The 66449-nt window shown below is 45.4% G+C and overlaps 1 protein-coding gene across 5 annotated transcripts; it reads left to right on the plus strand.

The window, feature by feature from the left end:
* Positions 1-8270: 8270 nt before the first annotated feature.
* On the plus strand, positions 8271-55146 carry RAI2 (retinoic acid induced 2). Of its 5 annotated transcripts, XM_061999294.1 has the most exons (3): positions 8271-8420; positions 23719-23839; positions 52348-55146. In XM_061999294.1, exon 3 carries the CDS (start codon positions 52453-52455, stop codon positions 54124-54126), a length of 1674 nt encoding a protein of 557 aa, XP_061855278.1. In that variant the 5' UTR covers positions 8271-8420; positions 23719-23839; positions 52348-52452; the 3' UTR covers positions 54127-55146. The 5 variants fall into 5 exon arrangements, with proteins under 5 accessions (XP_061855278.1, XP_061855286.1, XP_061855294.1 ...); XM_061999302.1 differs by lacking the exon at positions 23719-23839; XM_061999310.1 differs by lacking the exons at positions 8271-8420; positions 23719-23839 and adding an exon at positions 8825-9039.
* The last annotated feature ends 11303 nt before the right edge of the window (positions 55147-66449 follow it).

A 66449-nucleotide genomic window follows, 5' to 3' on the forward strand; every position in this document is an offset into this window, starting at 1 on the left:
CTGGCAACACCACTTGTCAGCCAGCTTGCCGCTCTGGTGCCACATGGAAGCAGGGAGCACACGAGCAGCTTCTCATGGGATGATTTGGCTCGCTCTGCAAACCAGGAGCAAGCTCTGGAGCTGGCTGCCCTTCTGGTTTTGATTGACTGCAGCTGCTTGTTTGCTCTCAGTTAGGTTGCTTCTGGAAAGCCTGTCCGTTTGACCTGTCTGCCTCCTTCCTGATGCTGATCTTCTTCTCAGCTCCCTCATTTCCTCCCTGCAAGCATAACAGAGGCAGCCTGAAATCTCTCTGCACACCAGGCTTCCAAGTGACTTTCCATCTATTAAATCTCTCATTATAACTTAATGCAAGGACTTCCTTTCAGAAAAAAAAACCAAAACAAACAAAAAAAACCCCAAAACCAAGGAGGAGAGTACTCCTTTCCTTTTACAATGTTGCTTGATTTTTAGCAACTACACTCAGATACTTGTTTGACAGCTATAAATCAGGAATTCAATCAAATGCCCGTACCAACCACATACAGGAGTTTCCCTGAGACATTGCTCTCTCTTTCCTTTTTTTTCTTCTGCACAACAGGAATGAGTGGCATAATAGTGGATATTGGAAATAAACTCTTGAGCGGTGGAGGGGCCATCATTAGTGTTGAAAAAAGCAGCTTTTGAGGCTGAGCCAAGATCAAATAAATGAGAACTGTTAGGAGAAACTGTTGTGTTTGTGAACTACTTATGAATGTAAGGTTCGAGTTATCTCTTATTTTTAATCAGTTAACTTTTGTGATACTTTATACAAATGAGTCTAACCTGAGGGTTTCCATTTGATTTAAGCAGAGATACTTTTGTCCCAAATTACTAATTCTCCTTGGGTGGAGCAAGAGGCTTCCCCTAATTTACTTCCAAGCTGTTTAGTCATCACTGTCCATCTCTCCCCTCTTTCATAGCTCTCCCATACTCAGACTTCCCCACTGAAAGCATCTAACAGGCCAGCCTCATGCCACAAGGACAAGGACATGCTTATTTTCCTGTGAAAACACAAGAGGAAAGAGCTGGACTGCTCTTTTCAAAGGAGGATTTGTCATGATATCCCCTCCTCCACAGCCAAAATGCACACTGACCACAAGGACCCTACTTTCACCTTCATCCATGGAAGAATTTAATTAATCTTTCCATATTGGCAGGCAAACAACATTTCCTGAAGAGAAAAATAAATGTTAATTTCCAGAGGTAATTAACAGTCACTGAATGAGACTAAAGGGCTTTCATCAAAATTACCAATCAGCTCAAATTTGAAGAGATTCTCTCTTCCTCATTGCTTCTTCATCTCATTCAGCCAGTCCCGCTGAATTAGTGCCTAATAGAGTCTCAGACATATTCATATCCTGTCAAATTCCCATCCTCCCAAGGAACTGTCCCTTTCAAATGGTAATACAGAGGGCGTATGATGTGCACTCGTTGCTATTTTGGATCTAACAGCTGGCTGCGTTGCACCAAGGGTAGCCGTGGAAACTTAAATAAGGGATGTGTGCATGAGTGCATGTGTATGTGTGCACATACACATGTGTGTGTATACGCCTAGTCTTTTGCAAATGATAACCTTTATCTTAAAGACTGCTCTCTTTTTAACTCTTTGCAAGCTAATTCTCATTTTAGACCACCATGGCTGCCGAAGGAGATGGTGGTACAGCTTTACTGCAACCAAGACTGTGATCTAATTGCAGGACTCAGCCACGCAGATCCTTTCTCAAACAAGTTTCCACTTGGCAGATGACTGGGACCATGATCAGTACTGGGGTACCCCTGCCCATCGTCAAGACCTAAGAATTTAAGAAAGGCTGTCTTCAGGCTATCCTCACCTTATCCAAGTGCAGGACAGCTCTAGGGGGATTATTTGTTATTACATGGCTTCAGATGTTCTCAGTACAGCTCCACACACACATCAGAGTGCCTAGGTAAAGGGATGGACAGTCTCACAGAATCACAGAATGGTAGGGGTTGGAAGGACCTTCAGAGATCACCCAGTCCAATACCCTGCTAAAGAAGGTTCATCTAGATCAGGTCACACAGGAACATGTACAGGTGGCTCTCGAAAATCTCCAAAAAAGGAGACTCCACACCCCTCCCTCCATCTCAGGGTTCCAACAGAACAGTATGAGGACAGAAAGTCCTCCCAGGTCAGTGTAATGTAAAAGGTCCTTTCCCCTTGCTTTGTTGAATATTTCAGGACTGAGCCAAAGAGTTGTGGTGTTTGCAGGGACATTTCCACCAACTCCAGCTGGATCTGGCCCCACAATATACAAATCTTGGAGGGCCCCGTGGTGACAATCAGTCAGAAGAATTTCTAGTGAAACCTTTCTGTGCAGAAAGGCACTTCTGGAGCCAGCATTAGATGGGCACAGAGCATGACCTCCGTTAACAATATACACTACATGTAAGTTAATAATTCTGGCTAGAGCATATTCAAAATAGGATGCTTGAAGCAAAACTAATGCATTATTCACTGCTTGTTGGGGATACAAGAACATAGAGATAGACATCTGAGCCTTGGGCCTTTTCTGAGATGTACTGTACATGGGCTCAATGGGCTTATGGCAGTACAGTGACTCTCACTGCCATAGATCTTTTATTACTAACAGTATTTAGAAACTTGTCCTATGATCAACTAAAAGCAAAATTGTGTGCGTATTCGACTTTGTTTTCTAGTCATACACAATGATGAAAGATGTTCCTAATGACGTATTTATTTTGCTGGTGTAACATATGCCCTTCTTCCACCTTTACATTAAATCAGACAAGTATTTGGCAAGAGTCACAGGGCGAAATAGTGCAGAAATTGCCAATTTCTCACTGGAGCTCAATTTCTCTGTAGCTGAAAACAGTTCTGAACAGAGCAACAACATGATCAACTCTGATACAACATGCAGGTCCTGCTGGCACAATTGTTCTCAAAAACAAAGGCTGTAAAAGAAGGGAAAAAAATATGTTATTTTATACACTGATTATATAAAATTTAAAATCTTGGTAAAGCACTTCAATCGTCAATGTGAGAGCAGCATTGCAGAAAAATCAGTTTGAGATTTGCCTAATTGCCTGCAATATAAACACCTGCCTCTGAACTAATCACTCTCTGGTCCTTCCGTGGTCAGTGGAGAAACACAGACACTTGGGGGAGCGATTTATCTTTTCCTAAAGTAGATGGCTGAGAAAGGTCAAATGAATTGCATCTTGAAAGTGCCTATTTCTATCCACTGGCCATAAAGTTTGAAGAGTGACTAGCTCAGATGTCAATTAATACACTGTAAGCATGCAAACCTGTGGGTTGGTGGGGAGGTGGGGGATGCAGAAGTGCACCCTTATATCCCTACCTGCCACAGTGGCAAGGCCCATAGAATACAGACAGAAAGCTCCTCCTCCTCTTTTTCAAAGACAGATCTCCAGGTTTTCATCAGAAGAGGCATGTTTGTTTCCAGGTGTTTTGCCGTATATTAACTGAAATGGTACTGTATTCTCAGACCTGCCCCATAATATCATGTCAGACATAAACTTTTTTTGCAGGTGCTGCTACAAAGAAGAATCTCACACAGTTTTGGATCCCAGCATTTCCAGTAAGAAAGCCTGATTTACAGCACTGGTGAAGCTTTCTTGGAGGTAGAAGTAGCTTGACTGAATCCCAGTTACCATTTTACAACATATGTCTTGTCAAAATGGTTTTGAGGCCAACATCTGATCCTAGCTGATCTTTACCTGCAGCTGCAAATTGGCTTCAGTAGCACATCTTTTTAATGGCAAATTATCTTTCAGATCTCTTGGGACTAACATGGGACCCACTTTCTGCTGGAAAACAGATTGAATTGTGAGAAGCAACATAGTTACGTGCATTAACCTTATCCAAAATTCTCACTTGTCATTAGCTTCCCCATAGCTCGTCCTTTTAAAATGCCACAGAGTTAACGCACCTGGCCCACTTCTGATATCTTTGCTCTTCTCAATAACTACTTTCAGAAGAAATTATGACATGATTTCTAGTGAATGCTCATACATTTAATTGAAAAGAGAAACAATTGTGAGACTAACACTACCTGAAGAGACCATGCTTGATTTGAATATCCTTGAGTACATTTTTCATGTTTGATCCTATAAATGTTTCCTAAAAATCTAGCATTCAAAGATCAGATGACCTCAGAAAAAAAGGCATTTTAAAATGCAAAAGAAAAGCCAAAATATTTTCATATCTGTTAGTGTGTGCTCTTATTATAAATTAATTTTTAAAATACAACTAGTTCAGGCTGACAATCACTGCATCAAAAATCAGTAGGCACTATGGTCACATTACAAGCAACAAAGCTGAGCTCAGTGATTTATGATAATATCACTAAAACCTCTTGATATATTTAGCAAGTGGTAATGGTAAAGGTTATAATTCCTCTGAGGGACAATAGTGATGAAATAAACCACGAGGGTCAAGTGGATTATGACCTTGTGAAAACTCAAATAATGGAGATGGAGCTTTATAAACTTCCTTATAATAGATAATGCCTTAAACAATTTTAAAGCTGCTTAGTACTCAATTCAGGCTTGCCACAGGCTTCCTATTGCCTATATATTGTTAAACAAAAACCAAAAAAATCACCTTTGTCACTATGAACCTTGCATCTGCTCAGAACCCGTTTTAGGTGCAGTGAGCACTCTCACTGTGCTCCAAAAGTTCACAACAGATAGAACGTGTGCACCTGTCTGTCCATTCTCCCCACCCAGCTTTTGTAATGTGAGTGCTTATATAGAATTTATTATTCCAATTTAAAGCTTGCAATGCAACCTGGATTGCTATGTGAATAATCACACCTGGCAGCATTAATTTTGCCACTGTACAGTGTTGTCACAGGATCAAAGCGTTTCCACAAGATCAAGTAATAGGGCAAGATGAATGATATTGCCGACTGCTTTCCATGTCTTTCAAAAGGAAAGAGTAACAGCTCATTGGTATGCTTATCAGCACAGGCAATACATAAAGTTGATGCAAATCCTCTCTATATAGTTACCTTAGCCACCTAACTTTATAACAAAGCTTATGTGAGAGTTTAGAAGTGCTACATGCCTGAATTTGTGTTGAGATTTGGGTGAAGGATGAACAACCTGACAGGCAAACGGTGACTATCCTGATCTACCTGAATACTTTTGCCTGCATGAACACTGTGAAAGTAATATATGTGGTCAGCCCCCTAAAGGATTATGTCCACAAGTCACTTGACTAAGGTCACTCACGTACATAGTTTGGGCTCCTTTATTTTCATTCTTGCTCTAGTTTGCCTCCTGTGTGTCAACCCACCTCACCAGAGCAGCTTTTTCTTCTGGCGTTGTACCAAGACACAAACCACTGAACTGGTAAATTTTGGAGAAGCTGCATGGATAAAGAAGAAATGCTGAGACATGACTGTACAGCTTTATAAACTAGTGCACAGGAAAAATTCCTCTGTCTGAATCACAGAGAAGTGTTGGAGGCCATGCTATCTCAACTTCAAAGATACAAAGGAGAGACAAGAAGATGACATAATGTTTACCCACTTGTGTAACAGCACTGATGATGGCAGGCCTAGGAGAACACCAGCCTGAGATGTGAACGGGGCAATCAGCTGCCATTGACAGAGGGTTTTTTGATTGATTTGAAATTAAGGTCATTGTCCCCGGGCCACAGCTAGATTTGATTATTTCTGTCACATTTTAGAAGGGTGAGAGAAACTTGTTTGCAACCATTGACCTTCTCTTCAGTGACTCAATGCATAATGATGGCTTTTCCAGTAGGCTTTGACACTTCCAACTTCCATGACATGCTGTGTGCTGGTACAGCATTGCCACTCTCCCACTGAAACGAGCAGACATCTTCAAGAACTGAATTCTGAATTACAGGTTTACGCTGTTATGAGCTTACGACATCGGTACCAGTGTCATCCTCTCCACTCCTTCCCAAGAGCTTAAGACAATAGGCTCATGCTTTCATACCTGTACATATTCCATTGCACGTGCAACATGACATAGTCCACACATACCTTAATGAATACATTTGACAACAGCTTTTCCAGCTCTTGACGGAAAGGTGGTAATGTAATCCAAGCATTCATGTGATAGCTGACAGCCCTGAAACACTAACCCCTCCATTCTTCCAAAAGACAACCTTTTTCCACTCTTAAATACAGCTGTTTAAAGTCAGTTGTTTTGTATATTTGAGCCATCACCTCCCCCTCATGTTCCTGACCACTGTCCCAAACAGCCCATTTCGTTGACAGCATTCTCAGCTGTCTGTTTACAAGACTCCTCCACCTGATACCTTCCAGAAAGCCACTCATCCCTTTTAGTATTTAATTCTATGCAATACAGGTGTATAGAAAAGCTGTGGGCAGTACAAAATTAAAGCAGATGTGACATTAAATCTGAGAGGTGTATTCACTACGGGCAGGTAAACTGTGGCTACCAATGGACACCTAGGGGAGAGTGCAAGAACAGGGCAAGCCCAGACATGAATCATTTGTAGTGAAGGAACCTTTCTGAGCCATTTCTGGTTTGGCTGTCCTCTGTGGATTTCTCCTCCATACTTTTATCCATTCTCCCATCTAAACGACATCAACTGCCTGGTGCCAGATGGCAAGGGGCTCCACAGCTGTGATGGTGTGAAGAGTTGCCTCCGTACAGTCAAGCAAAGTGGCCGCCTGCTCCCTTCATTTAATGGCCTCTGCTGCTTGTGTTAGAAGTCAGGGCAGCAGTCCCTGTTCATTCTCCCTGCACTCTGCTCAAGAGTTGAGGAACTTTTGTCACATGTGCCCCCAGGTGCCTCTTGCCAGCTAGCTGGAAAGTCATTTTTAATCACAAACCATCACTACTAACTTCCTGTGAACCTTCTCCAGCTCTGATGTGCCCTTCTCGTGATGGTGCGACCAGAGCTCCAGCAGTATCCAGGGCGCAGGTGCACCATAGACTTGCAGAGAGGTGTAAAATCTGTTTTCCTCTCCATTGGCCTCCTAACAAGTCCTGACATTTGAGTCACTCTTTTGGCCACACTTAGCACGGAGCTGACATTTTCCCAGCGGTGCTTATCCCTGGGCTCTCAACCTGGAGGAAATGATGGCCAAAATCTTTCCATGCTGATCAGCAAGGAAGAAATTACCAACTGCAACTGCACAGTTGTGCTGTTTCAGTAAAAAAAAAAAAAACAAACAACAAAACAACACAACTACTTGGAGTAACAGCAGTGGATGTCGAATCCTGAGATGCTACAAAACTCACTCTTAGGCAGTTTGACCTAAATTCCTACGGGCAATGCGGAAGCCACATATTTGGAACATTTGAAAGAAAACTAGACAAATGCCCATAAATTATCCTATGGAGGGGCATTCTTACTCTCTTTCGGAAGATGGATTAGGCAGATGACCTACTAAGGATTTTTTTTTTCCTTCTTCCACTAATTCCTACAATGTCATGAGTGCGTGTGCTTTACCCTTTCTTAAATCATAATCTGTTTGATCCAGCACCAGTCAAAGGTTCTGAAACGCCCATTAAACCGCAAGAGGAAATCTCGAGCGGTTTGCTAATATCAACAGAAATCCAGATGGAATTACAATCATCTTTTATGTACATTCGAGGGCATATTATGTAACACTAGCCACGGATTTAGTTTAATGCACCGCACCCTCCAATAAGCTGCTGGCGACACTAACAGCCATTTGAAACCTAGGAAAAACTCTTTTGCCCTTGAGAAAAAACCATTCGAAAGCCCAGAGCACACAGTCAGGGGGCTTGGGATATTCCGAATCTATAGGATAAAATGGGTACAATGGAGGAAAAGAAGGAGGAAAACTATTTTTTAAGAGAGAGGGAAAGCGTGAGGAAGGAGGAGATTAAAAAAAAAAGAAATAGGAAATTAGAAACGTCCTCAATCTGAGATAGCGGCAGAGAGGAGGTCAAAAACTTCAAGTAAGCAGGAAACGAAAAAAAAATCCCTTAGATTTATTAACGCTGCCTGATGCAGCGTCCTCACAGGAGTCGAGGTTGTCCCCGAAAAGGCTGAGGGGGCTACGCGGGGACCCTCAGTGGTGTTTACCCCACGTAGCCATTGCCGGCACGCCCCCTCATCCCCCGCCTCCTCGCCAAAACGCGTCCCCAGGGAGCCGGCGGCGCGGTGTGCGGAGGCACGGGGGGGCAGGCACGCGGCGGCGAGGGGGCGGGACGCTGGCCTGTGGGCGGAGAGAGGCCGGAGGCAGCCCCCGCCCCTCGCCCCGCCCCGCCCCGCCCGGCGCGGGACGCGGTACCGGGCAGGGCAGGGGCGGCGCGTCCCCGGCGGCGGTTGACAGAGGCGGGCGGCGGCTTCGGGTCTGTCCGTCCTACCCCCTACCCCTCCATGGAACCCGGTTAGGGGCTTCCGTAGCTTCTCAGCGGAGGTAGGTACCGAGGGAGCGGCTGAGCACCGATAACCACCGGGCGGGTGTGAGCAGTGACAGGTTGGCGGCGACGGCGTTTTGCGGGAATCCTTCTCCCGCTCCCCCCATCTCCTTACTCCTTCTTCTTCTCACCCGCCGCCGGGCCCTGCGGTACCGTGGGGAGGGCGGCGGGAAGGTTCCGCGGTCTTCGCTTCGGCCCGTGACTATTGTTTCTGGTGGCGCTGAGCGAGACCCCGGCGGCGGCTTTGTGCGGGTTGTCCCGGCAGTGGGGCTGCGGCGGTGGCTTGGCGGGGCGGGGGCGGGAGGGGGGTGGTGGTGGTGGCACTGAGGACCGAGGCGGGGAGAGGGACGGGGCGAGACCGTGACCACACGAGCAGAGACAACACCCCCACCACCTCCCTCCGCCTTCCTCCTCCTGCCTGCGCAACTTCTCCAAAATCACGCCCGTGGGTGCGCGGGGAGCGTGGCGCGGCGAGCCATCGGCACCACCACCCGCCCCCCGCCCGCCTCTGCCACGGCTCCTGCCCCACTGGAGGAAGACACACTGAGGGGAGGGTCGCAGCGGCTTTAAGTACCCGTTTTCCTCATTCTGGAAGCAGGAGATTAAAACAAATGTAGGGTGGGTTTCAAGATGGGCGGTAATGGGGATGTTTCGGTGTCCCTCTCGTAGCCGGTCACAAGCGAGGAAGAGAATTTACCCTCCCGAAGTTGAGGTAGAAATTCCTCCCGCTGTCGCCCGGCTTCTCGGCGAAGGCTGCCGGGAGGATGAACTGTCACCTGCGCTTAATGGCTTTTTTTTCCCCCTCTCTGGCTGAGGCTGTGGCAGGGCGTGGGTCAGTGGCGTGGCTGCGCTCCGGGCGTGCGTGGCGGTGGGTGTCGGGTTGAAGTGTGGTGCTCCAGAAGTTCGGCATCCCTCGCGGGAGATGCTGCAGGGTGCAGGCGCCCTGTGCAGGAGTTGCAGGGCAGTTGTTAGCCTTACCTCTTCTTTTTCTTGTCTTCCCCCCCCCCCCCCCCCCCGCCCTGTTTCTTCCCTCCTCCCCCGCCCCGCCGCCTTTAAGAGATTGGTTTGGCTTTGATTTGATTTAGTCGCTGTTGTTGATGTTAGTTTCCTCGCGTGCCATTCTCCATCAAAAGTCTGGTTTTAAAATAACGCAGGATCCAAAACGTTGTCTAACAGGGATGTACCTTTAAAGAAGAGAGAGTATCTGGTTGCCCATTAATTCTTCAGATGTTTTTCGTTTAAACTTGATGGGGAATTACTCCTGTATTTTTCTAAGCAACCTCTCATGTCATTTATCACTAACAAATTTCCTTAACGTGTAAAGATACCCTCAGAAATATGCTACTGACTGAAGTGTTTCAGGCAAGACATTAGTATAGGGTGGAAAAATTGGCACACTTATGGGTTTTTTTAATGTGTAAATTTGAAAAAGCCTTCCCTTCCCTCTTGTGACTCTGAGAGTGGCTCTGGTTAATCAAATGTAACTACAGTAACTAGTCGTGGAGGCAGCTGAGAGCCTGCATGTTTTCCTGCCCGGCTCTCGTACAGCTGCCTGTGCAATTAATGCACCCTCACTATTTCATCCTTGGCATCTCTGATGAATTTTGTAGCGTTTCTGTAATAATGGGAATCTCGTGGAGAGGCTGAAATCTCTTTCACCTTGACAGATGATTGAAGCCAAATTTGAAGTGGGGATAATTGCTTCGAATTAGCTGGAGAGCGGTGTTGAGTTTCCGTGTATATGTTAAATTTTGGAGGTGCTCCAGTAGCCAGAGCTATCCATGTCAGACGAGGAATCATCCCAGTGATGGCTGTTGCAGGGCCCTGATCACTTCCTACCGAAAATGCTAGTGATGAGCCTTTGTGATAGGCATGGGCAGAATGGCAAGCACGGGCTGGAGGATGGATCTAGTCATGTAGCGGGCGTGAGTGTGTGCGATGAGCAGGTCATGCTGAACACGTTACAACTTTGGGAAGCTGATGTTTTCTGTGCAGAGCCTGCAGCGGTGTGAATTACAGGGGAAAAATGCATTTGCATGTAACGAAGGCTTCTGGCTCATCTCCTGCGTGAGGAACTCATTTTTTTAATCTTTTTTTTTAAGAAAATCTGGCTCCCGTTTCTGCTTCTGCCACAAACTGCCCGTGTAGCTCTGGGCAAATCATTTCATGTTCCCCTGCCTCCCTCCCCTCGTGTTTACCCGTGGCCTGCCAATGGCTTGTCTATACCGGGCTGTCAGTTCAGACCCTAACTCAAAACTTTGCCTTCCCCACCTGCCTTGCATATGGCAGTCTGAAACCTGTGATAGGTGGCACCTAGCTGCTCTAAGGGAATACGGGTTTGACATTCAAATGCTGCTGCTGGAGCCAATAATACAGACATAGCAGCCTCACAAGGATTCATCGGTCTCTAATCCTATCCCTCTTCTAATCCAGTCATTCTCTGCTGCTAATCAAATCGCCCGGCATCACTCGAGCAGTGTTTGGCTGCGTGCTCGCCCTCGTGTTGACTAGCCTACGTCAAGACAGGGAAGCAGTGGCAGTGAAAATGGGCAGAGTATCACCAGCTCTTTGGGACAGAGATCGTCTGTCACTTGAGGTTTGTAAGATCCGTGGCACGAGAGAGGCCTGGTGTGATTTAGAAACACAAATCATAGCTAGAGGGTAAATTGCAACAACATCACAGAAAAATGACCGGAAAATGGCACCTCGGGCATTCCTGCGCAGCCAGCTGTGTGCACATCGGGAGGGAACGGAGGTGGAAGGGTGCAGCTCCCTCGGCATAACAACAGCATTCTTATTTTAGCATGGAAGACAGCCAAAGATAAGGAGGGGTTGTCATCCGGCTGGTTGGAGGATTATAGAAAAAAAAAAAGAAAAGCTCTGTGGAAATAGAAATATTTTGATGTAGATACTTAGGTTGGAGGGGGAAAAAAAAAAGCAGATAACCTTGCAAGTGATGGACTAGCCACATAAAGCTGGCAGTACAAGATTTCTCCCATAAAATCCAGAATGATCCTAATTAAGCCCAGATCCTGTTAAATGACACGTGGCTTTATTTATTTCAGATGTTTCTAGGTCCTAAAGATGGGGCCAAATGTGAAGAGTTTGATGTGGCAGATAGTTTAACCCCAATTACTTCTACATAAATCACGTGATTGTTACAGGAGTTGAATACATCTGATGGGTGCCTCACAGCTGCTGATAAAAAAAAGAAAATAACTTTTTTTTTTTTTTTTTAAATGCTCCTGAAAAATCTCTGGCAGTGTGTGTGTGAGGGTTTGGGTGAGAGGGGTGGCCATTCTCTCCACAGGCAGGAGGATGGGGATGCGGGAGCTGCTGTGGCACAGCGTGCCCGCCAAGTCTGAGTGCAGAGGCAGCTGAAATGGTGGCTTTGTAGAGCAGGCAGCTGGAGAAAGCAAAGCAAAATGGAAGCTGACAAATACTCTCGTTATGAAACTGGGATGGATGAATGATTTATGGGGGTACTTGCTTTATTTTATTTATTTATTTTGTTTTGAGTGGAGGGAGTTGGTTGGCCATGTGTGGTGCTAGCCGCGAATGGCTTTGTTTGGAGATGAGGCTGCTCTGGGTCACGCCTCCAGAAATGGCATCTACAGAATAACAATGCAGTAAAACACTTCTCAGCATTGCTTGGGTTTCATAGAATGTCTTCAGGAAGAAAGTTTTCCTTATTTTTTGTTCAAAGCTCTAAGCCTAAATCCTTCCAGCAGACTCTAGGTTTCAAAGTGGAGGTGGCTGTGTGAGAGGTCCTGGGCTGAGGGTTATTAAACCTGGCTTGGTTCTCCTTGGGAATTTCCATTCTTGGGTTTTCAATATTGCCCATCCCTCCCGGGGCACTGAGCAACTTTGTAAATAGGCCACTCAGTGGAGGAACTGCTCTGCTGGATGATTTAGTGTTTCTTGTTAGTTCTGGGCTTTTGTGTTTGTTTATTTCTCCAAACAGGTCCATCCATGCTGTCCTTTAATGTGCAGAGCATGGCTGTAACGTGGATGGAGTGAGTTTACAGGGTCATGTCTGTGGGATTTTGACAGTCCTGTGAGTGTTGGGGTGTCATAGGTGATCTCCGTGGTAGATACTGCTCCCCACTCAACTGTTTGTGTGCAAGTGAGTGAACCCATCTCAGCTGGACCTGTTTCCATTACCCTTTTATTTTTATTGGTTAATAGAATCATATAAAGTTTGAGTTAAAAGGAACCTTTAAAGATCATCTAGAATTCCAACCCACCTGCAATGAGCAGGGACATCTTTAACAAGACCAGGTTGCTCAAAGGTCTGTCCAACCTGACCATGAACACTTCCAGGGATAGGGCATCTGCAGCCTCTCTGGACAACCTGTTCCAATGTCTCACCTCCCTCACAGGAAGAACTTCTTCTTAATCTAAATCTACTCTCCTTTGGTTTGAAGCCAATAGCCCTTGTTCTATTACTATATGCCCTTGTAAATAGTTTGTCCTTATCTTTCTTATAAACCCCCCTGAAGTACTGGAAGGCTGCTACTGGCTGTCTCCTCAGAGCCTTCTCATCTCCAGACTGAACAACCCCAACTCTCTCAGCTTGTCTTCATAGGAGAAGTGTTTCACCCCTCTGATCATCTTTGTGGCCCTCCTCTGGAGTTGCTCCAACAGCTCCATGTCCTTCCAATGCTGGAATTCTCAGAGCTGGATGCAGTATTCCAGGTGGGTCTAATAAGAGAAGAGGGGGAGAATCGCTTCCCTCAATCTGATGGCAACACTTCTTTTGATGCAGCCCAGGATATGGTTGGCTCGCTGGGCTGCAAGTGCACATTGCTGGCTCATGTCCAGCTTTTCATCCTCAAATACCACCAAGCCCTTCTCCACATGGCCACTCTAAATCCTTTCTTCCCATAGTCTGTATTTATACCAGGGATTGCTCCAAATCAAGTGCAAGACCTTGTACTTGGCCTTGTTGAATGTCATCACGTTCATGTGAGCCCACTTCTCAAGCTTGTCCAGGTCCCTCAGGTGTTTTAACCACACATCTCAGCATAGTATCACTTGCAAACTTGTTGAAGGAGGGTTGACACTACTGTCTGTGCTGTTTATGAAGATATTAAACAGTACTGGTCCCAATACCACTGCTTGTCATTGATCACAACCTGTGCATGTCGTTGTTTGGAAATCCTTCTTTGAGACAGTGGCTATGGGGCTAAATGTTCCTAAGAATTAACCAAAGAGCCTGGGACAGTCTCCTGTCCCCTTCACCCTCTTTAAGGAAAAAAAAAAAAGTATCCTTCAGCTTAGTGGCTTCCAGGTCCCTGTATTGCTTTCACTATCCTTAAAGTTGCTAGAGAGCAGCCACTATAGCAGAAGGAAGGTGGCAGCTTTGGCTTGAAGGGCAAGCTGGGCTTGGGTTTGGGTTCCCCCCCCGCCCCCCATGGCAGGAACAAAGATCTTAGAACAAGCTCCAGGACTGACCACGTTGATACATGTCCTATTGTCTTTGAGCCAGTGATTTTGGGTGAGCTCTGATGAGCAAGAGAGGTGGAGGAAGTTTGCTGGGACATGTCACTGAGCTCTGGTGAGGCTGCTGAGGGCAAGCACCTCCTCTCTGAATATCCTCAGCTGTAGCTGCAAATTGAGTTGGTCAAGCTAGTTCTGAAGACCAGTGTCTTCTACAATGTCTTCCAGTGCTTTAACCTTTTAATTATTTCTCTGCTTTTCTTGTGGGATGGAAACAAAGAGGTGGGAGAAGTGCAGTGGCCACTAGAAGGGCCAAGCTGACGATGACTCTCGCCTGCCTCGGCAGACGGCATGCTCCTCGTGGCAGTGCCAGCTTCTGTGGAGGAGTGTAGGTCATGCTTGCATTCCAGTGAAAAAATAATTTGTTAATGGCCAGAGAATAATCACTTTACTCTGAACAGCCTCTCCAGCTGCATTGCACCAACTGTTCTTTTTCAGCTTCTGAATCCTTAATGACAGTAGCAGCTAATTTCTCTTCCTGTGTTTTTCTAGCTGCAATGTCCTATTTTCTCTGAATTTATTGAGAAAATAATAGAAGTCATTACAGAGCTACTTGTCACCTTTCAGAGAAGAAAACTTCTCCCTGGTTGAATGGCCAAGTTAGTTACTTGGTGACTGACTCAGACAATAGAGACTTTTTGTAGCTCATCAGTTATTCATCTGTGCTTAGTGAATAAACTAATTAGCTAGAGGAGTGTTACTTATAGTCTGTGAATATCAGAAGATGGTGAATAAACCTGTCACAAGCTTTATAACAACAGCACTTGTGCATTCTGTTGCATGGTAAGCAAAAACCCCAAAATGGAGGGTCAGAAGTGATGAAATGAAAAGGTGAAAAATGTGTATTCATTGTGAGTTTATGAGTTTTTTTTAAAAAATTGGATATCTTTGAAAGCTTATGGGACAATATTGCACAAAGTGATCCTTGATTTAAAGAAAAAAAACCCTAAGGTGGTTCTTACATATGTATATGAAATAATCAGGTTAAAGAAAAGATGCTGAGGAGTATTATACTAGAGGATGCAGAAGGGCAATGAGAATGAAAGACGTAGAAAATAAAGTGAGATGTGAAATATTTTTGTGTGTGCATGATACACGTGTTTCTGGTGGTTGGTGATGGATTGCTTGCCATAGAGCTGGATCCACACAAGGGCCCTGCAAAGCAAACAGGAAGGGCAATGCATTGTTTTTTTAATCAGGATTTTGCTAACCGAGGAGTCAGACATCCCTGTCTGAATAATAGATGCTCTCATCCCCTGCCTTGATGACAGGAATGATCAGGAGGCAGCTCTTGGCCAGGAGGTCTGCCCCACAGAAAGGTGGGGGAAGAGGACTGCTTGCGTGGCTGAACCTTGCTCTCCAGGCTGTGGGATGCTGAGAGGATGCCAGAAGAAAGTAGGAGCATATGAACCATTACATGTTATTGTACTTCCCTCTGTCTCCTACTCCCCGCCAAAGCGTTGTATACCTCTCAGGCTACAAGGGTCATTCCTTGTTTGGAAGAATCTTATCTAGGTTACTGTCTTGGGCAGCTGTCTCTGGGGTTCTCAGACGCAGTTACTGTAGGTGCCAAGCCTGTTGGACCCACTATGTAAGATGCTTGCCCTTAGGGGAGTGTTTTTGACAAACCCCATGGGAGAGCAGTTGGATCAGCTGGGTTCATTCAGAAGATCAGCAGAAGCATGGGTCTGCAGCCCTGCAGAGTCTCCTATTGTGACGGCAAAAGGTCTCTTTGGCATAGGATACTCTGTACTGGAGGGATCAGGTAGTGTGTACATAGAAATAAATATGGGTGTACATATAAATAAATATATGTATACAGAGACACACACATGTGTCCTTTGCACAAGTATATCCTAGAAGAAGGAATGCACAGAAGAGCCTTGCTGTTGCAGCTGTGCTGTTAACTTATCTCTAGTCTCTAGGGGGTAGAGTTAGTCTCTAGGGGGTAGAGTTAGTTCTTGCCATTCTGCTTCGGAAGGACCTATGTATGGTTAGGGTGGATTCATGAGGCTTCTGTGATGGAAGAAACTGGGCTCTGCCTTATGGCTCTTCTGTGTTGTGCATGCAGGATGCATGAAAGGGTGTCATTCTCTTATGGGACTGGTGTTGCCATGCTCTGTCTCAAGTCTCCCTCACCCTTGTACCTAAGCGGGTGTTCAGTTTATGGAAGACTCCTTGTTTGTGCTCCGGATATGCTGGAACTGATGTTGGTAGATGGAAGAACGTAGTTGCAAGGAGTTGTATTTACTCACTCAGTGAAGGAATACATCTGCCTTTGATTTGGGTTTGCCATTTAGGTCCTTAAGTGATTTTTCTTTTTTTGGATGCTTGGGTAGCAGCTATGTTTAACCATGAAACCATCACTTGTCTTTTAGGATATGTTTTGACTGTCACCATAGTTTTCTGTATTCTAAGGGGATTATTAAATTGATGGAGGTAGCCCTGGTTACCATCAGATGCCACAGAAAAGAAACTGAAAGCAGCATATGGCTGTGTGCCATGGATCCTCACATTCATAGGATGTTACTACAGAGCAGTGCAATGACAATCCTGGAGGGACCCAATACAGCCTCCAACCTGAAATGGTTAAGTCAACAGACAAGGTATATGCCTTTGATCACAGACTCCAGACATGTAGGATTTTTTTTTTTTCAATTGCTGCAGAGGCAGGTCAACACTCTTACTTCCCATTTGCTTACTGGTGGAAGTGAATTGCTCTTTGCTTTGAAGCATAAAGACCTAAATATTTTTGGGAACCATTTTTCTTGAAGAGGTGTTGCTGCATTTCCAAGGAGCCAAGGTACTCAGGCTATCAGCCTTTTATTTTTCAAAAGGAAGGAGGTGTTTTTATTAGAGTTTCCTGTTTTGAACTCCAGTTAAAGGCTATGAAGTGGTCAGAGGTGGGAGAGTTATCATTTAGGTCAGGGTCATCTCTTTGTATTTTCATATTTGTATACATAGTGCACATAGATTAATTATTTTCATATTTATGTTACATGTTTTGAGTTCTATGTAAGGCTGCTACTTTAAGGAAGTCTAAATAAGGTTTCCTGTCAGGAAAGGTTTAGATACAGCTGGTCCTGCCTGGGGCAGAAGGATGGGTTAGGCGACTTTTCAAGGTCCTTTTCAGGACCTTTTCTGTGGTTCTAGGCAGTTACCCAACAAAACAAATCCACAGTAGATTGTGCTGGTTATACTGATAGGGTTTTGTGTGCTGGTTATGCTGATGGGATTTTGCTGTAGCATTTCACATGGATATTTGTTTGAAAAAGAGATAATAGCTAATTGTAGTATGATTACTACTGCTGCTGCATCCGACAAATGTTTCTTGAAATTAAAGAGGAAAACTGACGTTATATTTTTAGACTAGCGACGTGATATGGCTATGATTAATTTTTCCAGGAGCTTTGTGTTTTTTATATCTGCTTAAGTGTATTAACATTTTAAAAGGTCAAAGGTAAGCTTTAAAATGGAGGCCAAATTAAGATGGATGGGAGGAAAATGACATTTACTTCTTGTTACTGCACATTGTTTGAATTTGACCAAAGGCAAAACCAAAACAAAGGCCAGCTCCCCCAACCCCAGACACACACAAGCACACAGACCTGTTCCCACCACCTGCCTTCCCTGCACACCTAGTCCGGGAAAATCTTATTCACATAGGCAAATCATCATCCGAACAAAATCAGGAGTCTAATGTCTTCGTTTCCAGATGGCTTAAGTATCCCATTGCAAAGTATCTCATTTAACTAGTGTGAGCAAACTCTGTAAATAAAAGTAGCTAAAATGTTTATATTAGGAAAATATGGCTAATGGGAACCGTAACCATGTTATCATTTCCTGCCCTTGCTGGGTTTGAGATGATGATTTCATCAGGGAAGGGACTGTACCCTTATCCTTATTCATGCAATTCCTGGCACACCGAGTCCCTGTGAAAACAGAAAATAAAATATCATAGGAATAATGTCTTTGCTTCCAGTGGGAAGGGTGGCTGGTCCCAGCCAAAAGCAAGGCTTTAGTAGAGCTGCTCTGTGAACATAGCAGTCTACAAGAACTTTGGGTTTGGACAGTGCAGCATAGGTTGAGGGAAGGACCAAATCTAAGCCCATCATTTGCACTCATGCCCTGAAATGATGATGGGGAGCTAGGCCAGCAATGTGCCCCGGGCCTTGGGAATCACCAGTCTCACCTTCAAGGGAGACAACCTTGACAGTGAAGATTTGGGCCATCTCCTGCATCAGCCTCCAGCCACCTCAGCCCTGTTGCTGTATGTACCGTAAAGCACATCCCAACCTTCTGTGGATCATAGGGGCTGTGCCACCCTGGGAAGAGCCACACCATGCCAAGGGCCATTCTGACTTTAGGTCATTGGGTTTTTAATAGGTAACTGTAAATTGTTGCGGCTGTGGAAGATTCAAGGTTGTCACTTCATCCAGATCTGGGTGCTTGGTGCAGGGGTACTGGGTTTCCCAGGTTCGTAGGTAGGTTCAGCCTCCTCCTCAAGGTGTACATGCACCTCCCTCCCACCTGAAACCTGACTGAAATGTTCCCTGAAGCACTGAAAAAAGAAGATGTTTTGGTGCAAACAGCTGAACCCTCTTTCCCAGAGACAGGGGCAGTGCTAGCTCTGAGGGGAGCATGCATTTTGCAGTAGCCAAGGTACAGGGGTCACATTTCTTCTGAGGCTTCTCCAACCTTTTTCTTCTACAGCCCAGCCATTGTGGATTGAGTCCTTTTATTCCTGTAGGCTTTTAAATTTTTTCACTAACTTTCCAGATATCAGAACTATCTCTTCCCTAACCCAGGGGCCAGATAATCAATCTCATTATCTGTTAGTTCAAAATGACATGGATGTAAAGCGGGTTGAAGCTTTGGCCCAGTATCAGTGAGATTACTTAGATGTTTAAGCTGTGGCTGGGCTGCCGGTAACCAAGAAAGGGCAGTGCTGCTGTTCCTGAAGCCATAACTACCTGGAAGCCTTTGGCAGGCAGCATGCCAGCCCCATACCACAGGGAGCTCGGAACGGCCTCCCAGAGCTGTGGGCTGCCCAGAGCAGAGCACCATGGCAAGGAACCCAAGGGCTGAGATGGCTTCGTCAAAGGAGAAGGCCGCAGTGTTCAACTCTGCCCCCAGGGTTAAGGCCCGAGATGTGTCTGAGGTTAGAGTAAGGTATGGTCAAATCCTTTCCTTGCACCTCCAACAAGCAGTAAGCTCTCCTAAGCGTCCCTTTCTGGGTGCTGAAAACGTTTGACCAAAAAAAAAAAAAAGAAGAGGAAAATGTCAAATGCTCAAAGGCTTTGTTCCAGTGTGAAAATGTATTTTTCATTTCCAAACTGAATGGATTCTTTCAAGGCTTCCCTGCCTTGTGGAACAAACAAAACAGCTTTATTTTCTCATTTTGCCAAAGAAGAAAAAATAGTTCTTAAATTGCTCAACCCAAACATTTCTTTTTATTTTTTTTTTTCCCCCCAGCCTGGCCACCATAGCAAACAATTTCATTATTTGCATAGCTCTAATTGCAGCGATTAAACAAACACAGCAAACTCAGACCCTTCACAGAGCCTCATCACAACCCCACAGCCAACTTGGTCTGTATTTTGTTAGCAGAGAGGGAGATCAGAGTGGCTTTGTGCTAGACTGAAAATAAATTATTGACTTCCCCCCCCCCCCCGCCCCTTCTAAACTGATACGCTATCAGTTTAGAGCAAGAATAATTTTGCCTGTTCTTTTGCTAGCAGGCTGAGGGGATATCACCATATTGTGAACCTGGTACAGTTTAAAAAGCATTTGGGTTTTGAATGTCTTGTTCACATGTTACTGTTAAGTTGCAGCCGCTATTGATGTTATTCTAATAAGGTGTAGGGTTGATACTCTATTAGTGATACACATCTTAACATAAGGGAATGAGAAACAAACATCTACATCTTTTTTTGTTGTTCTTGTTATGAAGATGGCAGGTACCAGAAGACATGGTTGAGGAAAATTTTGTCTGGCTGCAGTTCTATCAAATAGGAACAAACACATTTTGGGACATTTTTTAATGACATTTATTTATAGCAGGTAGTACACAGGCGGCTGCTATTTCTCAGTGTGCTGGAAGAATGTTCTCCAGATGGTGCTTACTGTTTATGCTTTCATTCACTTCACTTGAACACAGCAGCACTCTACACAAAACATGGAAAATTGGAAAATAAAAACAATTATGTTGTTACAAAGTGCCATGTGATTTGCTGAAATGTCTCAGTTGACTGATGAGCGATGCTTGGGGGCAGCGTAGGGGATCAAGCCTGTCACTGAAACTCTGCGTCTGAGTCCCCAAATGGGGAACAGACATTGTCCCAGCTTGAAAGGGACTTGCCCTTCTCTCCCCAAAAGGTGGGTTTCAGTAGGACTGCTAATCCGACCCTTGTGTTGATGCCTCTTCTTCCTGCCTTTTCCCTCACAAGTATTTGAGTGAATGTAGGAAAGGGGTTATAATGGCAATGCTGTTGGAGTTTCTGTGACCGCACAGCCCCAAGGTGGGAGAGACACAAGCCAAAGCATTTTGTGAGCCTTTCTTGTGCTATCATTCTTTCAGCGTCTAATCTGAGTGAAAAATAGCGTGGCCCTTGCCTTGTCCAGCTTAAAGCAATAACAGTCAAAACTGGTATCCAAAAGGACCAGTGTGGTCCATGACTAGTGTTCATTGCAGTGGTCAAAATAGGTATCCAAAGGGAGGGCATGCTCTTGCAGACTTCTGTCAGCTTCTGCAGGACTGCTCACACAAAACATTTTCAGACTGGAAGCTTTAAATAAAAGACCCTAGAATCTAATGAGGATTTTTTTCACTAAAAATCCTTGGCAAAATTTTGAAAATAATTATTTCAATTTTATTTAAGAAACCCACAGGAAAACAAAGGTAATAATCAAGATGGGTATTAACATTAAGGATGGGGGAAGAAAGTTGGGTTTTTTTTGGTTGCTGGTTTGTTTTTCTTCATTTAGTTTGCAAACATTTTTTATATACATGTATATAAAAGATAATATTTCTGGCTTTCATTAAAAAAACAGAACAAGAAGAAAACAAACCACTTCAGGAGCATTCTTCAAATAGCGGAAACGATATCAAGTTTAAACTTTTGAACAGGACACTATTATTATTTCTTTGTAAACAAAAGCCTTCAAAATCTAGTTTAAAGACAGCATTACTTTTGGTGAAATTAATTTTCAAGAAATTAACGTATAAACTTTTGTTCAACTGATTTGGGGGATGTCTTTGCTAAATGGGCAGCCCTGCACAGTGCTTCAGTTTCTCTCCCTTGTCCATTACCCAAGAGACAGCCCTTTCCCAAGCAGAATTCTTGCTACATCAGCTCCATGCTGTTTATCTTTCGTTGCTCCCTTGGCAGTTATTATTTCTTAATGTGTTAATTGTAGTTCCTGGACCCTCACGTGTGAGCATGTGTAATGTTCACGGTAATGATGCCGACACGTTCTCTAGTTACTGGAATCGAAGAGAGAAAACCTTACATTCGGTCTGGGCACAGGGCATCCAGTAAGAGAAACTAATTACAAGAATTCAAATAGCATAAAAAGAATAAAGTGGATAATTGGGGAGTGCAGGCATTGGGTTGAAGTGGGGGGTTTTTTCTTGCTTATTCCAGTTATGATTCCTTCTAAAGCTCTGGCTTTCTGTGATATATTTTTTTTTTTTTAATTAAAACTTGAATTATGTCACTTGCTTTCCACCTTTTAGCAGTATTTCACAGTAAATTCATTCCTAATAGCAAGTAGTCAGGGGTAAGGAATGGCTTTGCTGAGCGATGGGGACTGTTAATTATTAAAAAGAAACCTATGGATTTAAAACAAATTAGACCTCATTAAGCTGAGGTCTGTTTCCACACAGACCAGCTGACATGAAAAAGCTCATCTAGGAGAATGGAAAATAGCACCTTTTAGCTGACACATCCCTAGCAGAGATGCTTTGGATTTGTGCCAGAGATCTCAATTCCAAACCTGCAACTTTCTTACCTCTTTTCCATGTTTCTTCCATCCCTCCTGCCACTCGCAGCCACCCCAAATGATGCCACTCAAACCCCCCATGTGTGCAGGAGTCCCACCTCACTCCTGGAGCTGGCTGCTGGCCATCAGCAGCTGGAGTCAAGCTGGCTAACTGAGTGAGCCAGCTCTTGGACCATCTTTGTGAAAAGCCCAGCCCAACAGATTGGCTGTTCCAGGTTTTGCAAAAGAGGAAACACTGCAAAAGGCCCTTTTTTTTACCTTGCTATTTGAAGGGAAGGGAGGTATTTGATTTCTACCGTGGAGTTTTGCCATGGACAGGCTGACAAACTCTGTAGGATTGATCTACTTATACTCATTTACAAAGGCGAATTTGAGGGGTTTTTGTTTTGTTTGGGTTTATTTTGTTATCCAAACTTGGTTGTGACTCTGAAGTTGTTTTTACTTAAAGGCTTTGTGTGGGACTTTACAGAAGATCCAAAGGGCTGATTGTTGGAGACTATACACTCAAACATGTAACTGCAGCATGTTTTAGGCCGCTTTTCTGACATTTTTTTTGGAAGCAGTGAGTGAGTCTGTCCACAGGAGAATCCTAATAAGGAGAGTGAAAGGTGACCTATAATGAGCATTTTAATTGTATGTTCACAGGCAGGCCATGTATGGGCTTTGCTGTCTTGCTGAGACATCCCCCAGATCTTCTCTGGCATTACAGGCATTGACACTTATATCAGGAGAAGAAACGCCCATTCTCCTGGCTAGAAATCAGCAATAACATTTTGACATCTGCGCAACAGTTTAAAATGAATTATTCAGCACATAGATCGTGCTATTTGAGCAGCCAGCACATCTCTGCCCATTTACTACTGTCAGTCCGTGGTGGAGATATCATTGATGCCAGTGGGAACTGAGCACATGGACTGGGGGTAGGTTTTGGCCCATAGCCTGGAACAGCATTTGACAGCACCCCTGCAGAATATGATAGGAATAATCTGCTTTGCCACCAGCAAAAGGCTGAAAGACAATGCCAGTCTATTTCTTCTCTTACAGTATTTTAAACACATGTATAAAAAGAGACCTTTAGAGTTAAAGAAATTGTTAATTGTTCAACTGTTTTAAGTTCTGTTTTAAAAAGTAAAACTTGTGTGTAATTTTGATGAAATCAATGTATTACATATGGCTCCCCAGAAGCCCTGAGCATCTATAGCCTACTGGGAGTAGACCCAGAGCATAAACTGGCAACAGATCCAGGCCAGTCTCCAGCTTCTGCCAAATTGGAGGGTTAAAGGGAAGCAGTTGCTAATTCCTGTCAGCAAAGAAAATTCATGAGATTCATGAAGTAAGCAGCATCTGATTTGGAAAAAAACAGGCCAAACTGCTGTAAGAACACGCTTTGGGGAACTGCAGATGGGAAACTGGGAAGAAACACAGATCAGGCAAACATCAGCAAAGCCAGGTCTGCTCAGGACAGGCATTTGGGAGAAAAAAGTGGACATTTATCTTGTATTTAGCTTCCTAATTCAGTAAGGTCATTGGAATTAAAGCAGTGTATGTGTCTAACATCTGTTATTTCAAAGGATGCCTGTTCCCTGTTGCTGAATTTTGAATATAGAATGCAGAACGCTGTATGAAAAGGTTTTGTGCTATGGATTATTGTCCTTTCCTCACCTTCCTTTAAGGACTATGTTATAGCTATGTTGTACTGATGCCTATCTAGCAGGCAAAAATTTGAGAGCACTCAGATAACATTAGAGCATACAACAATATCATCTGCTCATCGTTGTCCATGTCTTTCAGGTGGTTAACTAAAATTCCAGTCTGCCCTAATTTCTACCTGCTCGTCCATTTATGCGTAACAAATACCCTCCAGTGGAAGTAGCCCAGCGTTGTACTTGGAAAGGCATAACATATTATCCAGGTAACTATAAAACAAACAGCTAGTATACATTAAAGTTCTTGTGCAGGAAAGCGTATCTATTGAGAAAAGACACTTAAGCATGTAATGAAAGTTAAACAAATCCTTATGTCCCGCTGAAGTCAGTAGAATTTAAGCATATAGTTAATCTTAAATGCAGAAAGGGCATATGCTCTGATAGTAACACTAGAAGCTGTAAGATTTTTTTAATCTGTGTGTGTAGCTTTATTTTCAGAGTCCCCAGGAGCTTTACAGTTAGCAGAAAGATGTGAAATCATGATAAATACCATGCAGCTCTAGATGCTCAGGTGCAGTGCTTCAGCAGGAGGTGGGACCTGGCTTCCTTAGCTGGTCTGTGGCAAGAGGGGCTCTGCAGCTGATACTGCTGCAGCTGGGTACAAGTTGGGAGTTTGTATGCACAGTGCAGTCAGCACCACCTGGGTGTGCATACGCCTGTGTGGTGTTTTTCATAGGGACTAAAGTCTATTCTAGCTTTTGTAGGGCTGCCATCACCAAAGTGGCCGAACCTTCTTGCTGCCTTTGATCCACTCGCTGTCACTGTGCTCCCCTTGGGCAGGGAGTGAAAGGAGCAGGGGGAAATGTCAAGTCTGATTATAATAGTTATTTTCGTGTCTGCATAGACGAAGGCATCTCGGGGGAGAATGGGTTTCCAGACCTCCTGTCTGTGCAGTTACAAACCTGTCTGAGTGGCTCGCTCAGCCTCACAAGGGAAGCCTGTGAGCCAGGATGTGAGTGTGTACCTCCCTGATCGCAGAGCAGAGGAATATGCCTTGCTAATGTAAGTGTGGGGTGGCAAGGGGAGCAGGCTTGTGCAGAGGTCCATAAGAACAGGGAGGAGGGTAAACAGCTGAAGTAATATATGTGTGAGAGTGAAGAAAGCTACCCGATTTCATTGCCACTTGATTGGAAAGATGTGTGTAGCTTGTGAGCATCCATTAATTAGTGATGCGGTTGCTCCGTGCCGGGTATCAATAAAACCTTAATAGTACATGATACCAGCCTGTGATTGCTTCCTTTTTTTTTCTCATCCCCTTCTGAGAAGGCGTGTATATTGGTGCAGCTGTGTATACAGTGTGTATGTGCTGTGGCTGCTTAGATAAGAAAGGGATGGCAAAACGGTTTAGCAGCTAGTCACCTCCCACATCATTTTCCCAAGTGTTTAGAAAAGGATCTTTTGATACGCAGCACTCTCTCGCATGCACAAAATAACCAACGTTTCTCTTTCTTACTAATCCTTAAAATGGCTCCTGAGCAGGCATTTCTAGGTATGTGTAGTGACTGCAGCCTGATGGGTTAGCAGCAGCAGCAGCAACAACAGCAGCAAAAAAGGCTCTTCTTCATTTCCTTTATATGCATATCGCGCAGCTTTTCAAACAGTGCATCAAACACAGCCGGCTGGAAATTTCCAGGCCCATTTCCTGCCTGGTGCATGCTCATAAAGCAAGATTGTACAGTCCGTGGCTGCAGTACTGCAGAAAGTCAATAAAGAGCTGACCACCTCACCTCTATCAAAAGCAGTTGAGAAGTTCTGCCTCATCTGCCTTATTAAAACTACGCTTGACTCCTGCAGAGAAACCTAGTAGGGAGCCTGGAAGAGGAGGGATTTAAAAAGGAGGCTGACATTGCAGTGAGTATTCTACAGCTAGGTCTTGCAGTAGGGTTAAAGAGTGCTTATTGTAGAATAAGCCAAAAAGGCAGCTTTCTTTAAAACAGGGAAAATGCCTGTGTTTAATGCACTGAACTTCTGATTCTCCTATGTACAGTATAGCATAGAAATAAGATGATTAGTTATTGCAGCAATGAGCAGATTTAAGTAGCTCCCTAATGGACTTGTGAATTTAAATATGTATACACATATATATATATATATGTGCACTTGTGTATATACTCAATCTTTGCAAGAAAAGATATGATGTAGAAATAGATGCAAGAGGTAGAATTAATAGTGAAAAAATACATTTTAGTATATGTTTGAAGGATGTTGGTTTGGGTTTTTTTTTCTTTCCTTTTATATAAGAGTAATTGATTGAATGTTTGCCAAGCTTTCAGTAGTATCCATCGGGAATCCCCACCCCCACTTTCTCTGGGCCTGCCAGCTTTTTCTCACCTTGAAATGAAAAAAAGAAAGAACTTCAGCAGAAAGATCATTGCTTTAGCTTAATATTGTAAGATTTCAGAGATTGAATTTTCTGATAGTAATGAAATGAACCCTGAGTTGTGCCATGAATTTGATTGCAGTTAATTTGATTTTTGAGATGTTCAACAAAGCTAGCCCATTAGCTTTAACCTCACATACTTTGGATTTGTACAAAGTGGTATTTTTATGTATATGTGTGTGTACGTAATACAAAAATCTCTCTCTGGTAATGCAGTTGTTTGTAGCAATTACTGTCAATGAGCAGTTACTAACTATAGCACCACTGGAAGCAGTATCCGGTGTGGTGTTGCTTTGGTGCTACAGGGTTAGTTTTCCCAAGGAAAAACATAACTGAATGTCTCAGCCAGAAGACAGGTGGAAACCCTATCCTGCAGCTTTTTCCAGTTCTCACTGATCTTTACGAGACTAGTCATATGAATAGGAGCAACTCTTGTCAGGAAGGATTTTTTTTGCTAAACCTTGCAATTTCTGTTTATTTGATTTGCCTCTGGAGACTTCAGAGTGAAGTGCTTCTCTCGGTAGCATTTGCCAAGAGGCAACAATTGTGAGGTGGGGCATCCCTCAAGGTGGTCTCAACATCTAGCCTTTTCTCTTTACACAACTTTTTTCCTGGTCAGCAGTTGTTAAGGTGGTGGAAGTGGTGGAAGATGGCCTTTATATATATATATATATATATATATATATGTGTGTGTGTGTGTGTGTGTGTGTGTGTGTGTGTGTGTGTATAAATAATACCAGCTTCAGATAAGAAAGTATTTGGTGATGTCAGAAAACTAATGGCTCAAGGCTACAGATAACTGGGAATAGTGTTAAGGAGTTGATCACATGAGGGAAAACAAGATTCTGCAGCTAGAAGGAAAATGGTCACTATCAGGAAAAAAAAATACAGAGGATTCTGTTTCCAGAACAAGGCAAGAAACAAGACGAAGGAGGGAGGAGATGAATGGTGGGGCACACAAGTAGGGAGTGATGCTGAAAGTTTTCCAGGCGATTGGGCAAAAGTTGAGCTGCAGAGCAGATAACTGCCATGAGCTGCTCCTGGGAGGTCTTGTAAGTGGAGGAGTGCAAAATCTCAGCAGGTGTCAGGGGATATACGACTTAGCAACTTGTGGGAGGGAAAGTACCCATAGATGGGAAGAAGGTTGGACATATGGCTGGAGACAAGGCATTTTGTCTGGATCTGTGCCACTGAAGTCCACGTCAGCACTTGTGGAGCCTGGGAACCAGGCTGTCTCCCTCCAGCTCAGCCATCCCCAGCAAACCTCATCTCCTGGCCCTGGGGCAGAGGGGCCTGGAGTATCCCTGCTTCTCTCTTGGGTGCTTCTGCCTGTGTCTCATGGAGGGCTCCTGGATGTCACAGCCAGCTGCCTAAGGGACCAAGCCCGGGGCACGCACCAGTCCCCCTCTCTCCACCTGAATCATTCACATGTCTGGCTTGAGGTAGAGCTGGGCTCTCACACTTGGGGGTGCTCCAAGAGGTCCCATCTTTGGGCAGAGTGAGGAGCCAGGTAGCAGGGTGTACCGTGGCAGCAAGCAGCCATCCTTCTGGAGGACTCTCATGTGCCCACACCTTTGCAGCATTTTCTCAGGTCCTGCCAAGCCACAGTCCAGGTGTCTCTTTGCTTGCTACAGGGCAAGGAGAGATGTTGTTGTTCCTAACTTACTATTTCATAGGGTTTGGGTTGGTTTGGATTTTTTTAAATTCTTTTCTTTATGCTGCTTTTGGTGGCCCAGTCTGAGGGCGAGGTGCTTGATTCGTGCGACAGGAATTAGGCAAACCTATTCAGCAACAAAGTGGGGGAAAAAAGCATTAAAGTGCTGACAACCTCACTGTAGAGTCTCATAGAGCCAAATCCAGCACTTAAAATTGAGGGAGGAGACAGAAACCTCATCTCTCTCTTCAGAGGGTGCTGAAGCACAGTGCCCTGGCAATGCTTAGGAAACAGAGACCCATCCTGACATGAAGCTGCCCCATGATGTTGTGCTCTGCATGGACAGTGCTTGTCCTTCCATGGGAATCTATATCCATAGGCCCCTTGCTGCCAGTCTATACCCGGTGCAGCAGAGATGTGGGCCCATGCATTCCCCAGGGGAATGCACCTTTCCCCACAGCTGAGGCTGGGAGTGGCCTGAATCATCACCCAGAGGTGTGATACAGCTTCCATGCTGCCCATAAGTTAGACTCATTTGGTGTCTAAAGCTTCTCAGGCAATGCTAGCTAGAAAGAAAACAATTTTACACATCAGCAATTTTTTTAATGATTAATAATATTATCCTGCTTTAATTGAAAAATGGATTGGTGCCCTTAAGAAAAAATTAAGCTGCAGGAATGAGTATCTAACCTCTTTATGATGAATGTGTATTTTTACACGCTGCATATCGCTGTCAGTGCTTTTAGAAATAATAGTGCCGTGTATTGTAGTAAAAAAAATTGTCCCATGTTGTTTGTAGTTGCGTGGCACCATTCTGTCTGGCTGACTTGGCTTTAAGAGCCTGAACGCTTGGGAAGAAGCAGCATGAGGATGCTGAAATCCTTTTAAAGTGAATTTATGTACAAACAGGAGGGTGATGTGTAGGCTCCGAGCTCTGCTATCAGTTGTTATTGCTGAGAGATATTCACGGGGAGTCGATGCCAGACGGAGCATTAGCGATTGCCAGCCTCAGTGTCTTCGTGGGAAGTCAGCCATAAAGTCGGTGAGGGCTCCTGTTTGTGGGATTTTTAAACACCAGTGAATCATTTTACGTAGTAAGGCAGTTATTGGTGGGGTGAGTTTGTGCAAAAGTCTCTGTAAACCACTTTCTCTACCCAAACAAAGCTTGAGAAGGAAAGAGAGATGATGCTGAAGGGCAGGGAGATTTGTTACGCCCGGCAGAGAGCTGGCAGCTCAGCTCTGCCGAGATTTACCAGACAGCGCATGGGAGTGGGGGGATGCTGCCTGCCTCTGCCCGCCTGCCTGTGACTGTGGGCAGTCCCAGAGACAGGGCAAGTTATGACTTCCCAGGCATCATGCTCCTTCCATGTATCTGACCTGGGATTTTGTTTCCTGCAAAGCAGCCCAAGGAAGCTGAGTTTAAAGAAGGTGAGAGGTCCTCTGATATTGACAGTTTGGGACAAAACTTTCAGATGTACTGCTCTCCTGGCATTGTCCATCTGCTGCAGGCATCTCAGAAAACTGTGGCTTCAGCAGCAGGCTCAAAATGAAACCATGGACATACGAGGAGTGTGAATGTGACATGTTACAAATGCCTTATTCCCCCAACCTAGAGCTGTCTTGCATGTTCTCATCGGCTTAAATATTGCTCACCCAAACATTTGAACATTATGAGTCAAATCTCCCTGGAAACACACAGTGAGAAATAGATGCCTGTGGTAGGATCGCTGGTGCTTTCCAGTGTCCCTGGCCAGCAGGATGCGAGGAGCCTCATCTTCTTCCCTGGAGAGGCGGAGGGTCCTGATGGGGAAATAGATACTCTAACACTGCCATCTTTCTCAGAAAGCAACCTGCACATGGTTTGGGGCTGGGGAGGGAGCATGAGGGTCTGGGGAAAGAGCCAGGAGTGTCCCCAGATGGGGAATACTTACTGGCTCTGCAAGGGGAGGCTGTCCTGCCCTGCTGCTTCTCAGCTGTGGCCCTTCAGTCTCTGCCTACTCAGAAAGGACCTGCGGATTCTCCCTGACCCTGCTGAGGGGGCAGTGATGGGTGGGCCAGGGGTGGTGGCAAGGGCTGCTGCCCTTGTCCTGCTCCTGTGCTGCATCCCTCATCTGTTGTCACTGCCTTCGAGGCTGACCCTGGTACATCCTCACACCCATTCTCTGGCATCTTTAAATTTGTAACAAAGGTCTTTTTAGCTACCTCTTCCTTTGTATTTCAGCCAGGGTCCCTATTAAAGCAGACAATGAGGAAGTCTGCATTAAAATGCTTCCTTCTATCCCTCTGTTCCCCCCTCCCTCCCAGCCCCATCCTCCTCATCCCTGGAGGAAATGCTTGTCTCTGCCAAGATCCTGCCTCACAAAAGTAAACAATATGAAATTACAATAAAATGTTTTGATTTTCTGGGCCTGACATTCAGGAGCTGCACAACAGAGACTTTTAAAAATGATTTTCTATAGATAGCCAGTGTGAGAAAAGAATAATCTCTCATTTTGGGCATGTTTTGGTTCCAAGCATCGAGGCAGAGTAGATGGAGAACAGAGGATTTCTTTGCCGAACCTGAAGGTTCTTAGGAGGTTTATGCTGCAGCATCTGTCAGCAGCTTTCTGCCTGGTATCTTGCGGATGACTGGCCTATTGCACAGTAATGTCAATATTTGGGACTCTGTCTCTGTGTGTGTGTGTATATGTGCTGTTGTTGCTTGATGCTTTAAGACTGGGTAGTATACTGAAAGCCCTGCGAAGGAAACAGATGAGCTGAAACTTGTTTCCTCTGGGGCTCTTCCAAATAATTCAGAGGAAGGCAAGCCTAAATGGAGGTGTAATCCCTGGGAGATGAGCTTCCTTGGGCGCTTGCCAGTTTAGCAGGCTGGGTAATCTGCACTGTCATCAAGATTTGCGGATTAACTGTAGTGAAGCTAGTTGGCTTTGACATTTCATTAGGGAAGTTTTCCGTAGTTTTTCACCCCCAGTCTTGATGCTGTGAAATATGGATGATTTAGCTTTGTTATCCTTAACCCTTCTAACATTAATGCAAGTTGATGCCGGGACTGCAGACATCTCTTATCTGCTGAAGGTTTTTTAAAATCATTACTTGTTTATGAAAGACTAACTGGGTCAAAGGCTAATTTTGGAAAGGATCTGCTTTGCCTGATACAAACCAATAAATTTTCATCTGGGTAACGTAAGTTACCAAACTGTTATCTCTCAAAGAAGGGGTAAAAGCAAACAGTATTTATCCTACAATCTGCAAGTATTTTGAAAAATGAACCAGAATATCAGTAAAATGACTTGTCGTCGAGATCTTGTAAGAGCTCTAAAGGACATTTATTTCAGAATCAAAATGTTGAATTTAGATGCAAGAACTGTGCAGATGAGGAGGGAGTGTGTACAAGTGACAGCACTGTAAATTGTCTCAGGGGGTTCAAGGGACTGGAGAAGGACATTGTGTCCTGAAGTCACTTCTTCCCAGATGTCTCTGCTGATGAGAGCTGGTGGTTGTTCCTGGTGACAGTGATCGAGGGGGACAAGGCAGAGGATCACCCTGTGGGCTCCTGCAGCGGTACGCAGAGATGGGAATGTGGCCTGGTTTATTTATCACGGCTAGACATGCCCTCACTCTTCTGCCTGCCACAGAGGATGGGTGCGTGACCTTGGAGCCTCTGTTGCCATCTCCATAACCGTCTCTCCGCCCTTTCCAGATGCATCCCTGGGTTCTGGGGGTTGTGGCCCACAGGCCAGCCCAATGCAGACCCTGTGCCTTAGAGGAGTGCTGTTGGCCACCTGGGCTGCAGCGCCTGCTGGCTTTGTGAGTCTGCATGCCAGAGGGCTATCCCCATTGCTCTTGACTCCCTCAGCACTGCAGAGCGTGTGAAATGCCTGCTACGGGACCTTGGCTCTCTTTGCCACCTAAGGTGGTCATCCTGGAGTCAGTGCTGTGGGGAAAAGGGAAGAATGACCAGGGCAGGACTTTTGGGGATGGCCAGGAGGGTTACTGCCCTAGTTTTGGCTAGGACAGAATTAATTTGCTCCCTAGTAGCTGCTATAGTGCTGTGTTTTGGATATAGTGTGAGAATAATGCTGATGTGTTAGTTGCTGTGAAGTAGCGCTTATCCTAAGTGAAGTTCTTTTTGGTTTCCCATGCTCTGCCAGTGAGGAGATGCACAAGAAGTTGGGAGGGATCATGGCCAGGACAACTGACTTGAACTAGCCAAAGGCATATTTCATACCATAGGACGTCATGCTCAGTAGACAGACTGGGGAAATTTGGCCAGGAGGCTGATGGCTGCTCAGGGACTGTCTGGGCATCAGTCAGCAGGTAGTGAGCAGTTGCATTGTGCATCACTTCTCTTTCTTGGGATTTTTTATTTTATTTTAGTTATTAAACTGCTCTTATGTCAACCCACAAGTTTTACTTTCTTTTCTGATTCTTCTTCCCATGCCGCTGGGGCAAGGGATGGAGCGAGCAAGCGGCTGTGTGGTGCTTAGTTTCCAGCAAGGTTAAACCATGACAGCTGCGTGGCACCAGATGTCGAAGCGGGGTTGGCAGGGATGCCAGGCTCCACCTTGCCTGGACATCCTTGTACTTGTCTGGACACTGCTTCCTCACTTCTGCCTCTCCTACACTGGTGCCGTCTCACATCTTCCACTTCCTTGTCAGCTTCCTGCCCCGTGGATGTGACAGGTAGTGCGTGGGCTGTGGTACCTGAAATCTGCCTTAATGTGTTGCTTTGTACTTCTGTTGCAAAACCATGAGTGAAAAGCAAAGTTTAGTTAAAAAAAACGATTTGCTGTACTCTGACTGAAAAATAGAAATAGAGTTAATGTTGGACTGCATGTTTAAGGGCTTCAGTGATTTGTCCATCAATTATGTCATTGTAAACTGAAGGTGAAGTTACACCCTCACAGGTATGGAATAACAAATGTTTGAACTGAGTCTCTGCTGGGTACTTCTGCCTGCATTGATTTTTTTAGCAAGAAAAGAGGGTACAGTTAGCAGAAATGTCCTGTGTGAAGGTCTGGGCACCTTGCAATGCATAGGTCTTGGTCTGGGATAAAGCAGCAGATCCTGTAGCTTATATTCCTATGATCTGGAAGATGGAAAAAGAATAAGAATGTAAATGTGCGTGTGTGTGCGCACACGTGGATATACACACACATACTGTTCCCGTACAAGGTAAATATCACTTTTGATTATCTGAATATTGATGTAGCAATTTGGAAGTAGCTTTCCAAGAGAAGGTGTCGGCGCTGTTATATTTACCAGCATAATGAAATCAGACAACCTTTCAATCCATAAATCGCTGTACAGTATTTGCCATTACATTTTCTGTGGTTGTACTGAGCAAGCAACACTATCCAAATAATTTTATTAAATCAAAGTAATAAAATTGAAAAACTGTATTGACTCTTCTTTGGGTCTTTCAGGTTCTTTTACGTTTTGGTTTGATAATAGATTTTGTTTGTTTTTCATCCTCCATTTTATTTACTTGAGTTACTTTATTTCTCAGATTAGAATCTGTCTGTTAAATCACAGTAACCTTTTGTTATAAAATTTGGGGCATTCTCCTTCGTGTTTACTGGCTGCAGCATAACACACATTTTCTAATCATCTTTGCTATTGTGCAGATTTGAGAATTTGAAGCTCAAAGTGGGCCTAAGCAGGCCACAGGAATTTATGGCATCGAGGCAATGATAAGAAATTTCTTAATAGCTTAGTAAATGACAACATGCATTTAAAGTTGGGGTTTAGTCATCTCAAGATATGTTATTGTTAAGAGTAGCTTTAGTGTAATGTTCTTCTAGAAGAAAAAGTGCACAGGGATTTTTACATGGAAATAACCGCAGGGAGAAAGTAGAATATTTTTCTTCAAGAGCCTTAAACATTGTCCTCAATATATTTTCACTGTACCCAAACTCAGCTTCTGCAGTTTTAGCTGAGAACAGTTTTGCAGATTCTACTGTGGAAGTGCCCTGAGACTCCTATGCTGTCCAGTCACTTTCTATGCCACCAGATGTAGGTGAACCTGCTTCTGCAGGGGAGTTGGACTAGATGATCTCTAAAGGTCCCTTCAACCCTACCATTCTATGATTTTATGATTCTATGATTCAAGCCTTCAGTTTAGATCAGACCTTCACACCCAGACTGTGGGGAGCCCATGGAGATCTGTAAAACAGAGCGTAAGTCTGCTGAAGGACATCTGTTTGCATGACCTGAATTTCTGCGGTGTGATATAGACACAGCAGTTCTTCTCCAAAGTTATGTAAATAGATCACTTCCTCAGATGTTGTCAGAGGAATTTTTCATCCATCTTTGACATCAATTTTAGAAAGACAGCAGACATCCCTAAACGCATCTGCACAGCAGCTCTTTAATTGGCACTGTTTTCTGTATCTTCCCTAACAAAGTCAGTTTACAGGCCTCTCTCTATTTCAGGTGTTCTCTGCAGCTTTGCTCATCTTACCCCTTGTGTCAGCAGCTCCAGGTTTTTCTTCTTTATTCACCTTTCCATCTTCCCTAAAGCAGTTGTTTTTTTTTTTTTAATCAAAGCAGAGCTCTGTGTCCTGTACACTGCACCATCTCCAATTTTTGCAGCAGCACTATGTGTGTCCTCAGAACTGTATCTCCCAATCTTTCTGCCAGTGCCAAGCCTCCATGTGCTACCACTTTCTCTCATAGCAGCTACTCCTGGGAATAAATCATGAAGTGTGTCAGTGTAGTGGCCTCTCTTAGGAGGATGTGCGAAGGATGAGATGAATGGTGGTGTTCTGCTAGAAGGCGTTTGGTGACTGCTATCAAGTGGTCCTTTGATCTGGAGACAGTCCAGAGGTCTTTGCAGTTCTGTGATACAGATGTCAGGAGCTCTGCATCCTACCCTCCTTTCCTCTCTTTTTGCCCCATGCTTCAGTTGTTTTTTGGGGCATGTTCACGGTCTCTGCAGGATTGGTGTCCAACCTGCTCACAAAGATATCTGCATTACTAGCCTTGATCCAATACAGCTCTCTGAAGCTCTTGCACCAAAATCCCACCAAGTTGATTGTAGGGCTTCATAACATGCAGGACTTAATATTAGGTCCTTTTTCCATAAGGACCAGCAGCAGACTTTCAAAGCTCTTGGGGAAAAAAGTGATCATGCCTATGTGCACAAACCCAAGCCCATGTTTAATTACTTTTATAGACTTATTTTTAAGAAAACAGGTTCCAGTGATCTCAAATCATCTGAAGAACGACATGGCAAACTGATCTTGTAAACATGCTGAACAACAGTTGTGTACAGACACTCATGCTCATTCATCAGCATGGTGATCGTCGCTGGATTAAAAATAGCCCTTTTTTTCTTTATTTATCCCCAGAATTTACTCTCTGATGGAAATCGTGCCTGTCACATGTTTAAAACACATTTTCTTCACTGTGCTTATGGAGGAAGTGATAAATCTCTAAAAACAGTATGATAAAATAAATCCTCTCTAACTAAGGGGCCAGATACTGAGCCTTTCAGTCCTTTGGGGTCTTGATCTGTATCTGGCCCCGCTGACTGTGAGATGACTTCTGCTGCAGCGGAGCTGGGTGTGCCAGAAGCTTCCCTCTTGCGATTGAATGAGAACCTCAAGGATGGAAGCTGTAGATCGCCACATCCAGTGAATAGCTGTCAGCAAGGAACAGATTTATGGAACTTAAAAAAGCATAAAACAACCCTTCCCCCCCAGAAAAAAGTAGAAAAAAAATACCTCACCATATTTGAAAAAATAAAAAGTAAAATCTTGGGAATTCACAACTTTCCTTTTCTTGCCCCCAGTAATCTGAAGAAAATCCATCATCGTTTCTCCCTGTTTCTGACATGGGAAATACTTTCTATTTATTTCCCTCTATTAGCATCCAGTTGATAACAGGATCAAACTACCAGGTCGACGCTTGTGCCTTTCTTCCCCATGTGGCCACTCTTTGGTTGTGGGGAATAATTAACACTGGATCACGGGAGCACAGCTGCTGTAACCTAACGTTTCTATCACACCAGTACCCTACTGGTGGATGAGCAGTTGTTCAGATCATTGGGCATGTCTGGGTGGGCACCGAGCATCTCATCCTACTCCCCTGCAATGGCCTCTGCTGTTTGGCAGTGATGGCTATTTCCCCGCCTGCCCTCCTCTGTTGACCAAAAGAAAGGAAAAGAGGAGAAAGGCTTTTGTTCCTGGGGGATGAACTGCTCCAGCAGTGGCTGCAGGATATGGGGCGGATGCTTTCCACTTGTGGTCCTTCCTGCTCTGCCACAGATGGGCTTCAGCTAAAATAAACCAGTACTCCCAAGTATCTTTGAAGTACACTCGTCTTCCGAGTCACTTCCCCGTCACTGAATGGGAGGTGTGATGCTGAGGGATGCTGTTCTCACGTCACACAGGCGTGCTCAGACTTTCATCTCACCGTGGCCATTCAGCCTCTCACATAATTTCCTGTGTGAGTAGCAGCTTTGCCTTTCCTGAACAGTTATCTTCCTTTCTTCTGGCATTTTCCAAGACAGTGAAAAGACAGCACTCTTGGAAACACACAGAGACTATGTTAAGTGCCTCTCCTTCTCTCTGCAGATTATTTCTGTCTTAGGTCCAAGGATCTGGGAGCAGTGTCATCATCCCCTTCTCCTTCATCTTCTATGATGGCCACTACATGGCAAAGAAGTGCTGCCTATCAGGGTGGGCTGGCATGCTCACCAGCAGTGCTCCATGCTCCTCCGATGGACTGCCATGATCAGGAACCACGTTCTTCTGTTGTTAGTGATTTGGCATCATACCATTAAAGAAAAGCTTGGTGTTTTAATGCTCTCGGTTCTCTTTTCTATACCTGAATTCATCGATTACATTAAATAGTTTGTGATGAAACCAAAAACAAATAAAAAACCCAACCCAAACCCCAAGTGCCTTTTGAATGAAATTGCCCAGAGGTCTGTTTTCTTCTTGAATCAGTCCAAAGACTTCAATTTAATAATGTTGAGATTGTTATCCTCCAAACGGTGTCATTCTTTTCTGTTTTAATTAAAGAATTTCTTCCTTTGCACTAGACTGATGCTAAACTGGCTTCACTAAATCTTCTTATGCTCTAAGTAGCAGTGACCCAGATAAACACATTTAAAAACACAACTACTGAAACTACTGTATGTTGCCTTTGTAAGATGCAGCAAGAGAGAGACTAAAATAGTTCTATACATTTACAAGGGTAAGCAGGCAGCATCATATCATTAAAAGCAGATTCATAGACTATTTTTTTTACATTACATATACAAATCTGCATGAAAAAGCATTACTCAGTGCAGAGTAAAAAGCTTGAAAGAAACCTATGAAAAAATTACTTATTCCTTCTGTGTATGACTTTTTGCAGCATAGGCAGGACTTTTGAAAAAGAGAGGTTAAGTGTGTATTTAAGAGTGCGTTGTAACGCAGCCAGGCAGAGTCAAGAGTGTATGCTCTTCAGGAGAAGGTTGCATTTCTGTTCTCCTTGGGCAGGAGTTTGCAGCTTCACTAGCTTTTTAATGTAAAAACTGGGCCAGACCCACTTGGTGCCCATAGTCCACCTAAAACCAAGGTCTGGAGAAAACACTAGTCCTTCTCTGCTGGCCATATCAAGGACAAAGATGATGCCAAAAGGCCTTGTCTAACTCTATTTAAAGTAAACCTTTTCTAGGGACATGGAAAAAATGTAGTTAAGGGAATGCTGCCCACTGTTCTAGATGTGTGGTTTGCGTGTCTTTGTATGAACGGGTGCTGCTCAGGATGCTCTGGTAACAACTTGACTCAGCTGTTGGCATGCACTCGCTCCAGTTACCTCGTTAAGCTCTGATTACCCATAACTACTGCTGCCCTGAAAGCAAGTGCTTCAGCTAAAATTTCTTTTCCTGATAACTATTGCCCAAGTCATGAGCATCTTGGGAAAAAAAGGATGGAGCTCAGTGTTCAGCCCAGCACCAAGTGGCCACAGGCACCCGTGCCTGCTGCCTGGGGAAAGCTGGGCACTGCCAGGATAGGCTGTGAGGTGTCCCTCTCACCCCATAACTTGCTCAAACATGGGCCTTTCCACTCCTTTTGGTTTTGTGGGGGTTTTTTCAGACGTCTGCATCAGCTATATTTACATAAAGAAGAAATATACACTACCAGGAGTAATCAGATAATAAACAACCGCAAAGAGACCTAATCCCTCAGTGCCTGTTTAGACAGCTAAACCCAAACAGCTGGCCTCTAACACCCCATTGCTGGTGCCCTGCAACACTATGCCCTGTGCTCCAGCTGCTGCTGCCGGGTCAGTGGCTTTGATGTTACCACCATGGGGTTTGGTGAGCACTCACTTCTCACCCCTTGGCCTTTGCCAGCCCATGCTGGTGGCTGGGTCCTGGTGAAAGGTCCATCCCAGAGGAAGGGCCAAATTGTCCTTAATCCCTGTCAGGACAAGGTAGGGTTCAACAGGCATTCATCGTACTGGTTGACTTCAGGATCTTTGAAGATCCACTTTTCCCCCTTTAATTAAGCTTTGGTAGCAGCATCCTCTCCTGCCTACTGTGGTTAGCACTGAGCTATAAAATTGCTAATGCAGACAAAAAGCCAGTGGAATCTATTGACTTTTCATGCTTTTGCAATGTGCCATGGAAACCTTTCTACTGGATATGGAGGACACCTGAGGGTGGCAAACTGAGTGCTCACCGGGACCTGCTCCCTGTGGCCACATACTCCATGAAGCTGTGGGAACCTGCACTGACTTTGCCAGCAGGATCTGGCCAAGGGCCCTTGTCCAAACAGAGGCAAGTGTTGCACTGAACAGCTGGCTGCCATCCTTTCACATTACTGGATTTAACCTGCATAAAATGTTTTCTGGGAAATGCACCATGTGTAGAGGTGTCCCTTGAGTTGTATGAGGCAGCCAAGAAGATGAAGGTCGGTTGTTGCAGCCTGGTCCATCCCATCCGTTGCAAAAATTGTGGATGTTGAGTTTTGAGTGGCTCTGGTGCCTTCTTGGTGTAGAGCCCATCTTGGCAGAGAGCTCTGCTCCTGGTTTGTGGTCACTCAGCGTCTGCTCTGGTGGCCACCCTTCCCAGTGCAGCTCTGGCCAGCAGCTGTCTGCTATGTTTCACAAACTATGGATCACGACACCTTTTTGGGGAAGAATCAGTTGGGACTGAAGAGAGTTTGTGCTTGCCAGGGGAAAGCTGTCTTTTCTGGTCTGGTTTGTGCTGTTTACCCAGCTCAGCCAAAGGGATGGCACATGAGCATGTCCACTAACATGCCATAAAAACAGAGATTTTTTTTCTTGGTTGCTGCCTTAGCTTTCTGGGCTTCTTTTGTAGCCCCTGTTTTGATGTGGCTTGTACCTGCTGTGCCTCTTGCATTGCAAATTCCTCTGATTTCTCTCAGGCAAAGACTGGCCAGCAGTGACCCTGGGGAGCCCAGTGGGCTGTCACACATTGCATTGGCACCTTGCAGACCAGCCATCCTTACATGTGGGATGTCTGGGCAGGACAGCCTAGCTGGAGCCGTAGAATTTATTGGGATGATGTGGGGCAGACCCACATTGTGCATGCAGGAGCTGAAAGGCCCCTCTATCTGGCCACAGCTTAGCTCCCTGAGCAGGGGGAAAGTGCCAAGACCTAACACTGACTGCCCCTCGGGAGAGTTGGTGGAGAGCTTCTGTAGGAGGCAAGGGCTGGGGATATCTAGTCTCCCTCTTAATGAACAGTGAGCTCCTAAATGAGCATGGTTGTTTTCTCTAACACCCCACCAAAAAAATACTGAATTGTTTTGCACTCCTCGAGTGCTCTTGCTGCTTCTATCTGCAAGAAAGGGTATCATTTTTGTAGCTGAGCTTGTCTACCAACATATGGATCTGCCTGAGGCAAGACAAGTATGTGCCATTTCACACAACTTATACAGGCTATAGGCAGTTTTTATTTCCTGAAATTATTATGAAGCTAAAATTACTTCCTCCTTATTTTGCTAATCTCTCAAGCTCTTCTGTGCTCCCTTCTGGTTATGGTCAGGTACTTGGTGCAGAAGTTCAAGCCATCAGTCTCCATCCCTGCTCCTCTGGCTAAACCTGTACTTGAGACAGCAGGAGAAGTCAGCCACCCTGGAGACAAGGAACTTGAGGACTGGTGCACTGGGATGGGGAGGGCAGGCACGGGCAGCACCTCAAAGCTGTCCCTGTTTTGGGAACATAATGTGTGGTGGTGAACTCATCCTGGTGGCAATAGGCATTGGTGTGGATGCCCCCTCACTGCGTACGCGGGGTGAGGGAGAAGGACCATGCACATCACCCACGGCGTTGGGGCAGGCGTAGGGTGAGGTGAGTTTATGTGGTGAATGTCAGTGCCTAAGGTAAGAGAGGACTCAAAATGGTTAAGCCTGATGCCATGCAGATGCCATGGTATCAGATCCCCACCCCCAGTACTGTACAAGGAAATGCTTAACTCGAGCTACATGAACGGCGTGTCAGGAAAATATATCATTGCCTAAAACAGAAGAGATACAAAGCAGGAGAGACAAAAGTGCCCTCAGACCCCCTTACTTGGAGATGCCTCAAAAAGGGCTTTGATGGGTCTGACCTGCCCCATCAGCCTGCCCTTACACTGCTGCTGTATTTACATTAGCGTGGGAGTAGTGGGGACACAGCTTCAGGTCTTACTCTCCCATTATTACAAGGATAAGCTAGGACATGGTATAGCCGTGGAGGTTTCTATTTGTGGGTTATTTGTTTGGCTTTCCCGAAGGAAGAGCCTGTGAGAAGTATGTTCTCCCCTAATAGAGCATCACCTTACATTTTCATGGCAGCCAGTGTGCTCCACCTGCTGAGGTGGCCTGAAGAATCAAGGAGATTGACAGCAAAATAATTTACTTCAAAACTACACTGGTCTGCTGGCAGGTATGGGGCTTTTTTTTTTTGTCTGTTAGTTCTGTTGTTCTGTATTTCTTATTTGCCTTGCTTTGTTGGTGGTGGTAAAGGAACAAAGCTGCGCAGTCAGTTTTCTTCCTTCACAGTCAATTTCTGCCGACTGAAATTTGGTTCTTTGAAGAGCCAACCATGAGAAGCATTTGCACCCTGTGTGCCCTTCCATGCTGGCTTGCAGGACCACCTACATCCAGAGCTTAGTGGCCATAGAGCATTGTCACCTCACCACCAGAGCTGAGCCGTAGTTTCACTGCGGAGCATGTTGCTAAACCGCTTCCTATAGCTGAGCTGAGCAGCCAAATATGAAATCTCCCTGTCAGATTTATTGGAGTGGCCTGGTGACGTTCCCCAGAGGACTTAGGATCTATGGTGATGGATAATGCTAATCCATTAACATAGTAGTCTCATCTGGGAAAGATGTAATTGTTGTTCTGCATCCTGCAGTTTCCCCTAAGTTTTTCTGAACACGTAATAGCACACATCGCAGTGGAAATTGCTGGTGAAAAATGCTGCAGTAAATATGTCAGGGGTTTTATATCCTACGGCAGTGCACTCCTCTTCTGGAACCACACCGCCATCATTAAGATAGGGGAGTCGATAACAGCAAAATTTGGTGTACTGCGTTCATCATGATGTATGTGCTCTCCAAAGGCTTGCTGGAAAAGCATGGGCAAGACCAACCTTGTTTCCTCTTGCAATACATGTCTGCGAAATACATGTGTGTGTCGATTGGTTTGTAGTATTAGGAAAATAGTACTTACTTTCACCTGCAATAGCAGCACAATTTTTACAGCACTGGTTGCCCTGCCTACATTTTCTGAAATACTGCCTTTTTTTTTTCTCAGTGGTCAGAGTCTGGATCCTTGACGACAAAGAGCATTATTGCTTCTTTTCTGTGGTGTGGGCACAGTTTGGAATAGCCTCACCTTCGTGCAGTGTGAGCAGTGTGTCAGTCAGAGCCAGGATATATGGTTGTAAAAGACTCCTTTGAACTGGCTGGAAGGTCTCTGTTCAAGTAGCATCAAATTTTTTGACATTACAGTTCACATTTAGTCAGACTGTAAGTGCTCTGGCAGCAGAGAAATGTGATGAAGAGAGAGGAAAAGGCACACTGGAGGAAGGCAGCCACAAGTAGTGACCACTCACTGAGGTGAGTGTGTGTGTGTGCCCACCTTGTTCCTCACGAGTGACTGGTAATCTGGACTGCAGCAGTAACTGGAATTCGAGATGAAGCCTGTTCTTTATGCTAATCGTGTGCCAAAACAATCGCTGCACAGAAGACCTCACAGTCAAATGGATGAAAGAAAAGGAGCTAGAGAAGAAGTACTTGTGTGTATGCAAGTGGATGTGAGGCTTCTGTAGGTAACCTGGACCAGTTAACTGAACAGCAGGAACTTTGGTGGCACTGAGATGTGACTAGAAAAATTTTCAGTACTTCCTGTTACGTGCATGTTACTGATGGTCAGAGTCATCTGTGTTTCACAGTTCAGCATAGGCGCTGAACTTCTAGGAGAGCAAAACTGCTCTTTGTGAGTGTGAACGTGTTGAAAAGTTGCGAGGTCCTCTCATTACATACATCAGCACTGTCATGCTGCATCTCACGCTGCTGTTACTGTGAGAAGATTGAAGTCGGGAGGGTGAAATTTTGTGCATCATAGCATGATGGAGAGAGGTCATTTCTCTGCCCCACAAAGTCAAGCCAGGAAATGCTCAATACAGACGCTGCAATGAAAGCAAGTGTGTAGAAGGGTGTGGAATTCAAAGAAAAAACGCTGCATTTTTCCTCACATCAGATTCTGTGAGGATGAAAATCAGGAGCTATTTTTCCCTGCAGGTTTTTTCCATCCACACGTTTTAGATAGGGTGCCTACAAGAGCAGGGCAAGCTTGACACAGGCAGACTTTCTGCTGAGGATTAGTGCCACCACGTAGCTCATGAAATGTCAGGCTTGGTTTATCAAAGTGATGGGGTAGGAGAGAAGGAGAGTCGGTCTAATAAATCTGAACACAAAGCTTGATCTTGAAGTGGCAAGCTGAAGGAGTATTTTGGTTACTCATGGCAGTGGTGAAAGATGGAGTGTTAAGTAACTGCATTTTGCACCAGGGGAAGGAGAACCCTTCTACCCTTGTGCTCCCCAAGCAGCACCTTGATAGACCTGCACTTTTTTATCTGCCTGTGCTCCCCAGTGAGACCCTGTCCCACCAGAGAAGAGAAGCTGAAGAGTCTGGGTATAGTCTCCAGTCCTTTAGCCCATCCCTAAATCATGTCATTTGGGACAATGTCCATGCCACTAAGCCATCAGAGCTGTAGGTGAGAGAAGGAATTCACCCTTTCAGACCACCTTGGCAAGCTGTGGCACACATGCATGTAGTTCATCACCTGCATGTCTTTAGCTGTGGTGCATTCACACCTCACCAAAAACGATCTGCGAGCTGGAAGGTTCCGTTTTTAAGTTGGTTTTGCTTTTCTTCCCATTATTTATTTCTCATAATCCAAGCCATACTAGGATGATGAGAGGTTATGTGAAAATTTGGCTTTAAGTTGATTTAAGATGAGATACAGAAGTGTTGGAATTTGCTATTCTAACCTCCATGGCTTTGAAATACAATAAAACTAGTTTCTGCTTCTTCTTCCTCTGTTTCTCACGAAGATCTAGAAAGCTTAAGGGGAACTCCCCCAATGGTGCTGAGATTTGTGCCATTCTGGCCTTGTCTGCACCAAGAAAAAGTGGTTTTTAACTGGAGCTGGTGTGCCATAAGGCGGAGATGGGAAAGGATTTGCAGTACCTCTGAGAGGCTGGGGCTCTCAGGGCACCTGTGGTGCTGGTGGCATCTCACTTCATTTATGGCTTTTGAGCTGGTGAAGCTGATGAATGCCTTCAGGGGTACCGTGACATGCTTTGATGGTGTGGCTAGTCAAGAGACAGACAAAGTGGTCAAAGCCATGTTGGTATAATGGGACCAAGTCAGATGTTTAGCTTGCAAAAGTGCCATAGCAGTTTAAAAACCAATTTTTAGCTTTACCTGACTGACCTGTTAGCTAGGGCTTGGTAACTGTTCCATGAGGGGTCCCTGTCCCTCGTAACCAGGAGTGAGACAGATTCACATCAGCCAGAAGAGACAGGCAATGAATGGCAGCCTTTGCCACACCGATACCAGTTCTCATCTGGATGTCGGAAAAGATCAAATAGATGTAGTAAAAATATCTGAGCCTGGGATCAGTGGAGAGGGTCAGGACAAAACAGCGAGCCAAGTGTCTCTGAGTGGAGAGCAAACCTCCACCAGGGAACTAATGAGGCTTTGAAGTCTTTTCTCTGACATCAAACTTGAAAATCTTTTGTAAGAACTGAGATTCTTTAAGGACTGTTTAATAAAGCACTTGACTGGGAAAGGAGGAAATATTTTATCAGGCTGACACCGTCTGCTTTTTGTTTGGGGTTTTGGGGGAAGCGGGGCTGGCAATTACATTTAATTGGCATCCTTTTCCTCTTGTTATCATTGGTGTATCGATTGCTGGGAAAACAGCATGCATGGTTTTTAAAACTTACTCTAAAGTAACGTCTCTCTTGTTTGTTTTGTTTAGCTCTGTGTTCTCAAAACAGCTCATATTTCTTTGCTTTGCTGGCGAATATAATGTTTTGATTGAAAATGATACTAAATAATCAGTTAAATGGGACATTTAATGACAGGAAAATTGTTTAAGATATTTTTTTTCCCATAGGAAAATCATGCACTTGACTTTTTGAGACGAAGTTTTTTTAACGCTAGCATGAACCTACATTCTTACAATCTTACACTAAAAGTAAACACGTGGGTGCACCGTGTGTGTTAAAACTGTGGAGGTCAAGGTAGAGTAAATCTCAGGAGCTCTGATGCAAGAGACATCTCTAGAGTAAGTACAGTTTTCCCCTGATAACATTTTAATTTACACTTTCTTGGATTCTCAACCCACTGCCAGTTTGCCTTCCCTGTGGGAAGCTGACCTACTGTATGAGAAGCAAACCTGGTAAATGAGAGGAGAGCAGTGGATATTGTCTGCCTTCACTTGAGGAAGGCCTTTGACACTGTCTCCCACAAGATTCTTACAGACAAGCTGCTGATGCATGGGCTGGACGAGCAGACAGTGAGGTGGATTGGAAACTAGTTGAACAGGACTTGGAGGATGATCAGCAGCACAAAGCCTAAGTGAAGGCCAGGGACTAGTGCTGTACCTCAGGGGTCCATATTGAGTTCTGATCCTGTTCAACACCTTCATTAATGATCTGGATGATGGGGAAGAGCATATCCTCAGCAAGTTGGCTGATGACACCAGACTGACAAGAGTGGCCAGTACATCAGAGGGTCATGCTGCCATCCAGAGTGACCTCAACAGGGTAAAGAAATGGGCAGACAAAAACCTCATGAAGTTCAACAACAACAAGTACAAGGTCCTGCAGCTGGGGAGGAACAACCTCAGGCATCAGTATGTGCTGGGGCCACCCAGCTTGAAAGCAGCCTGTCAGAAAAGAACCTGGGATGTCCTGAATGACACCATGCTGAACATGAGCCAGCCATGTGGTCTGGCCACAAAAGTCTAACAGTACCCTGAGCTGCACGAGTAGGAGTGTTTCCAGCAGGTTGAGGGGAATGATCCTTCCTCTCTGCTCAGCACTGCTGAGGCCATGCCTGAAGTGCTGAGTCCAGCTCTGGGCTCCCCAGTACAACAAAGATGTAGACATATTGAAGAAAGTCCAATGAAAGACCATAAAGATGAAGGGAGCATCTCTCCTGTGAATAAAGGCTGAGGGAGCTGTGATTGTTCAGACTGGAGAAGGGAAGTCTCAAAGGGGATCTCACTGATGTACAGAAATGCCTGAAAGTATGGTGCAAAGAAGATGCAGCCAGTATGTTTTCAGTGCTGGTGAGTGACAGGGCCAGAGGTAGTGGGCACAAACTACCCAGGAGGTTCCCCCAGAACATCAGGAAACACTTCTTCACTGTGAGGGTGACTGAGGCCTGGCGCTGGTTGCCCAGAGCAGCTGTGGAGTCTCCATTGTTGGAGATATTGCCCTGACATGGTTCAGGGCAACTGGCTGTAGGTGGCCCTGCTTGAGCAGGGGGGATTAGACTAGATAACCTCCAGAGGTTCCTTTCAGCCTCAACCCCTGTGTTTCAATGAATCTGAGCAAACAAAAGTAGACAATGAGACTGAGAGGTGGGGAGAGGCGCATAGCACAGCTAGCAGCATTGAGGGAAAGCTGATTTAAACAGATACTTCAGCAGTTGGAAAAGTGGTAACTTGTCTTCCCTGTTTGAACAGAAAGCGAAAGCTGCACTGAGTTGGAAGAGCCTATTGGGTCAAAGGGACATCACCCAACCAGGCTTCATGTGACTCAGCAGTAATTACGGCTGGCAAATTTATCTTTGTCCTTCACATGTCAGGTTTAATACATCAGATTTCCATGCACTGTCTCTGCCTTGGAGCGTGTGTGCAGCTTAACTGCAGGTTAAGCAAGCTGCCACTGTTTAGGCGTTTCTATACTACATCAAGTGGAAAAAAAAAACCCAACAAACCACCTTTTGAAAGGTCTTATTTTCAGGAACTTGCTGCAAGGTTCCTCCAAGCGTGACAGTTTACAGACCCCAGAAACTTGAATGCACTGTGGATATGAGAAACTGGAGCATTTGGGAATAGCAAGATCAATCTCAAATCATTTCAAAGTAACTGTGTTTTTATAGTCCCTGGTTATATGTAATACTGTGTATTGTGTGAGCAGCGATCCTTTTGAAAGTAGGAGACCTTTGGTTAAGTGTTATATCCAGTGAGTGGAATAGTTCGTGAGCGGAGGAGAGGAAGGGAGAAGGCATCTGGTGGTAGGGAGACGTGTGCTGTCTCCCTTATGCTTGGGGTATGTCACAGTTTCCTCTGCAAAGGTAGAGAGGGGGTTTTGTAAGGCTTTCAAATCGGGTATAAAAATTCACTACAGGTTGAAATTTGTCAGGCAAATGCTCTGTTCCTTCCACAGCATTTATTGTCTGTCTTGTATATATTGCCCTTGGGAGTAAAGACACTGGTTTCAGGCCTGTGACAGGGTTTATTTTTTTGTTTTCAATTGGTCTGATTTGTTTTTAAATGAGAAGAAAGTGAGTTCTCTCCTCTCTGGAATGGATTGCTAACTACAGGCTGTTGACAACAGCAATATAGTTAGCAAATATATGACTCTAACACGGCTCTTTGCAGGCGATTAGCCTGTGCAATAGGCAGCTGAACTATTTCAAAGACCGAAGCAGGGTGGGCCAGTGAAGCTGCTGCATTTCAGAACGATCGTGCTGCGTGCAGAAGCAGAGTATACATATTGTCAATGTTCATTCTATAACATGCCATTTTGCACTGCTGTAATGATTTCCTTTCCCTCTCCTTCCCCCCCAGGGCTTAAAAGCCTGGATGGGAGCCTTGACACAAATAGGTTTGCCTCCCGGAAGGATCCATAATGCAGCAGTGGAAAATAAAAAGAGTACCTGTTGCTTGAGCTGCCGGCCTCTTCTGAAGTTGTCTGATGAGATGCTCTTATTTTAACTGCTCTTTGTCAGTGTCCAGCTCATCCCCCACAACATAACTCCCATACAGCAAGAAGCAACACAGGGCAGTGCAGTGCATGGTTAGCAGGGGACATCGTGCAGAGGGATGGAGAGCAAAGGCTATGGGTGTAGCTTTCATACTGGTAGGGATACCCTGGTGTAACTTTCTCGCTTCTCTCTGGCTGGTAGCAGAATGAATCCTGCTTATCTTTCCAGTATCTTTCTCACTGGTCCCCAGTCACTTTCGAACGGTGCCTCGTAAATCTTAACAGGGAATTTCTGGGTATTTGAGTCAAGGGAGCATGTTTCTTGGTGCCTCTCAGAGGGAACAGAGAAGTGCATCCCCAGTGGTTCCAGTTTGCAGATGCCCAAGGGGAGACATCAATCAAGCCCCCTTTCGAGGGGCAAGGGGATTGCGTTTGGGTCTGACTGTGATCCAGAAGGAAGATGAAGGACTGGTTGCCTTAACAAATGTCCTACGGGGCTCCTCTGCTCTGCCTGCCCTGTACCTTGGAGGAGTCTCCATCAGCCCTCCTGCAAGCAGAGCAAGGACAGATTCCACTGGCCTTCCTGGTGCCTCTGCACCCGACCAAGGTGTGTGTGGGGTACACAGCATAACAAATGGAGAAACACAAAGGAGTAGGCTAGTTCACCGGTTGCCGTGACTTGGTTACTCCTCTGTCCTTTGGTGCTTGAGGATTACACTACTGAAAAGGTATGCAGGATAGCCATGATAGTCAGTCCCAGGTGCCTGAATACAAGAATCAGTGGGAAATGTGAGGCAAACACTGCTGAAATCATCTGTGATTTGCACATATGGGAGAGCTCAACGTGTAGATTATTTGTGTAGTAATAGCTCTGTGTATGTGGTATATGAAGGCTCATTTTTATTCAAATACATTTTTTTCTATTCTAGCAACAAAACATAAACATGGTGAAGCCTTTAGTTGTGCATGGTGCAAACTGTCCACGCCAAGGTTTGTAGGATGGAAGATGATAGATGGTTATGATGATGGTTGCTCTGTGTCATTACATGTCCTCATTGCCCACTTGTGTATTTATTGCAGAAGGATGCAGACAGATGGGTCAGGCTGAGAAGAGTGCTGAGGATGGGCATGCCCAGCCCTGAGCCTCTCCAGAAGCCCACATGTCTCTAGGGTGCAGGTTGGGTGTGTGGTTTCAGTGGTGTTTTGAGAGTGATGGGGTGTGCTGCCACACACTGGCAGGACCAGCCTGATGGGCACTGTGGCGTGCAGGACTCGGCGTGGTGTAGCATTTGAGTGCGTGCCACCCATGGTGCTCAGCAGGTCTGCTACCCTCTCAAAGGGCCCTGGGACATCCCTGGCAAGGAGACTCTCACCATGGCCTTCTGCAATATCAAACATGTTGCTTCTGGCAGGAAGATCAGCAACAGCAAGCAGTGAGTTTTGGCAAAACACTGAAGTCCAAATCCGTCTGCAATTTTGTCCCCAAGATGTTCTATCAAGTGAAAATTTCTGATTTTGTTTTGTGTTCGATATTGTGTTTATGAAGGGAAGGTACTGGGCAGGGCATCCCACAAAAGGAGCATCCAAGACCCTTCCCGTAGTGTGCTTGATATAATCTGAATTCTGTGTAGACAGCGAGTTCTTGGCACCCCTTCTGTGGCATTTCTGCGTAGCTAACATACCATTTCCTGTGCAGTTACACACATCATCGCAGGGCGCCACGAACTTAACTCTTATCAGCACCCCGGTGGGAAAGCCCGGGTTATTTACAACAGGGCTCGTTTCGGTGTTGCAAAGCTTCTTTTCAATTAAAACAAACAGCAAATTAAATATTAAACAGATAAGTAGGGAAAGAGAAATTAATTGATCTTCCGGCACTGAGGTGTGGTAGACTGAGGAAACTTTAAGCAATTGCACTGAATTATATTGCCTTCATTTGTGTATATTATGTACATGAAACTTGTTTTAAAAACAGAGGGACTTAATTATTCATATGCAGTGAAGCAGCAATCTGTAAAAAAAACCTCCAGAAGTCCAAACCCAGCACATACTTCAGATTGCTTTTTATCACAGGAGAAACATAGTGTAGCTATCACTATTAATACCAAGATTGAAAATTTGCTTTTAAGTCATCTCCACGTTGACTTACGGTTTGGTACTGTGTTCTCAGTGTACGTAGTATAAAAGAGGAGTCCGAGAGCTACAGAACACCTTTTTGGACAACTGCAGACTGTCTCTCCATCGCAGATCTTCAAACAGATCTTCTCTTCTGAAGCCCTGGGACTTGGATCCTTTTCACTCTGTCTGCTTACTGACCTTGATAATAGATGTTCAGTGTAGCACATGCTTAACAGAGCTAGGATTGGCTCCCGGGTGAAACCAACAATTGCTTTATAGGGTGCAGGAGGTATTCGTGCTGGGACTCCGCAGTACCTGGCAGCCAGTTACCACCAAACTGCAGGCTGTGAGCAAAATCCTTAACTATTTTAAAGTTTATATGTATTTATGTGTGTGTGTGCTGTGGTTTTTTCCTGTGGTGAGCACATGCTGAAGAAGCAGGTGGACTGGAAGTACGTAGGAAAGATGAGGAGGGCAAAAAGCCCACCCATAAACCTGGTCCAAGGGCTGCACCTCACCTTTGTCATCTTCTCCTTCCCCTCATGCAGTGGAGCCCTCCCAGAGGCAGTGTAGGACCATGAGCTCAACAATAGATACATTTATAGATCACAGAAATATATAGGATTCAGTGTGGAAAACGGTATTTGACCGTGCTTTAAAAAACCCAACCAAGCCCACAGGCATTTCTTCAAGGTGTCTGATGGTGATGATAGATGAGCTCTCCTTCCCCTCATCTAGATATTTCCTCTGCCTCCAACCCTGTCACCTTTTAAAGCGGCAGTGGGGGGATTTTATTATGCTTTATACTTTCCTCTTCGACAGCAATCTGTCTCCCTCTCTTTGGGTCCGCACAGCACGCTAATCCCTCAAGTCTCTGACGCAGCGTAATTTTCGTCTTAATTTTCCTATTTCTCAGTGTTAAAAGGGTTTGCCAGGGGAACAGGGGTCATTTCCTGTCCCCGCCAGATCATTAATTCTCTATGAAAACACGGCGATCTCACGCTTCTCAAGCAAACAGGAACATTGGGACGAGCCACTATCATGTGCAAAATACTCGGCTGTGCTGCAGCAGCTGGAGGAGCCAAGATGCTGCAGAGACCACGGGGTTTTAAAATGGTCATTTGAAAAAAAAAGGGAGGGAGAGACTATATAAGAGCAAGAGAAAATGGCTTTTTGATTCCTTAACAAAAGAAACGTCATCTGGTTTTTTCCCCAGCTTGACTCTGCTGAGCAGCCTGCTCATTGTCTTTATTTTTAGAAACGATTGCTCTTTCCCTAAACAAGACTGGTCCTTTTTTGTTTGTTTATTTGTTTTTTAATACTGATACTTGTCACTTTCTGAATAAGGGATTTGATTTTTTTGCTTCTGTTTTTCAGTGCTTGGGCACCTCTGCCTGCCTGCAATCTGTCTCAGCCAAGGCTGAAAGGGAAACAAACAAAAACCCCTCAGCCCCTTTTTTTGTGAATGTTTTCTGCCGAACATTTCATAAGATGAGAAAAATCCGGAATTACTGTCCTTAAGCCAGCAGCAGGAGGGGAAAAGAAATGACTCATCTGTTTACTTTTAAAAATCCTTTTTAAGAACTCAAAACGAGCCTGATAAATTATTATCATTTTACCCAACCAGCCTCTGCTATTAAGTCCTGGCATTTCTGTAGTCTTGCGCTCGCCGTAGCATCTCGCTGCCAAATCCAGGGATTTACAAGTCTCAGGAGAGCCTTGAGAGATTTCCCGCTTCCTTGCCTTGGCCATTTTTTAAGCCTTTGTTTGTGGGGTTTGGATTTTTTTTCCTCCTTTTCCCATTGCAGGTTTATCAGTCCTACAAACATCTATGTGAACAAATAATCTCCATTAAGCATCAGAGCTGGCAGAGCTCTTTGAGTGCTCTCAGAGGCAGACACATCACCAGGCTGAGACTCCTCACCAGTCCCATTTGCCCTCCCTCTCATCGCCTCGTGTAGGATGTGGGGCATGGGGAAGCACCTCTGGCCCAGCCAGCGATGACACACGTTTTGCTCGTAGGGAGTGGGATTCAGCCACGTGCGGGTGAAAAATAACGTCAATTTGGGGTGCTCCGGTGCTTTCCCATGGTAACGGAGTTGCAACCGGACAAGTTTCCATGGTGATCATTACTACGGCAGGATGCGCTGCACACTTTGGGAGAGGCACGGGCAGCGCGGGGCGGAGCAGCCAGCCCCCAGCCAAAATCTGCCAGCGACAGCTCGAAGCGTAGAAATTATTTATCCTCCTAAATGATTGGATGCACAGAACCATTAATTTGCTTTTTTTTTAGTTTTCAGGGGGAGGGGGGGTGTTAATCTTTTTAGGGAAGAGGCTGCAAATTTCTCTGCCCTATTTTAATTGCCTGGTTAATATAAAGGGTTGGGCTGTCAAAATAAATTTCAAGTTTCTTTGATTTTGTTGTTGTTGTTGTTGTTGTTATTCTTCAAGTCTTTAATGAATCAGGTGCCTGGTTCACATTACTGTCTCTAGCTCCGTGGTAGGGTGAGGCCAGGGCTTGGTTTGGTTTTGCTTTGCCTGGCTGTGCTTTCTCAGTCTGCGCTCCATGCTTTTGGAGGTGCTGTTTCACTCTGCCTGCCTTTAGTAAACCCCACCAGGATGAAAAAGGGACAAGTATAGTAGGCGAATCGAGGAGGAACGTTTCTTAGCTGCGATATTTTTAGAAGTGTTTGTTTTGGAGGCTTTTCTTGAGTTAAAACAGTGCGCTGTCACTCGGCTCCGCCGTGCACTGTCATTACGTGAAGCTTTGTTTAAAAACATGAAACGGATGGCCCGATTTCAGGCTGCATGCTGGTGGGGAGGGGGCAGGGGGGAAGGTTGGCTGCAGGCACTCCTCGAGGCTGTTTAAATTATCTGTGTTTACAGCTAAATATATGTTCCTCAAAAGACTTCGCGCAACACTCATGGACTTATGTATATCCAGCATCTCTGTATATATAGTATGCTGTAGTATGGAGCCTTTAGCCTGAAGCGTGGAAACATTTAATGGCTTTTCTTTGGTGAAGGGGTTTTAAAGGCAATGGCAAATATTATTTTGAGGAGATTTATGCAGTGCCTAAAATATGTTTCTGGCTTGCAGGCCAAATTATGTCGGTGGCAATGCTCCTGGCAGCCCGGAGCCACTGCAGGTCCCGCTGACGGAGATGTAAAGTCGGCGCCGGCAGTGCCCAAGAAGCCCAGCGACATGGAGGAGCTGTACAAGGACACTCCGAACCTGCCCATGGACGTCACCAGCTCACCCTCAGCCATGGCCAACAACAAGCTGGAGAACGGGGTGGCCCAGCTGATCACGGCGGAGGCCTGGAACATCAACTCGGCTGACCTGATGAAGAAGGCCCTGTCCCCGCTGGTGACAGTCCCCACGCCCTCCATCCTCACGCCACCGGCCGAATCACAGAGCGGAGGGGTTGCCCTGAAGGTGGCGGCCACAGTGTTGCAGCCCATCTGCCTGGGGGACAGCCCCGTCGTCCTCCCCATCCACCTGCAGGTGGCCGGCAGCGCTGCCCCGCAGATGCCGGCTACCAACACCGCCACCCCCTACGTCATGACTACCCAGGGGCCCGTCCCACTGCCCGTCCTCCTGGAGCAGCACGTCTTCCAGCACCTGAACTCGCCGCTGGTGCTGCCCCCGGGGGCTGCCTGCCCCGCCAGCCCCCTGCACGCCGGCCTCTTCCCCAGCGCCGCCGCCCCCGTCGGGCAGCCCCAGCTCCTGGACCCCAAGCCCTCCGGCCAAGCACAGGAGCCCGTCCTGCCCCCCGTCTTTCAGACACCGGGGTTCGCCGCCGTCCTTCAGGACCTGTTTCCCTCGCAGGGCACGCTCGGCTCTGCCCCCTGCCAGCCACCCCCCGACTACGCCGCGCTCCCTCCCCAGGCCTTCAGCTCGCCCCTCTCCCCGCTGGTGCCCCCCGCCACGCTGCTGGTGCCCTACCCCGTCATCGTGCCCCTGCCCGTCCCCGTCCCTATCCCCATCCCCGTCCCCATCCCCATGCCCCACGGCGCCGAGACCAAGGCGGCCCCTGACCCGCCCAAGCCGTCGCTGTTCACCCCACACTCCTGCAAGGGCACCCAAACCGCCCTAGAGAAGGAGGAGACGAAGCCCTTCGACCTCCTCCACCCACGGGAGTTTCCCCAGCTGAGCCGCCACACCGTCATCAAGATGGGCGGCGAGAACGAGGCGCTGGACCTCTCCATGAAAGGGCCGCCCGCGCCCCGGGCTGGCGAGGCCGCTCTGCCGCCGCCGCCGCCACCCGAGGACGGGGCCCTGGACCTGTCCCTCGCCTCCTGCCGCAAGCCTGGGGGGCCCCTCGGGGAGGTGGCCAGCACTGGCCCTGCCTCCGCCGCAGAGACCAGCGCCCACCCTGCGCCGGACAAGCTCGCCGGCCCGGCCGCCCCCTTCGCCCCTTGCAAGCCCCAGGAGGGTTCGGGCAAGACGGAGGGCAGGGCTGCGGGCGGCGGGCCGGCCGAGCTGCTGCGGCAGCCGCAGAAGTGGCTGGTGGAGCAGGCGGGCAGGGCGGGCTGCGAGCCCAAGGCCGGCAACAACATCGAGATCGTCAGCACCTCACAGACAGCCAAAGTCATCGTCTCCGTCAAGGACGCCGTGCCCACCATCTTCTGCGGCAAGATCAAGGGCCTGTCGGGGGTCTCCACCAAAAACTTTTCCTTCAAAAGGGACCTGCCCCAGGACTCGGTGCTGCAGTGCTATGATGTGAAGAGCCCGCCCGAGCCCCGGGACAGCGCCGAGGCCCTCAGGAAACCCGTCAAAAACAGGAGCGTAAAGCTAAAGAAAATGAACTCGCCGGAGATACACATTCTTCCAATCAAGAAGCAACGGCTCGCTGCCTTTTTTCCAAGAAAGTAAATTATGGGTTTTTAGAATTTTAAGATTATTATGAGAAGAAGAAGAAGAAGAAATTAATTAAAAAGATGCACTTGGTTTTAAACTCATTTAAAACTTTAAACTATCTTTGTAAGTTATTTTTGGGGGAACGGGGAGAGGATTGGATGTAGAGTCCCTATAAGCTGGGTTGGGTTTTTGTTTGGGGTTTTTTTTCCCCCTTTTGGTTTTTGGGTTGGTTTTTCTTTTGTTATTGGATTTTGACTTTTCACGGGAAACTGAATAAAAAGCAACCTATTTTTCAAGCAGATTGCACATTTTGCAGCTTTAATGGAGTTAATGGATGAGTCAGAGGGGTAAGAGCTATTTTCACTGCCATAAAGTGCTTTGATGATGTAACTCTTCATAATGGTCGGGATGGAAGTTTCAAAATAAATGTTTGTACGTGCTAATTTGGTTGCGGCATCTTTTTGTCATTTCTGAGTCGCTTGCAGTGTACAGAGGAGCTTTGGCAAAAAGTCTGTAAACTGTAAAGCGCCGCAACCGACTTGAGATGAGCCTAAAAATGTCGAGAAAAAAAAAATAGCAGGCTAAGAAAAAATTACATTGTCCCACAGCTCTGTCAGAGAGCACGTCGCAGCAGCCACTGACGATGCACCCACACGCGCTTCTGGAGACGCGAGAGGCAGTACAGCCCTGTGTACACCCAACGCCAGCTTCGTTGCAAGAGACTCGTAGGAAACCATCTAAAAATATCAAGTAACGTTAGCAGACATTTAAAAGAGAAAAGCCTAAAAGTCAGGGGGATTTGGTTGCCTGGAGGCGGGGAGGAGAAGGAAACGCCACATAATTTTTCCCAGCCTGACTATAGATATATATGGAAAAGTTGTCGGATTGTTAGTTTTTCTAAGTTTCTTTGATGGCAGAAATCATTACACGTGAAAGAGCAGAACTGTGTAACTATCACTCAGTAGTGTACAAGCTGCCCACGTCCGTGGAGAAATGTGAATGTACAATTGAAATAAAAGAAGTTCTGGTAGGTTACGGTTTTGCCCTTGTGTATGGAACTGAGCTGGAGGTGCATTGTTGTCTGTTGGCTTTTAAGTTCACACAGCTCGCTTGTCAAAACCCATCCCCACGGAAGGACGAATGTGAGAGCAGGAGAACAATTTTCAGGGGTGTTGCTTTTGTTGTGGCTATACCTGTTACGTAGGAAACCTCTTTCTTGTCGTTATTTCCAGTGACACGTTGCCAGCGCCACACCAGTACTGCCTAAATTTAAAAAGCCCTTGTAAACCCATCAACTGGTGCCATTGCCCATTAACTGTGCCTTCCTTTACCTAGCTGCAACCAAACTACTTCCAAGACTCCTCTTGGACAGTTTTGGGACCTTTTTTTGCAGTTTTTCATGCAATGAGGTGGTCCAAAGAAGCAGCTTGAGAGTTATAAATCTAATCCGTTCCTTAGGTGCTGGTGTCGTGCCAAAATCTGTTGAAACTTTTCACGCCAGCAGACACCAACTCACTATTCAGAAGATGCATTAGCACAGGGAGGCATTAGGAAAGGCACCCTGTTTCTCTTTTCCTGGGCTGCAGGAGCACTGCCTTCTTGCTTAATCTGACAATTGAAGATTTTCACATAAGCGTAACATGAAATACTGTCAAACTCTTGCTTTTTAAGTATTTTTAAAGCCTTTTCTTTTTCCCAAAGCTGGCAGAACTGACGATGTTCAGAGAGCATAACGTGTTGATGGATTCATTAATGTTTAGTCATCTGATTGTATTATTTTAAAATACTTTTTTTCTTAATTGACAATACTCTGCTACTTTGCTTTGCTCCTTCCAAGAAACTGTGCTGGTGAAATGTGTCATCTTCTGGTTATTGCAGTGCAGAGGCCCAGAATTTCGACATCCCTTGGGACTGGCATCCCAGCTGTCACTCTCCCACTTGCTGCAGCTGAGCCTGCTCCAGAGTGTCCAAAGTTTTCTGAAAATGTAGTTTTCCCCAGGGCTACACCACATACTTAAAAAGGAGAAGGTCACAGCATTAGCTGCAGTCACTTTTATTTTGCGGTTGACAGAAGCAAGTTCAAAAGAACCTCGCAGTCACGCCCATCAGCAGCACTGGCTGCAGCTCCCGAGGTCTTCTCTCCTTCACAGCCTTTGCTGGGAGCTATTGGTGCTCCCTGGTTAACTTCAATGCCCAGGCTACCTCCCAGCGTGCTCTGCACACAGTGGTCTGGTTTAACTGAATTGACACCAGAAGCCCCAGAAACCCTGACAACAAATTAGTCTGAATCAGCCATTAGAAACCCATACAAGCACTCTCAAAACACCTGATGCCTACAGGCAACTAATTCAGTCTAAAGCCAACTGGTATGGGTTGTAAAGATCAGCAGCCACGTGGCCCTATGTTCCCCCAGACCGTTACATCAGAAACTGCAGCCTCCCCTCTCTGAAACAGGAAAACCAGAAAAGAAGGAAATTATCCTAGCATCCCCCTCTGCACCCCCAGGACCAGCCCCCTGGCTTTACAGGGCTCTCTCCAGAAAGGCCAAGTTAACCTGGCACTGCTGGTCACCACCACCATCTCCACTGCCACAGGCTGAAGCTACCCCACTAGAAATGGATGGGCAGAGCAGACTGTGCTCACCTACTCCACCACCTGGCAGACTGCAGCGACGGGGAACGTTCTGAACAGCATTGTTCTGGGGAGGCTTTGGGCAGCTCCCTCCCCAGCTATGCTCCTGTGCAAGTCCAGCCTTCAAGGCTGTGCCACAGGAAGAGGAGCCTCACATCGACATTGCTCCTGATTATTAACTCTCAGGCAAGCCACCCTAAGTAGGGACCGTTTGCCTCCCACCATGCCTTGTGCGTGAAGCCTTGTGCCTACATCCCCTACATCCCGTCGGCATGGGGGAGAAGCAGCCACAGAACAAGGTACCTAATTACGCCAAGACTGAGCACTTCTACCTCCTCCTCCTGCCTCCTCCTTACCTCTAGCAGCAATTACAGATTTTTGTATATTGGGCCATTAATTTTCTGCAGGGCTACATTTTAACTGCTTCTGAAACTTCGGTAAGAGGAGAAGGACACAGAGCTGCACTCATGATATATGGAGCTCCCATTCCTGGTGGCTGTTAATGGAGACATTAATACCTCTTGTGAAGTTGAAGGGAAAGTCATTAAGCCGTAATGGTAGGAGGAAGATGTTTTACAGTGATGGGGATACGTAAGGTAGAGAGAAGGAGAGGAGCAGTACCAATCCTCAAAAGGGTAACCCTTGTTGCCTCCAGACTTCCTTTGACTTGGACTCTGGATGTGGGCTTTTATTAGGGGGTGAGCGAGAGGGAAGAGGGTTGTGAGTGGGGTTGCCATCCCCTCTGCTCTCTTCTCATCAGGCAGGGTCGTCAGAGGGAGCTTGATACCAAATCCAAGGAGCAGAGCAGGGCTGTGTGTCTCTATAAAGGCCACAGTACATGGCAGCCTCAGGTGTAGGAGAGCTCAGATAGACCAGCCTGGAGCTTTTCTCTGTGAGGCAGGTAGTCTCCTGCTTCACTGCCCATGGCTCTGGGACTGGGGGTGCACAGCTAAGGCTTTGGCACAAGGAGTTAGCTGTTAGCAACAGAAACAAATCCAAAAGAAATTAGCAGCTTCTCAGCCAGAGAACTGGACTGGGCAGTTTTTAGGCTGAGAGAAAGGACATGCAGTTCAGTAAGAAGCAGAAAATTAAGAGTGTGAAGGAAAGGTAGAGAACAGGGAGATGAAAGCAGGCGGTGGCAGTCAAGATAAGAGCCACCTCCAAGCCTCTTAGCATTGCACCCTTAATAAGGTTAGCAAGCAGCCAGCCAGAGGACCAAAGGAGAAGTAAAGCTGCAGCCCTTGGCCGTGAGCAGACGACAAAGGAATGTGTCAGCTTCAAAGAGAAGGCTCCAGGGCCAGTCGGCTTAGCGAGAGCGGGAAGAATCACTGGGAGAGTAAAGCTCTCTTGGGCTGAAGGCAGCTGAGAAGCAAGGTCAGAGGAAGACCACACCACACACATGCAGAGCATGCAAGGCAGTACGGCCTTCCCACTCCTGCCCTGCCTGACACAGCAGGTGACAGGGAAAAGCGGCAGCAAATCCAACGCAGCGGGGAGCGGAAGGAGAACAGCAAAGGCATCTGTTTCTGTGTATCAGAGGCCTGAAGTAACATGTATGACCTAGGCTCTCCTGCCACCCACGCTCCTGTCTGCTATAAAAAATGATGTGGCAGTTACGTCTCCCAATCAGTGCTAACTTTTCTTTTTTAACCACCGCCATTCATTTTCTGCCACCAGGATAATTACACCACCTCACACATCCCTGCAGAAGTTTGACCCCCAGGGGCTCAAGAAGCAGCTTCACACACTTCTCACATGCAAAAGATTTCAGGGGAAACCAGCTGGCACAGAAATGGCCACCGAGCACTGAAGGGCGCGATCAGAGAAGTCTGCGCCCCTTCAGTTGCACAGAGGCACCTCAGGACAGTGATCTGACAACAATAAGCCACTCTTTAACAGTCCTCATGAAGAATCTTAGACAATGAAAATCACATAAAACAATATTGCATAATATCCTGGTGCCAGATGTTTTGGTTTCTTTCTGTGCTCAAGTTTATAAAAACATGCTGAAGGGCTCAGTCAGAGACTATGTTTTTCCTCAGGCTGGGATCGGCTCCTGCCTTCCCGAATGCAGCCAGCCTGACACCACAACACTGATGACGTTCATTTGTGCAGTTTGCTTCTTTCACTCACCTTTCACTTTTTTCCCCAGTGCTCCTCCTCCTCTTATTTAAAGTTGCATTCCTCTTAGACTGTACCACAGACTCTTTAACGCCAAAGTTTGCAATTAACCTACACTGGGGCAGTTCCTACACACACGAGCAAATCCCCTAATTTTAGTGCGGAAAACATATTTTCCACAGTTGTTAAAATCCCAGTATCACAGCCCTGCTAGGAGAATCCATTCTGGTGTTGAACCATCTGAAACATTTCTGCATGTTTGTGGAGAAAAATTACTAATCACTAAAATATTTAGCACTGCTAAACGCGCCCACGTACCCCCAGCTCTTCTGCAATACCAGCATAATGTCCTGGTACAGAAATTATTGGGATACTCTCAGACTCAGAGGAGAAAGCTAAAAGAGCAAACAGCGGGATACAAGCTAACAGAATATATGGATGGGAACAGTTTTCCAGGTAAAACATCATTTTTCACTGTGAAGAGGTGCATGTTTCCAGTGAGGCGCTGGTAACAGACACATCGCACCCCTGTGTCAGCCTGTGCTTGCCCCCCTCCCCTTGCCCCTGAGATTACTAACGCTCCTTAGCCCACAGCTGTCTTGTAACAGTCACATTTTATGCATTGTTTCATTATCATCCTTCCCACCACATCCTCATCAACAGAGTTCCCATCTTTCTTAAGACCAAAGATAGGCAACATTTTGTCCTAGCCTGGCATCTTGTAGACCAAAGGTGCATCACTGTGACACAAAAGAGGGAGGGCCTTCTTTCTATAGCTTGTGCACTGCAAGAAAGCCCCTCAAAGTCCCATCAGTAAGCATGGGAAAGTCATTCATTTTTGAGACTTTTGATACACAAGTAATGTCTTATTTATTGAGGAGGAAAAAAAACCCCACAAGTTATAAAGGTCCAGAGTGGATTTTGCATTCTTTAAACAAACGTTTTGAAACAAGTACCTTGAAAGCTTGGTCCACAGAGCGTGGCCCAGCATAAGCAAGTACATACCTGCCCTTCAGAGAGCCTCTACAGCTCAACCATGACGGCACAAAGCCGCCACACTTGATCTTAAAGCTTGGTAATGCATGTGCCACGCTCACTTAGCAGCACCTGTATTCATGCACAGCGAGGGTCAGAGTGGAGTTAGAAAAGACCAACAGAATATGTCTGCTTTTTGCCACTTTAAACAAGAGATCTGCAACAGTGCTCTAACTGCAACAATGCAGACCTAAGAGAGCAAAAATATTCTCTATGGATAGACATTTGAGGCTAGATATTGTGGAGATCTGGACTTTCCAGCGAGACCCCATATGCGGTAGTCCATGGGACCTGGCCAGCATTTCTTAGCACAACGTGCACCTATATATTTCCTTCTGAATGCCAACTAGGTCTTTCAGTCAAGTCCTCAGCATTTTAAGTTGGGAATTAGTTCACATGCTGAAGTGAGATGGGTATCGAGGCTCTCATGATAGCTATGGAAAACCTACTCAATAAAACCAACACAGCCAAGAGAGCTATTCATTTCTTTGTAAAGCAGATGTTGGTATTTGGTCAGATCACTCATACCCTCAACTCAGTCAGCTAGATATCCACGGACTGCAGCGAGAGTGAATCTAGACAACTGTGATAGAAAAACACGAAGTTATATGAAGTTAAACCCGATCCTGTATTCCTAGATTTTGGATCCTCAACTGGTCTGGCTTTGAAAGAAATCACATGGAGAGCGAGCTCATTCAATCAGGAAGAAACAATTTAAGGACAGGGAGAACACACCCCAAGAATTGGTTAGGGAATTACAAGGACTCAGACCACGTTTTCAGATGAAATCACATCGCGGTAAAATACTTCACACTCCTGACATGGTTCAAAACGTTAATTTCTAACTTCCCTCTTTAAAATCCCAGCTCAACGCAAACAGTCAAAGACACTAGTCATGACTCAGCAGTCAGTGCATCCAAATCTGAAACCATTCAAGTTAATAATATCCACCTGGTTTTCTCCTTTGTGATTTTCCATGACTTCATTCTTCATATATTTTCTTTCCCATGTTTATTGCACACAAACTGTATCACTCATCCCAGGCTTCCATTCCTGTTTTCTTTCAAAACATTTAAACTTTCCCCAACCTGTTCATTTCCTGTAGCTAAACACCACCCAGGCAAAGACAGTTTACAATTAATACACTACAGTGAAAGCAAAGATAAATGAAAGTAATATCCTCCCTTCAGCTGAGCTGGTCCCTTGAAAATAAAGAAACTGACAGCATTCAGTTTTGTTTTGTTTTAAGAAAGGAACAAAAACCCTCAAAACCACAACAGACTAACAAAATCCCCCAAAGTAAAACCAACAAAACTCCCAACCCCACATCACCTCCATTGCCCACTGAGCCTAATAAGCAACATGCCGAGTCCATTACAATGACCTATCTAGTACTTCACCCCTAAGAGCAAGCCTACTTCTACAAGGGTAGACTAAAACCCAACATTTATTTATTAATTTCTCCCTCCCCACTGGGGTTTTCATGGGAGCACAGACACTTAAGAAAACAGAGTGACAGTTCTTGTGTGACCCGATATAGGTGGACCTGCTTCAGCATTGGGGTTGGACTAGATGATCTCTAAAGGTCCCTTCCAACCCCTACCATTCTAGGATCCTATGAAAACCATCTTGTAGATCACACCTTGAGTAACATCACCTAGGTGAGAGGCATCTGTTCATACCAGAGTACCACCAAGATTCCCAAGCAAGCACTGAAATCAGTTGCAATAATGGTCCATGCATCAAAGACAAAGCAAGCAATCTGCAGAGTCCTTTTCCTGTGTTTCAGAACACACAGGAGTTAGAAGCATATGCAAAGATCCTTCCCTCAAAAGGGTCTCGAGTAAGAGGGGGACCCGTTTGTCAGCACTGGTTTGAAGAAATGGCAGTTGGAGGAAGAAGAGTTCAGGCCTGTTCGGAAACCCCACTCATAGGGATCTGGACAGCATTACCACAATTGCTTGGTGAAACTGAGTGCCTCTGTAACCACTGAAAAACCCTAAGTATGAGAAAGGAAGAAATCTAGTAAAATGATGGCCTCCTGCACTTGGAGACCAGACTTTCTAAAGGTGTGCCACCATTCATTAGGATAATTTTTCCCAGTGCCTTGCAAATTGCCTCAGCTTCCACTTGGGAGGGTAGATGAGTCTTTGTCTCTCCAGTTCTTGACCTCAGTGCTGAGACTGCCAATGCAGGGTAATGGCAATTATCATGGTGGTTTTGTGGTGTATTCATTTCCTTCCAGCTGTCATAACTAGAAAGGAACCATTGGCAGAGAGGGTTCTTGCCAGCTTCAAGCTGTACATCTGTTCACATTCGTCTGTTCACACAGCACAGGATGCAATCTCCCTTTCCTCTTGTGCTGGCATCTGTTTGCTCATACTGTTTGTCCTGGAAGGGCTTTGATTCGGGGCCTGGAAAGTGAATCTCTGTGGATGAAAAGGTATTCATGTATTTTAAAAAGAAAAGAAGCAGACGTGTGCAGCCTTTGCTATCAGCACTAAACAGTTCCCCTGAAGTTAATGAAAGCAGAAATAAAACTAGCAGTGGTCCATAAAGCTATGAGGAGAAACAGCTCATGCAGGACTCCTCAAGCTTGTACAGCAGGACTGGGAGATTCTGGAGCTGGTGGAAGCTAATTCTAATTCAAGTGGGACGAGTTACAGCTAATCAAAATGATCTTCTAGGACAGGGATGGATGATTCATGTACATGAGGGATTTAAAAACCTATTGGACCACTGTAAAGGCATATTTTAAGTATACAGGGCTCCCATCATCCACATAGCCACAGAAAGGAGAATTTACGCTGGACAAATCAGAGAAGAAAGTAGCAAAATTTCTGCTATTTAAAAAGACCAAACAGCACTGAGGTTCTCACTGGAAAAAAAAAAAAAGAAGAGATATAAAAAGTGTCAGTTGCACACTCAGAACACAGTGAGTTTACAAAAGACTGTTCAGATTTTAAGAAGACAAACGTCTCAAAATGGCTCTGCGTGATCTTTGAAGCAATGGGAACACTGGCAGTTGGGGAAACACGATCCCAGGATTAGGGGTTGTACGGAGCAAAACGTAACAGTCCAGGCTTGAGGAAAAAAGCAGCAATGATTTCACCAAGAAGATGGACATGAAATCGGCTTTTGCCTCCTTGCACCACTCTGAGGCAGTTCCAATCAAGCCCTTTTTACTCACTCCAATAGTTTTACATGTAATAAAACAAGAAGAGAGAGGAAGAATATATGACCTTAGAAATTGATCTCGAGAGGGTCTCTTTTCTTTTTCTCCTTTTCTCTTTAAACCAAGCCAGCCTAACTCTACTCAGTTTAAACCCAGCAGAAAGAGGAAAATGCTGCTATAGCATAGCAATGAAATGTTCATTTTACTCTATTATTTAGCTAGCTAGCTAACTGAAGAAAAAAAATACTGCTCTTCACTTTCAACATGTGTTGCCTGACGTGATACTGTATTAATATAGACTCTATAGGTGACAAAAGGGAGACTGGGGAAAACGTAGGCCCACAGCTGAATGGGACAGGGGACCTTGTTACAAAATACATGGAAGAGGCTGAAGTAATGAATGTCTGCTTTGTCTCAGCCTTTACTAGCATGACGAACCCTCAAGAATCCCAAGGCCTAGCGATGTGGGAGAAAGGCTGGAGCAAGAACAATATATCCTTGGTGGAAAAGGATCAGGTCAGGTCAAGTAGTACCAGCAAACTGGACATATGTAAGTCCATGGGCGCATCCTGATGGGATGCACCCATGTGTGCTGAGGGAGATGACATTGCAAGGCCACTTTCCAGTTTTTGATTGATTACAGTGAATGGAGAAGTGCCTAAAATCACAGGAAATAAGATGTCACTCCTACCATGAAGAAGGACAAAGAGGAGGATGCAAGGAACTACAGACTGGTAAGCTTAATTCCCATCCCTGGGAAACTGATGGAACAGCTATTGCTGGGAACCATTTTCAGGCACATGAACAAGATGATAATCATTAGAAGCGGTCAGCATGGCTTCACCAAGGGGAAGTCATGCTTCACCAGCTTGAGAAATTTCCACGATGAAATGATTCACCTGCCAGATAAGGGGAGAGCAGTGGATATTGTCTACCTGGATTTTGGGAAGGCCTTTGACACTGTCTCCCACAAGATTCTCACCGACAAGCTGCTGATGCATGAGCTGGATGAGCAGACAGTGAGGTGGATTGGAAACTGGCTGAACAGTTGGGCCTAGAGGACGATCAGCAGCACAAAGCCTAGGTGAAGGCCAGGGACTAATGGTGTACCTCAGGGGTCCACACTGGGTCTGATCCTGTTTAACACCTTTACTAATGACTTGGATGATGGGGAAGAGCATATCCTCAGCAAGTTTGCTGATGACACCAAACTGGGAGGACTGGCTGATTCCCCAGAAGGCTGTGCTGCCATTCAGTGGGATCTCGACCAGCTTGAGACTTGGGCAGAGAGGAACCTCATGAGGTTCAACAAGGACAAGTGCAGAGTCCTGCATCTGGGGAGGAACAACCCCATGCACCAGTACAGGCTGGGGATTGATCTGCTGGAGAGCAGCTCTGCAGAGAGGGTGAGTCCTGGCTGATGTATAGAAATGCCTGAAAGGAAGGTGCAAAGAAGATACAGCTAAGATCTTTTCAGTGGTGGCAAGCAACGGAACCAGAAGTAATGGGCACAACCTGAAACACAGAAGGTTCCCCCTGAGCATCAGGAAACGCTTTTTCACTATGAGGGTGACTGAGCCCTGGCACTGGTTGCCCAGAGAGGCTGTGGAGTCTCCACTATTGGAAATATTGCCCTGACATGGTTCAAGGCAACTGGCTGTAGATGGCCCTACTTGAGCAGGGGGGTTGAACCAGATTGTTCCAGAAGTCCCTTTCAACCTCAACTAGTCCTTAATTCTCCGATCCACTCAACTCTTACTTAGAATGGATCAGATTCCAGACAAATCTAGAAACAGAAAAAGCTGTAGATACAAAGCCTACTATATTTAACCTGAAAATCCTCACATCTATGCCAAGCAGTATTTTTGTTTCTGTAGTGTTGCTTTCTATACACACATTACTTCCAGTTGCTATTTGAAGTCTATCATAGAAAAAGCTTTTAAAAATTTACATAGTTTCATAGTAACTGGTATAGAAAACCGTGCATATGTCTTTCATAAGTGATTTAGACAAAAACACCAAGCACACTTAAGATTATCTTCGATAATGCAGAATGGGGAAAAAAATAGTCAGCTCAAACTGCAGATAGATTAAATAGTATAACATAAATTATGTTAAAACAGTCACCACTGGCCTCTGCTTCAAGTTTGGTAGACACAGGCTGCTCTGACCACTTGGTTCTGTATGTCAGGCCACTTAAATTAAAAATTGTTCACATGACAGATGCCCATGTACATACATATGAACAGACATTCATTAGTTACTTGTATTTAAAGGAAAACTTGACTTTAAGTTTAGGATCTGGAATAAGTGACTGGAGCCCTCTGAGTTAAGCAGTAAGATAAACTGTTAATTCAAAAGTGTACCCGTGTTTCAGGTCTCTGAATTTCACCTCCAATTAAAGGAAAGACAAGCACAAAGCGCCATGGTGTTTCATCTGACCAGGTTAGAACTTCAAAATTTAAGTCATCCATACCCAGGGCTTCATTTATCCCCTACAGGAATACCTGAGGTATTCAAATGTGGATTTTTTTGTATCACAGTCAGGGCGTACACAATCACATCTACACACTCACATAAAACTGTCAAGAGTGACAGAGAAGGTTAACATTGCTTTTGAGCCAATTATATCCCTGAGTGACTGGAAAGGAAGAAGAGTTTCTACAGATACCATGAGTATTCAGATGAACATTTTTGTCCTGATGTCTACCACTTGAAGTAAAAAATGATGTGCCTTTATTAAAAACAACAAAAAAAAATGAGGAAGATGTTTCATCCTTTGAGTCAATATTTATAAGACAACGTTGCTGTCTTTCACTGACATTCCTGAAAGAGTTCTAAAACATGTATAAAGCCACAACAAACTTGTCAGAAGTGCAGCTATGTCGACTGCAATGTTCAATCACCCTGCCACACAGCACTCTTCAATTTCAGTATTGTACGCGTCTTTGCGACAAGAATTGTGAGAGCTGCTATTCCTCTCAGGCAGTAGTATTTTAATTTCAAGTAGAAGAGATCTTACGATGTACTGAGGAGTTACAGCGCTGTCTGACAAGATGACTGAAACATGCAGAACTACATAAGCTGATGAATCCCTGTTGATAGAAAAGCAACTCAGAGGAACAAAGACAGTACATCATGATGTCTTCCGTATCAAATACACACCAAAAAGATATTCAGTATCTTTTGAGAGAGATCACATGCAAAATGCCTCTGGACTACTGTCACTATCCACTTCTAAGTTCCGTAATTTGTCTGTGAAGGACCTGAGGTTACCATTAACCCAATTTAATTCCCATGCTCGGGCTGATCACTTTGAACAGCCACCGTAACAGACTTCTGCATTACAGAAATGAGAAAGCAAGAAGTGTACAAA

This window comes from Colius striatus, chromosome 1 (genome assembly GCF_028858725.1).
Source record: "Colius striatus isolate bColStr4 chromosome 1, bColStr4.1.hap1, whole genome shotgun sequence".
Classification (NCBI taxonomy): Eukaryota; Metazoa; Chordata; class Aves; order Coliiformes; family Coliidae; genus Colius; species Colius striatus.

Coding starts and splice junctions, on each gene's coding strand:
- RAI2 (XM_061999294.1), top strand. CDS start 52,453: ATGGAGGAGCTGTACAAGGACACTCCGAACCTGCCCATGGACGTCACC.